Below are 66,998 nucleotides of genomic sequence, written 5' to 3'. Positions count from 1 at the left end.
TGACCTCTCTGAAGAGGAAGCACCAGTGACAAACACCAAGTCGTGGGGGGTTAACCATCCTCCTGCTGTGAAATGCACAAACTGCCGAATCGGGAAATAGGATAGAAATCGTGTATTTGAACCTGGAGGGTGTATTTACCAGGATTCTTTCTGTTATAAGTGACAGAACTCCATTCAAACTGTTGTTTGTTTTTTAAAGGGACTGTATCAGCTCACATAACCCACCTAAATTCTGGAGTTGGCCCAGCAAGATCCAGGGATGCCGATGACGTCATCAGAACTCGGTGCCTCTCCCCCTACTTGACCGCCTCCATCTGAGCTGGCTTCATTCTCGGGTTAGGTGCTTTTTTTATAAAGTGGTCTCCAGTAACAACAGGTATATGCTCTTTCAGCTTAGCAGCCCCGGGGGGGAGAGGACTCTGTCCTTCAGTGTTTCCAGCAAAAGACCTAGGATTTGATCTAAATGGTCCAACAACGGCTTGTATGCTCATCCCCGTGAACCAACCTCTGAGGCCAGGACGTTGGGATAACTGGATTGGCCATACTTGGACAGGAAGGGAGGATCAGCTCCACCCAGCTACTTGGGGGAAGAGCATGGGGAGGGTGGGTCCCCACAGGAAAACGCGACAGGAGACGGATTCTGGGCAGGTGGCGGAATGCCAACGGCTACCCAGGACAAAGCCTTGGCTGAGATATCTCGTGATGAACTGCAGAAAGGACATGAAGAAAAGGCGGGAGAATTAATGATTTATTGGATGGCTGAATCAATACTCAAAAACACTTTTGAGCAGAGGATGCTTCCGAAAAACGATGATGCACAGAAGCCAGAGGTGATGTGACTTGATATCACTTCTGTTTCTGGATGCCCATCATGTCCACTTCTACCTCCCGATGTAACCTCTTACCAGGAATGCCGTGGCTTTAAAACAACACAGACGTAGTATCTTACAGCTCTGGAGGTCAAACCTTAAAATCGAGGTATCAGCAGGGCTTCACTCCTTCTGGAGGCCCTGGGGGGGGATGGCCCTCTCGCCTTTTACAGCTTCGGGGGCCTCCTGCTTCCCTTGGCTGGGGGCACCTTCCTCCGTCTTCAAAGGCAGTCTCCTTTAAGCGGGACTCGGTCTCGGCCCTTCTCTGTCCTGCTGTGTGTATAGAGCGCAGGCCTGTGGTTTCATGGGACGCCTCTCAGTTTAGGTTTCTCTGACTGTCCCTGCACTGCCAGGGACCAGTGTGCCAGGGCGTCGTATCGGGAGGCGCCAACCCCAGTTTGTCTTATTATTGCTGCAGCTGCCTGACTGATGGTTGAGATGGTGACAGGTTTCTCTACCGTGAAGGCCCTTTCCCCCCTTTGTAAATAATCAGTAATCTGTGGGAAAGACACTTTTAGACTATTTAGATATCCTGTTTTTCTAATGGACCTTCACCCAGTGGTTTAGCCCCCACTAATGACAATGCTGCGCTGACCGCCAAGTGTCAAGGGGTCTGATTCCACGGCTCCATTGACATTTACCAGTTGACATTTTCTTGCATCTGTCCTTGCCCTTCTGCAGTCTGTTCTCCGCGGGGCAGCTGGAGTGACCTTTAAAAACCACAAATGGGGGGCACCGGGGTGGCTCAGTCGGCTAAGCATCCGACTTTGCCTCAGGTCATGATCTCACATTCGTGAGTGCGAGCCCCGTGTCGGGCTCTGTGCTGACAGCTCAGAGCCTGGAGCTGCTTCCGATTCTGTGTCTCCTTTCTCAGCCCCACCCCACTCATACACTGTCTCTCTCTCTCAAAAATAAATAAACATTTTAAAAAATTGATAAAAAAATAAAAACCACAAGTGGGACCATCTCCTCCAGTGGCTTCCTACTGCCCCTCAGATGCGTCCAGAATCTTCTGGTTGTCAGCACGGCCTGGCCCTTCCAAGCCCTCCACCCCCACTGCATCCCCACACACTGGCCCCTTGCAGAACTTCCAATGATCGACGCCACCCTCTACTCTGGGACCTCCCCACCTACCCCTTTGCCTGGAACCCTCTCCCTCCATCCTCTGCTTCCCTTTGCTTATCAAATACCCAAGTGCCCTTCACATACGCGGCCGAAAGGAAGCCACGTGACCCCCTGGGGCACGGCCAGATTCCCAGGTGCCCCTTTCACACATAATGCCCGTTTCCTGCTTGTAATTTATTTGCTCACTTGATCTATGCGCTCCCCAGGCAGACAGAAGGAGGTCTCCAAGCTCGCTTGCTGTGCCATTTCTGCTGGGCAGTCACTTAACTCTGAGGCTCAGTTTCCCCAGCTGTGCAAAGGAATCCCTCCAGCTTCGCAGGGCCGCAAGGATGAGTGAGTCTGTGGCTGTGCCAGCAGCAGGTAAGACAGGTCCGTGACTGATTCCCCCTCCTAGCTGTGTGACCTCCAGTGTACTGCTTACCCTCGCTGAGCCTGCTCGTTCGGCTGCGAAAGGGGCCACCCACAGTGTGTTTGCTCATTCATTCAATGTGTATTTCCCGGCTGATGGGAGCTGGGGAGGCAGAAGTGGGCCAGAGAACAGAACCCCCCGCCTTCCGTGAGATAAACAAGCCAGGAAGTGGAGGATAAATGGCGTGAGCAGAGATGCGACACGGAGCAAAGCAGGGGGGGCTCCAGGGAGGAAGACGCCACAGGATGAAGTCCCAAAGGGCATGAGAGCTATCGAGGTGACACAGAGCGCCCAGCCCAGAGCGTGGCACTAAGTGCCCCGAACCCGTCCAGTAGCCATACGTCCCCCCACCACGCAGGGGCCTGGTGACCCACCCAGCAGGCTCCCCCCACAGCTGGGGTCGAGGTGGCCCACGCAGGGGAATTCAGGACACACCGCACCACCTTGGGCTCTTTAGACTCCGTGGGCCTCGTCCGATACCACGGGTTGTGGACTGTCAGCTTTCTAGCCTCCCAAATTCTGGCTGTTGCATTCAGTGCCACAGAGTCCGTGGAAAAAGACAAGGAACAAACCAAACACCCTTCCAGGACAAACCTCTGACAGCCCGCTGTACAGCCTTGGGAAGTGCCCGTCTCTCTCTCTCTGCCACTGCCTACTTGCAGCAGAGCGCGCCAGTCATAAGAGTCTGTAGCTGCATGAGTTGATGGCCAGTGGGCGCCCATACAGCTGGCAGCGAGATCAAGTCGTAGTGTATTCTCAGTGCCCTGGCAGCCCCCTCGACGGTAACCCCTGCCCCGCCACGTCTTCCTACACCGACCATCAGCTTTGCCTGGTTCTGGTTCTTTTATTAATGGAAATGCGGTACTTACGGTTTTATGTCTTGCTTCTTGAACCCAACATGCATTTGTGTGATTGGTTTCCATTTTGTGTCGTAGTTCATCATATGAATATACACTATTTGTCCCTTCTGTCGGTGCGGACATTTAGGTTGTGAACATGTCTTAGGTGAACACGGGTTCGCGGATGTTCGGCCTTGGCAGATTCTCCTAACAGCCGTACGAGGTAGTTTAACAGTTACCACACACCCCCTCCCCCACCGTCCCCAGCAGCAGATGGAAGTTCTAGTTACTCCAGATGCTTGGCGGCACTCGGTGTTTTTTCATTCTGGCCATTTTGGTGGGTGTGTAAACATTTCGTCGTGGAGTCAGTTTGCATTTCCCGGACATCTGATGAAAACGAGCCCTTTTTCATGTTTCAGACAGTCTCTTCGGGGAGTGTTGCTCCAATTGCTGTAATTTGTTGTCTCATTTATATTTTTATGTATCTCAAAATAAATACATGGTTAAAAAATTAACAAGGTACAGGGGCGCCTGGGTGGTTCAGCAGGTCGAGTGACCCACTCTTGATTTCGGCTCAGGTCACGATCTTACCATTCGTGAGTTCAGGTCACAATCTCACCTTTCGTGAGTTTGAGCCCCAAGTAGGGCTCTGTGCTGACAGCACGGAGCCTGCTCGGGATGCTCTCTCTCCCTCTCTGCCCCTCCCCTGCTCTCTCTCTCTCTCTCTCTCTCCAAATAAGCATATAAACTTAAAAGAAATTAACACATGACATGCCCCTTTCTTGTATATCTGCCCAGGGAAAGCCTATGCACATAGAAACATATATATCTCCCCACTCTGTTTTCTTATACAAGAAATACACGGTTTTACACAATAGACCTATTATACCTTGAAGGCCAGACATCTGAATTCATGAAAATCTGCCTCATTTCCTTTTCACTGTTGTGCAGCACGCCACTCCCATTTGTGTGTACAACATATTTTATTTACATAATATATTCACAGGCTCACAGGGCACTGCCAATTTTTTGCTTCTCCAGCATGCTACTGTATGAACTCCAGGGCAAACAGCTTTGTGTAGGGAAGTCTGCCTGTAGGATAAATTCCTAAGGGGAAACTGCTGGGTCACATTTTTGTGGCTCATGTTGCTATCTTGCTCTGCAAAGAGATGAACAAATTTTCAATCTCATCAGTCGGGTCTGTTTGCCAACAGAGTATTACCGAACCTTCACCTTTGCCAAGCTACTAAGTGAAAAATGGCACCTCCTTGTACTTCAGATTTGCATTCATTCCTTTAACTGCAAATTGAGGCTGAGCATCTTTTCACATTGAATAGAGCCTCCACTTGAAAAGGGCTGCTCCCTGGGGCGCCTGGGTGGTTCAGTCGGTTAAGTGTGGAACTTCAGCTCAGGTCATGATCTCATGGTTCGTGGGTTCGAGCCCGGTGTCGGTGTCGGGCTGTGTGCTGCCAGTACAGAGCCTGGAGCCTGCCTCAGATTCTGTGTCTCCCTCTCTCTCTTTCTCTCTCTGGCTCTCCCCTGCTCACTCTCTGTCTCTGTCCCTCAAAAACAAATAAACATTTAAAAAATTAATAAAATAAAGGGCTGCTTCCTGGAATGAGAGGTGAACTGAAAACTAGCTCCTGCAGGATAAACAGAACTGACCTTGGATGTGGGACATTTCCTCTCATTGTAAGGGGGATGGGAAGTACCAGGTTTTCGCCTCCCAGGGCCTCAGTGAAATCAGGGAAAGGCAAAACACTCTGCCTTGAACCACAGCCTTAAAACAGGAAGAAACCTTAGAAATAAAATCTAATCTCCTATTTTAGAGGTTAAAAAAAAAAGCTGAGCCTCAGAGAGGGGAAATGACTCGCAGGAGACCTTTTTAAAAAACACACCAATTCTGTTGAGAAAGAGTTTAGAAACAAACAAACCTTGGTAACACTTGAATTGTTTTTGCCGACTGCTGCTAACTATCATTAAATATTTCAATGAATGATCTTATTGTGCCATTTCCTTTAGCAAGGGGTGCACTCAATAAACAAGATACACCAGGATTAAAAACAGAGGCAATATAAACAGGTGTGGGGACTTGAAGAAGAATTATGGGCTGAGGATCCCTCTACTCTTATTTTTTCTTTTTTTTCTGAGAGAGAGACAGTGTGAGCAGGGGAGGGTCAGAGAGAGAGGGAGATACAGAATCCGAAGACAGTCTCCAGGCTCTGAGCTGGCAGCACAGAGCCCGACGCGGGGCTGGAACCCACGAACCGTGAGATCATGCCCTGAGCCAAAGTCGGATGCTTAACCGACTGAGCCACCCAGGCGCCCCGGGTCTTCTCTTTAAGCTGTTTATGACTTGACAGGTTGCAGAGGACGGACGGCAATGCAAATGATTCTTGTCCATAGATGTTAGACATAAAGTGAACTTTGGTGAAAGTTCAACCGGCATAGAAGTCAGTTCTGCATCTATTAAGCAAATTCATCCTGGCATTCCTCACTGCCTACATATACACATATCTGCCCTTTGGATTTCTCTCCGAACCAACTGTATCATCTTACATACTTCCTCACTAACTACTGAGTTAAATTAAACCTTTCACACGTGTGTATATTTGTCTGCGATTGTCTTTTCCTTTTTTTTTTTTTTTTGTTTAAACCCTATTCTCTTAATTCTGCTAGTAAAAAAAAGATACTCCATGCACAGGGCCACTTGCTGTCTCGATGTTATTCAAAGATGACCAACCATCCTTTCTGTCAGCCCGTGCAAAAAGAAGTGATCACTGATTGAAAGCCTCACTCACTTTCCTCCCTCGAGGAAACAAATCCTGAAACAAAGACCACAGGAGACAGAGGATCATAGAGGGTGAACTAAATTCACAGCCCCATTTTGCACACAGAGGTACAAGATACAGTAACAAAAGTTTCCACTTTTAAATGCACCCCCCCCCCTTACTTCCAGAAGTTTAGCTGGAATGAGTTTCTGGAAGCGCGAATGCTAAGTGGTGACGAGGTGGCTTGCACACAGCGAGATTCTGCTAGATCTCTCGGCTGTAATTACTGCTCTTCATCAATCTGACAATTCGGCGAGCGCTTACCGGTTTAACAACACACACTAAGCGAGCACCTACTTCTCGGCCCTGCGGAAATCGTCCCCAGTACTATAGGAAAGCCATAGAAATACAAGCATGTGTCTGCCCTCAAAGCACTCAGGGCTGATCATCCGGAGGGAATCGCTGCGACGCTCAGAGCGGGGATCAGAGGCTCGGCGGACCCCAGGAGCCGCCGGCCCTGTGCGCTTCCCCTTTCCGCCACGTGCTTTGTGGCTCAATCGTTTCCACTCCCGCTCCCCCATTTCCCCATTTTCTGACTTCCCGCTCCGCACGCGGCACCGGCCACACCTAGAGCTGGCGCGGAGCCGCCCCCGCGGGCTCCGGAAAAGAGCGCTCCCCCGAGGGCGACAGCCTAACGGCGCGGCTTGGACCGTGCGGCGGCCCGTAGCCCCCGTCCTTTCCCTTCCGCGCTTCGCCTTGGACGGCGCCTTTTATTTTGGCGACGGGAGCCTTCGGCTAAGAGCCGCCTTCCACGAGGAACTGCCGATCCTCAAGGCTCTCGGCTCCCCGACGATCCCGGCGTCCGGGTCCCCGCCAGTCGCCTCCGGCGCCCCCTCCGCGGCCGGAGCGGCGCGGCCGGAATTGCGCAAGCGCGGCGCCGCTGACCTCGCGGGGTTCACTTCCGGGGGTCGTGCCGCCCGACTCCAGGCTGGGCTCTGCGCGCTCGTGTCCGCCCGGCGGCTGCCTCGCTCCGACCGGCCCGGCGGGACCTACCCGAGCCGAGCCGCGGGGCCCGCTCCGGCCCGGCCATGAGCGCGGCCGCATGATGCGTCCCTGCCTCGGCCGCTGCAGTCGCCGCCGCCGCCGCCGCAGGCCGGGAGGAGCCGCAGCGCCGGGCGACCCCGCCCGGGCGTCGGGTGAGTGCCGCGGGCCGGGCAGGGCCGGGGCCGGGCGGGCCGCTCCCACCCGGGCCTCCCGGCCACTCCCGGTCCCTGGCGCGCCCTGCCGTCGGCTCCCCTGCGCTCTCTCCTCCGGACGCCGCGCGCCTGCGACCTTCCCGATCCCCGCGGGGGCACCTCTGTGGCACCTCTGTGCGTGCGCTTGCCTTCCCTTCCAGGTGTCTCCTTGTCACGCCTTCGTTGATCTCTCGGGATACGGCCCGAATTGCAGCCCCAGGTTTTTGCCTGACCTTGGGCGTGACACTCAGCCCTGCGAGCCGCGGTTTCCCCCTCTCATAAACTAATAACGGGGTTGTTGTTAGAGCCCGAAGGGAGAGTGGCTATAAAACCCTTCTGTAACCTGTAAAGAGGGCTTTACAGCCCTGCATTACAATGGGCTCTCTTGAACTTGGCCCGTGGCTTCTCGAATGCTCCTGGTCTTCCCTTCCTTCTAAAAAGTTTTCATTATTCTCTATTCCTCGCCCATCTTCCTGATGAGCTTCCCTTCCCCCATTAGCGATCTTTGGGGGGGGGGGGGGTGTTGCCAGACAGGGCATCTGGGACAAGCAGGTCAGTCTTCAGGACGCCGTCGGCATCTTTTCTGGCTGTAGCCAAGGGTCACCTCTCCCCAGGCATTGTTGCTCCTGGAACTAAGTCTCTTTGCTGTTGGACGGACACATGTTACGAGCTTACAAGTCACCAACGTCTGATGGTCGTGAAATCGGAGAGAGAAGAACTGTTGAGGTGACTGCCTTGTCGCTTCCTCTGGTGACACGTCATGCACTGAGTCTGCTTAGTGTGTGTACTTACTGCTCACACATTGATCTGTTTTACTGTCTCAGGGGTCTAGAAATCCTGATCAATGCACATTTCTCCCTAAACTCTTCCCCTCCCGGGCGAGGAGTTTAATCTCTTTGATGTGTTGTTTTCACAACCCGTACTTAACCTGCAGCCACCTTGTAACAAGTCACCTTGTCACACTGGCTTGTTAGGAAGTCAGAACTCGATTAAAGTGAAAAGCTCTTGGGATATTTGAAAAAAATGGGGTGGAAAGGAAGTGTTGGGTTGCATTCCTTGAACACTCCAAAAGATAGGGGGGCTCGGGCTGTTGACGTTACTTGGGGCTTGTGTACTTTGAGGAGGGAGACCGGCGGGTTCACCTTGACTTTTGAGAACAAGACTGTGCGAAAGGTAGCTTCGGAAAGAATTCATTCGACAAGCATGGGAAGGAACTCTTTACACACTCGGCTCAGCGCGAAGGGGGTAAAGCGCGTATACAAGTATCTGCTCCCAGCGGCTTGGACCCTGCCTCGGATCACGGTGACCAAACTGGGCCGTTATAGCTGCGCCACTCAGTCCGTTATAAAAACAGACATCGTCTTCTAGGAAGGACAAGTGTTAGCAGGGACAGAATGGCCCGCGTGCAGTGAGAAAGTACTAGAAAGAACTTCGTCAAAAGCAGTCTTGGTTCAGTACAAGGTATGGATACATTTCTACGTTCTTACTGAGACTGCTCCCTGCAGACCTGAGGCTCTGTAGTGATACAGATAATCAGAGTTTTCCGTAGTTGGAGGAAATGAGACTAGAAAGAAGTTTACGTAGGAGCTTAATGTCTGGGATGAATTGAGAACTCGTTTTCCAGAGGATCGGAGAGCTTCCCAGCTCTGCCGCAGGCCGGGGAAACTCTACAGGTTATCTACAGGATGATTTTCTGAAAGTGGCTCTTTGGGATTATGTTTCTTAAAAATAATGTTTTCGTTATAAGAATAATACAGCTTGGGGGGCGCCTGGGGGGTCAGTCAGTTAAGCGTCCGACTCTTGGTTTCAGCGCAGGTCATGATGTCACTGCTCGTGAGCCCCGACGTCTGGCTCCGTGTCTCCCTCTCTCTCTCTGCTCCTCCCCTACGCTCTCTCTCTCTCTGTCAAAAAAAAAAAATTAACTAAAAAAAATAATACAGCTTATTTTGTGTAAAAAAAATTCAAACCCTAGAGCGGAGCATAAAGTCTGAACACTCATTGTACACCTTTTGTCCCCAAAGCCAGTGTCCAAGGTCAGTATGAACAGCTGGTCACGGCTAAAGCATCTGAGAAGCATTCAGAGGCCAACTGTGAGAGGTAGTCAGTTCCAGAGTTTAGAGGGAGCAGTCCTGTAAGATCGCCCTCACTTCTGACACCAGCTGCAAGTTTCGGGGTCTCAAAGCCACCTTCAGGTTTGGTTATTATGGAGAAGGACTCACAGAACTTACGAAATCTGTTGTGCTCACAGTTGAGGTTTTTGACGCGTAAAGATTAAAATCAGCCAAGTGAAGAGGATTCTGGATCAGAGTCTGAGGAAGGGGGCAAGGTGAATGAAGCTTGTGTTGTCTCCTCTCTCAGATTCAGGATGTGGCACATTCCTCGCATTGGTAAGGCAGAACACACGGGGCAGGGTGGGGGGGTGTTGCCAACCAGAGAAACTCCTCTGAGCCTTGGAGTTCCGCGTCTACATTGGGTTCCACTTCATAAGCGCAACTGATTGATTCATTAATGGCCTGTGCTGATGCTGCGTGACCCAGAGCCCCCCGAACCGCCTCGGTGGCCCTCCTGGTGTGGCCCGCTCCCCCCCAAAGCAGATCGTCAGCCAAGGACAAAGCCAAACCTCCTTTTGGGCACGGTTCAGCTTTTCATTATTTAAAAAAAATTTTTTTTAATGTTTTATTTACTTTTGAGAGAGAGAGAGAGACAGCGTGAGCAGGGGAGGGGCAGAGAGAGAGGGAGACACAGAATGGGAAGCAGCTCCAGGCTCCGAGCTGTCAGCACAGAGCCCGACGTGGGGCTCGAACGCATGAACCATGAGATCGTGACCTGAGCTGAAGACTGAGCCCCCCAGGCACCCCTTCATCTTTTCATTATGCAGCATCCTTCCTTCTTTCACGGTCCCTTTCTACTTAAAAACACTCTTTTGCTTTACTGCTGACGAATGACTACCTTCTAGAACATGGAGGAGACAGAGGCCCCTGGGAGAGTTCTCTCAACCTTGATTCTTTTCTGCCTAAAATATCTCTCAATATCCATCAGTCTTTTCCGTTCCTTTCCCTCCGAGGAAGAGCTATCCCTCTTCCCACGAACTCTGTGTTTGTTGTTTGGTCAGCGGTTATGGGACAGGCATGCAGTCGGTTCCTCTTACTTCTGCCTCTTGGATTGTTGTCTTTCACAGACTTCTTTGCCTCTGCCCACAAGCAGGCCCCCGTCTTGCCGGCCTCAGCTCTGCTTACCGCTAAGTTCTATTCCGTTCTTGAACAACCTTGTCAGAATCCTGGTGTCTAACAAAAGCCAGATCCTAATGGGCCCCGGATAATGCCAGATACGGGCACAGCATCTTCCAGTTTTGGAAACAATTTTGTCGTCCTACAACCCCCTGTGTGTAGTGGGGGCTTGGTAAGTGCTCGATTCGTGAATAATCTGGCTGAGCAGAGGGGGAGGTTCCCCAGCTTGGAGGAAACAGCAGGCCCGGGAGCACAGAGGGGCCACGGGGCATGTGAGGGACCCGGCACGGGCGCCGCGTGGAAGGGAGCGGGAGCACCACGCCTGAAAAGGATGGGGCCTCGAACGCCGCAGGCAAGGCGGGAAGGTTTTGGACCAGACTGACTTTGTGACGCACCCTGTGGCCTTTGGTGATAAGATCCATGCAGCGGCACAGAGGGTGCTTGGACCTGGTGACCCTGGAGAGGAGGATTGTGCAGAGGTGCAGCCCAGAGGTGAGGGTGCCTAGGCTGGGCTGTGGGGAAGGTGGGACGGGAAGGGGTGCAGCCCTAAGCAGCAGGCGGCCTGGAGCACGCAGGGAGGGTGGAGGGGCTGCGTGTCTGGGGGGGTGAAAGGTACTTAACAAATACCTGCGGCCTGAGGCGGGTTCCGGGTGCGGCTGGCACTCTGGAAAGGGTGCGGTTTGTGTGCCCGGTAAGCAGAGGGCAGGCGGCGGAGAGAGGCTGCCAGTGTCTCCTGGGACAGCCTCTTGCAGTGTCATTTCTGGGTCGAAATGTTTTGAATTCTTAGCGTTCCGTATTACCTAATCCAGTTTGTTCATCACAGAATGCATTTTCTAAAACCGAGGGCTCTGGGAGGCGGCGTATCGTAATGGAAGAACATTCTGGCGTCAGAACGGTCCCGCACGCAGCCTTTGCTGGCTGGGAGCTCGGGCAGGTTGCCGTGGCTCCCAGCGAGCCGGTCCTAGGGCCCTGCGTTTAGCCGGCTTCAGCGCGACGGCGCGTGCAACGCTCCGGGGCGCACGGGAGGTGGGTGGTAGTCGGCCCTTCTGGTATTTCACATCGTCGTTAATTTGCAGCTGACAGCCAGCTGCGTTAGCACGTCCGATGTTCACAGCGTCTCGGATTTGGGTGAGTCCGTTTCATTTTAAACAAGGAAACCCTATCCAGGAAGATCTGGGAAGAGGCAGGGATTCACACCGGCCCGATTGCCGTTCAGCCGCTCCTGGGCCAGGACACCTGGGAGAGGCGGGGAGCTCCGGCCCCTGTTCCCCGAGTTAGAATTCCCGAGGGTTCCCTTACCTTGTTGGGACCTTTAAACAAAGCTGCTCGATTTGACTTGCAGAGAGGCTGTGGCTCTCGCTCGGGGACAGCCCAGGACAGCCGTGATGGGGGAGCGGGTCCTCGAGGCCACCTCACCCAGCCCTCGCTCGGGGCGACACACTGGAAATGGAGACTCCCCCGGAAGTGGGGCGTTCTCTCTTCCTCCCTCCTCCCTCTCTCCCCTTAACCCCTCCACGTTTCTCCCCGACTGCTTTTCCCAAGGCTCCCAGACTTCTGACGGCGCCTTCGAATGGTGCTTTTCAGTGCGGGAAGAGTATGATCTGATTTATGTCTGTGAAAACTTACTCAGGGTGGACCATGGGGGGAGGGAGGCGGTGACAGTAGACACTGAGAGTGCTGGGGAGGCGCCCTGCGGACTGCCTGGGGGAGGGCCCGCGGGCCTGGGCTGGGGGGGGAGATGGTGCCCACAGGACTTGCTGAAGGGTTCAGTGGGGGGGGGAGTTCAGTGAAGAGTGACTCCTGTGTTTTGACCTTGACACTTAGAGGGAGGTGCCCCCTTTTGAGCCGTGAAGGTTGTGAGGGTTTGGTGGGCGAAGGGGGGTGTTGGGGACCCATCTGGGTCTACTCGGTGATCACAGTGAGTTTCGGGGCTTCCCTGGTGTACGTGTCTTAGCAGCAGCGTCTGTGGGCCGGGGAACCCCGAAGACCGTTTACAGAGTGCATGTAGATAAAGGGGTAACTCAGCCCAGGGCTGAGCCCAGGCACCGCCACCGGGGCATCTACAAAGAGGAGGACCCGGTAAGAGACTGAAGCGAGGCCAGTGGGAAAGAAGAAAGACCCAGCGCCCCCTCCTCCCCCCAGCATTCATGAGATTGGCTCCCGGGGGGTGGGGTGGGGGCCGTTTCTCCACGTGCCCTCCTCTGATCGGCAATGTCCAAGGCCTTTTCTAAAGTGGTTACATACTTCGGTGTCAGACCTTTCTGGAAACTGTAAATAAGCTTCTCATTCTCAGGATGGACAATGTGGGAGCACACTGTTGAGACTCAGCTTTAGTTATAGCTTAACGTCCTGTTGATTTTCTTCCCTTAAATGTTAAGATTCTGTTCTTGGGGCGCCTGGGTGGCTTAGTCGGTTAAGCGTCCGACTTTCGCTTAGGTCATGATCTCGCGGTTCGCGGGTTCGAGCCCCGCGTCGGGCTCTGTGCTGACTGCCACCTCAGAGCCTGGAGCCTGTTTCGGTCTGTGACTCCCTCTCTCTCTGACCCTCCCCTGCTCACGCTGTCTCTCTCTCTCTCCTAGAAAAAAAAAAAAATTCTGTTCTTTAGAGTCAATACTTTGAGACGATAGTGGTTTTGTACGGTAGACGTTATGGGTAGGGTCTGAAAGCACAGACTGAATCTTTCATGATTGCAAATTGACGGAAGGAACATTTGAGAACATAATTGCCGTGAATACGCTGCGGCAGGTCCGTGGCACTCCCCTCTCTCAGCAGGCTCCGCTCCAACTCTGCGGCCTACAGTCCCCCGCTCCGTCCTGGCTCCCTTGGCCTCCAGGGGGAAAGTTGGTGCCTGTCGGCGTCCCTCCGGGTCGCAGCCTGTTTGCACAGCCACGTGCTGGAACCGATTTGTGTCCTGAGGGGCCCTCTGCTGAGGCCTTGGAACCAGCCTGCCGATCCAGCCCGGTCCGACGCGGGCACCTTGTCACTCCCTCCACACCAGGGCCTCCAGCTCCTCGGAATTTTCTGTCGGCTGGCTCACCAGGCTTCTCCCCTTCGTCCCGCACTCCCCAGCGAGCCAGTTCAGCTCACGCCTTGCCTTTGAAACCCTGGCTTTCCATTGTGTCCTCAGTCACTGCGGCTGCCCTCTGGCCCCGGGTAAGCCTTTGGGTGCCGAGCTGGGCCTGCACGTGGCGGAGCGAGCCAGGCCCATCCCGTTGTCAGAAAGTGGGGGTCTGCGGCACCGTCTGGGCCACCTCCTCAGCGGGCTCCCCGCGGCGCCCCTTCCCCAGCCTCAGCTGCTTGCAGCGCTTGTAACTCCCACAGCCCGCAGCCACTCTTTGTCAGCACACAGTGCCACGGGGCGTGACCGGCTTTGGCTTCCGTCCTTCTCCATGGTTCTCCATAGACCCCTGCCCCTCTGTGGCTTCCTCCGTCTCAGGGAGAAGGATCGTCCCCCTGGGTCTGCAAACTTGGACCCTCATCCTTCCCAAAACACAAACGTGCAGCGAGCCTGAACTGCTTTTGCGGGGGCAGGGGCGGTTCTGGTCCGCAGAGAAGTAGAAGGGAAGGGGGACCGGGCGCAAGCGTGGCGGGGCCTCTCCGCTCACGTCGTCTTCGTCTGCTCTCTTAACTGGCTTCACTGTACACCAGTCCTCCGTTCTGTTCCCATCAAATCGCTCTGGGGCTGCGGTACGCTTTTAAAGCGTGGTGGAGTCAAACCGGATGCAGTGCCCCCGGTGAGACCCGTGCCCAGCCCCTGCGGGTCCAGGGCGGCCCCTCTGCCCGCGGCGACCCTGCCCAGCATGGGTTTGACCGCGCAGGCTACTTCCACGTGAATTTCTTTGGATACAGCATGTAATGCCGTAAATGTGTTTTCTCTTACGATTTTCTTCACACGTTCTTTTCTCTTGCCTCCTTTCTCATACGAACACGTACAGAAATGGCGTTCGTTGGCTGTTTCTGTCACCGCGAGGCTGCAGGGCAGTGGGAAGCTATTAGGAGTTGAGTCTGGGGGGCGTCAGAAGTTACCCACAGGTTTCCGACTGCTCGGGGGGATGGCGTCCCCCGCCCCGTGTTGCTCAGGGGCGGCTGTACCCCTTTAGGATTACTGCAGCGTTGCACGAGCTGGTGCCCAAGGGCGGAAACTGAGGGCAGAATCCCCTCTGCTTCCCCTTCCCGCCGCGTAGATCCTGGACTTACGCGTGCATTTGAAAAGTGCTTCTCTGATTTTCTCACCACCCGGTCTCCCGGCCCGTGGCCCTGAACCGCTCCTGCCAGGGCCACATCCCCGATGGGCTCTCCCGGCGCCTGCTTCACTGGGCCTGACCACTCCAGCCTTCCTGCTCGTGCCCGGCCCCTCTGGCTCCCCTGCTGGCGCTTCGGACCCGTGCCAGGGCTCCAGCCCCCCACTTCTGCCGCCCCTCGGGTGGTCACGTCCATTCCCACGCCGCTCGTCCCCTCTGTGCCGAGGTCTGTCTAGGTCGGGGCAGGGGGAAGGCAGACGACTGTCTGCTGGCGGATTCCTCAGGCACCTCTCGCTCCGGGAGGCCCGGGCTCGGGCTCTCTCCCTGAGGCTGCAGCTCCTGCGTTCCAGAGGAAGCGGCCAGGGCAGCGGTGTCTCCAGGTCCCTTTCACGCCCTTGTTATGTGCCCCGGCCACCCCATGTCGCCGGCCCCTGCCGTGCTTTCCCTTCCTGGGCTTGGCTCTCAGTTGCGCCCGGGCCCCTGTCCCCTCTTGGCCCTGGCCTGTGCCTTCTCTGCTCTCGCTGGCGGTGGCCTGTCTCACCTTGTCGCCAATTACCTTTTAAAGCATCTGTCTGTTCACAAAGTTCTGGTGCCTCCCATTCAGCACAACGAGACCAGGCTTCTGGATTCCTTCCCTGGCCACTCTGAGCCCCTTGGGAGTGGCCCCGGTCTGCCCGTCCCCGTCTGTGTGCCCGTCCCTTCCTCCTGCCCGAGCCCGAGGCCCTTCAGCACACCGTGTGCCTCTCCCGCCTGGGTCTCCCGCGCCGTCCTCTCCGCCTGCCTGTCGTCACCACCACGCGGTCCTCGTTACTGACACCCTCTCTGGCTCCTCCAGACAGAATTAGCCGTTGGCCTCTCTCTCCTTCATCACACTGCTCCTAATTTGGGGCTCACACTTAGCGTATTATTTACCAGCCTGATTGCCACCTCTGCCGCCCCGTGAGCCCCCGTGGGCTAAAGCTCCTGTCTGTGGTGGTGCATCCGGGCGCCTGGTGTAGACGGGATGCTGCTTGGAGCCCCCCCACCCCTGCCCCATGTTTGAATTAAGTAGCTGCCTCACGGTTGGGTTTGCTTCGCATGCTGCTTCTGTGCCTGAAGCAGAGAGTTGCTTATTCCTGCTTTTTATAGGTCATCAGTGGGCGTATGAATACACCACAGTGAGTTTAAACAGCATCGTAACATAAACACAAATACCAGACTCGAGGCTAGACATTCTTTTTACTGCAGTAGAGAAAGTAATTATATCAGGATTCTTTTTTTTTTTTTAGATTTTATTTTTTTAAGTGATCTCAACACCCAACATGGGGCTCGAACTCACAACTCCGAGATCAAGGTCACATGCTCTGCCCGCTGAGCCAGCAGGCACTCTTCTTGATTCTTTTATGTAGTAACTCATCAGCACGGAATACTGACGTCTTGTGTTTGTTTGTTTTCAGTTTGTGTTTGAGAGTACATTTTCTGTTTACAGCCAAGGTAAAAAGCGAGGGGAAAGGCTCAGAACCTTGTCTGAACCGACATCTTGACTCCTGAGTGCAGTTTCTAGAGGAAACATCTGGCTGGAACTTGGCCTCCACTTGGCCTTTCCCACCCGGCACACGAACCCGTGCTGGTTATTTCTCTCCTGTTCGTTCTTTTATTGCAGTGTAATCAACTTGACGGATGCCGTGTCCCTCTCAGGACGTGGCGCCTCTCTGTCAGCTGAGCAGGTGACCGTGGGCTCTTCTCAGGCATGCTTCTCGTCGCCAAACCAGCTTTGGTTCCTTTAAAAAAAAATCCACGTGGCCTGGTTTCAAGGGCCACGTAGGTGGCAGAACACTGTTGAGGCTTATCCATGTTGTTGCAGGCGTCTGTAGTTTTCTCCCTCTTCGTCGCTGAGAAGTGTGCCGTTGTACGAATGTACCATAGTTTTTCCGTTCGTCCCCTGGTGCTGATATTTGGATTGTTTCTAGTCTGGAAGGTTATGAATACAGCTGTGTAAACGGTGCCATGCACGTGTGTGTTCACATTCATCTTTCTTGGGTAAATACCTCTAAGTGGAATTATTGAGTCATAGGAGGGGCGTACAGCTTGGAGAAAGCGCAAGGCCCCTTTTCGACGTGGTGGTTGTGTTGGTTATTTTTTCATATTTATACAAGTAACTGGGGATTTGGTCCCATTGTAGAGATTCTGCTCTAAACGTGATGTCTGAGCAGTCTTGTGTTCTGCAAAGCCCGTTTCACTTTATGGAAGTAAAGTATTGTTACGTAAGCTTATTTGAAAACAGTTCAAAATATTACTACGTGATTACGGTTGTTAGCTATTGCATAGATATTTGAACAAAGTTATTATATATAAATACTATATTTAAAAAGCACCCCCCCCCCCGTTAGTTTCAGCGGCTTGGGAGTCACGGCCACATTTGTTCCTTAGATGTTCACAAGGGGCTCAGAGCTGGAAAGGTGCTGGGGGACGGTGGCCTGTGGGTGGGGGCGGAAGGCACGCAGGGAGGTTGTCGGGTAAGTGCTGAGGGAGAAACGGCTTCTGAGGGGTCTTGGGGGCGGTGCGCAGGGGAGATGACGGGGCCCGGCCCCAGTGGGGGTAGGCAGACTTGAGGCAGGACGGTAAGCAGCTTCCGCTCTCCTCTGGAAGGTCTAGTGGTGGAGACTGGGAGCCCTGGGAGGCACCTACCACCTCCTGACCCCTGGCCCCTCCTCCTCCCCCACTTCCATGCCGGCCTCCTGGTGTCCCCATCAGGGGTCTTAGTTTCAAAAGACAGACACCGACAGAGGGTTTGTGTAAGCGGAAGAATAACCTTTTGGAAGGAGACGAGAAAAAGAACGGACCGGCGCCGGGGCGGGACCTGCTAGTTGTATTTTATGCCCTCTCCTGACATCTTCCTCTGTCCCTTAGCTGTCCCTTTGGGAAAGTCCCTCCCTCTCTTGTCCAATCCTGGTTTTAAACTTCTGTCATCATTTTTATTTTCAGGAACTAGGAAGTTCGCAGAATGTTCCCCTTTTGTTTCACAGAAACGATTTCACATTTCTTCTTGAGTTTTCTCTCTGCCTTTTGCCTGTTCTGTGATTCTTCCTGGGGCTCCAGCCTTTGGTGAGACCTGTTTTGGGGGTTTTTCAAAACATCTGACCTCCGTGTCAGTCAGAGCATCCCGCCGCGCACCTGCAGCATAGGCAGCCGTGTGTCGACTCAGCTTCGGGGAGACTGGAAATAAATGGACAGCGTGAAAAGAATCTCATGACAAGATTTGTGCTGGAAATAAAGACCATTTATGCTGGGGGTCCTGCCCGTCTTGGTATCTTCAGGCCTTTTTCCTTAGGGCCACGCAGTCTAGACAGGCCGCGTCTGGTGGGCGGCCTGCCGGTGACTGGGAGCCAGGAGGGAGCGCTGACGGGGAGTTGCTTCCTTTGGTAGGTGGTCCTCACTCGGTTCCCCGTTTTCCTCCGTCCCCGCGGGCCAGGTGCCCCCTGTCCGGCGCCCCTCCCCTCTTGCCCCCCCCCCCCCCCCCGTTTTCTCTGCAGCTCTCTGGCCGTGGCTGCTAAAACAGCTGTTGGCTTTGGGAACACGGGCTGGCCGGGTTGGGTTCGCGGCACCCCCGGGGATCGTGCTCAAGAGATTCTGGCCGATAGACTCGTGTTTCATGTTGGGGCAGGTGCGAAGGAAGTCGCTTCCTGTTTAGAGATGTCAGTCATCTCGTAGTTTACTAGCAATGGAAACGCAGAGGAGAAGCGGCTTCCCAGTCCAGGGTAGTTGTGAATAACAGAACTTTCTGCGTCAAGTGGGACGTTGGCGACACAGCTCCGGGGACACCACAGCCTAAGAGACGGTAGGTGCTTTTGTTGCAAGGGAAGTACCCGTTCTAATCCGACTGTGTTGTCTTTCAGATCCTGTCACTTAGCACACTATGCACCTTCAGATCCTGAGGAAAAGGCGCAAAATGTTCGAGTAATGTGCAGAGATCATTTGTGAGGTAAGCAGGGGACCCTGCCGAGCTGTGTGGCCACTGCCCCCTTTCCGACGCGGCCGCTGACTGGGTTCATCGTAAGGGTGGTTTGTGCGGTATAGACGGTCAGCCTTTCTCTCGACCTGTGGCTTTGGCTCCCTTGCCGCCCTGAGGGGGCTCCGTGGGGTGCGTCCTAGGTGATCCCTAGGTGAGCGCCCAGTGAGAGTTCACGGAAAGCGCTATCCGGACGGGAGTCCCCTTACGTTGTAGCAATCTGCTTGCCACCTGCCGTGTTCTGGGGAACCACTTTCTTCAATGTGAGCATGAACAGTGTGGACAGGGTCCCATTAAATCGGCCGTTAAAGTCAAACCATGACGACCTGCCAGCCACTTGCCTACCGGCGTGCACCACCTTCCGGGTTCCCTCAGAAGCGGTCGCAGTGCTCCGAGAGGGTGGTGGCGCTGCCCTGAGTGGCGCCGGGGCTGTGCGTGGGGACAGGGCCAGGGGCCGGGGCTGTGGGGAAGGGGTCACAGGGCCGGGGCTGGGGGCCTGGGCTGTGAGTGGGGACAGGGCCAGGGGCCGGGGCTGTGGGGAAGGGGTCACAGGGCCGGGGCTGTGAGTGGGGACAGGGCCAGGGGCCGTGGCTGTGGGGAAGGGGCCGTGCCCTTGCCCCGGTCGCTGCTACGTTCAGTGTCACATCTGCTCAGATGTTCCCAGCATCTGCACGTTGGGTCTTCGTAAAGGGTTGCTTCTTCACTTCCTCCCCTCCCTTCCTGCCGCCTGCGCGCAGTGTAAACATGGTGACTCGGCAGAACGCCCGCACAGTTGATTACAGGGAACTGAATGTGCCCAGCCGAAGCGTGCTGGGGTCAGCGCTTGTTTTCCTGTGCGGTAGCAGATTCCCTCCGCATCGCCTTGGGGGGACTTTACACGCGTGGCCCTAATGCACACAGACATTCTGCGTCGGCGTCCTCGTAGGCATGTAGAGGAGCGTCCCGCACCCCCAGCGCTGGGCATGTATGCGCCTCCTGCACCGGCGCGCGGGGCGGGACTGGCTCGGCATTCGGTGCCCATCTCTAGAGCACCTGCTCCCGGGGCAGAGCTCCGGCCGCAGACGAGCCCCAACGTAGCCCGTAGCTTCTTGTCTTGCTGTCGGGCAGGCGAATGCCCACCTGCCACGGGGCGCATCCTGCTTGAGGAGGGGCCACAAAACGGATGCTGGTCGCAGGGATTTTCCTGCTTGAGGCCTTGATGTATAGTTACAATTCGCCCAGACCCTTTTATGGAAACCACTGCAAAACTAAACTGCTTACATCTGAGACGGGGCCCAGTTTCTCGGTGCTGCACCTGCCGAGTAACAGACATGCCCTTGGGAATCGGGGGGCCAACAGCGCGCACCAGACCGGAGCTCCGGGGGCGCGGGGAGAGGGCTGGGCCCTGCGCGGGAGCCCGTCAGGGAGGGAGAAGGAGGTCTGTGCGCCATGGGCAGTGCTGGTGAGCGGCCCGAGCGTTCCAGGGAAAGAAGCTTCCAGTCCCTGCTTCGGCCCTGACAGAATTGGGCCGGATGGGGGTGTAGGCAGCGCCAGAGCGCGGTCCTCAGATGGTCACGTGTGGGGCGCGGCAGCCCTTCCCAGGGTGCTCCTCAGGGGAACGGTACTTGTCCGTGTGGCTCTGGGGGGAAGACTGTGACCCTGCAGGGCGCGGGGGCTCCTGGGGACCGAGCGGACCCATGGGAAGGCGGGCAGACGGGCTGCCCCGCCAGTGGGTGGGAAACGCCTGCTGGAAGGCTGGCTGTGATCTGTCCACACTCCTTGTATCTTAGTTCCTTCTGTGTCATTCAGAAAACAGCCTCAAGTAGGTGTGTCCGGCCTGCAAGCTGGGGTATTTTATCGACTGAGGGAAAGCGGGGCCAGTCTCACTTGTGCGCCGAGTGGCCCCTCCTGACTCTGGCTCCTCGCGTGCGTCCGAGGAAGGGCACGCCCTGCCTGCAGGCCCCTGGGGCCCCGCCCGCATCCTCGCTCCTGTGCAGCGCGTCCTCGGGGCCCCTGATGAAAGGCCGCGGCCGTTTCTCCTCCCTGTGCACAAACACCAGGGCCAGGCGAACCCCGAGTGCCCCGTGCCATGGTGACGAGTACTCAGCGCCCCGGGCGCTGTCCAAGCAGGGCATGCACGCCGGCCCCAGAGGAGCGCGGGTTCCCCGAAGCTCCCCGACGCCCCGTGCTGTCGGGCAGCAGCAAAGGAAACACGGGAGGGGGTCCAGGTGCAGCTCCGCCGGCGGGTAACGCGGGAACAAGAGTGTTAAGAGACGAAGGCGGAGAGCAGGGCACTCGGGAAACCGCACAGAGCTCAGGGCGACAGAGGGGATGCGGAGCGCACCGCAGCTGCCCGAGGAAGGCAGGCGGGGGTCCGGGCTCGAGGGGCCGCGCACAGCAGAGGACGGGGTGCCAGGGCCTCCGCACAGACGCGGCATGGGCTCGCTGACCACGACTCACTTGGTGTCCACCGGGGCTGCAAGGCCGCATCCGGCTGCTTTCTGTTACCTTTGTTCAGCCGTGGCCATGGCCGGCCGTCGGCGGCTGTGCGTGCCCGGGTGTCACCCGCGTCGCAGGGTGTGCTGTGTCTTGGGCTGGAAACTAGTCCCTGCGGTGAAAGGTTTTAAAATTCAGATCTTGTCCAGTTGCTCATGTGCCTTTCTGCCGGGGGCAGACTCTTGGTGGAGTGTGGGCCGGAGCCGCGGAGCCGTCGGGGGCAGCAGTGCGCCTGCCTCAGCTGCTCTATCCCGTCTCCTAGGGCTCCGGGGAACCATGCCGTCACCCGGACACCGGCTCCGAGATGTTGAACACCGCCCTCTCCTGGCCGAAGACGACAGTTACGACTCTTCGTCGTCCTCCTCGGAGGCTGATGCAGCCGACAGGGTCTGGTTCATCCGCGACGGCTGTGGCATGATCTGCGCCGTCATGACGTGGCTCCTGGTCGTCTATGCGGACTTTGTGGTGACGTTCGTCATGCTGCTGCCTTCCAAAGACTTCTGGTACTCTGTGGTCAACGGGGTCCTCTTTAACTGCCTGGCGGTGCTGGCCCTGTCGTCCCATCTGAGGACCATGCTTACCGACCCCGTGAGTACCCCCCACCCCGCGTGTGGTCAGGTGGCACCACAGACCCTGTGAGTACCCCCGCATGTGGTCAGGTGGCACCACAGACCCCGTGAGTACCCCCCTCCGTGTGGTCAGGTGGCACCACAGACCTTGTGGCGAAGGTCCTCCCTGCTCCTCTGGCCTCAGCCTTTCATTAATTCCTGGGCACAGGCTGGTTCTCATGTCTTTTTTTAAATTTTTCTTAGGTTTACCAATTTATTTTGAGAGAGCGAGCACGAGTAGAGAAGGGGAGAGGAGAGGGAGAGAGACTCTCACACAGGCTCCATGCCATCAGTGCAAAGCCCAGTGTGGGGCTCGAACTCATGACCTACGAGATCATGAGCTGAGCCGAAGTCCAGAGTCAGATGCTTAACCGACTGAGTCCCCGGGTGCCCTATTTCTGTGTTTAACGTAGGCTCTGCAGCCAGCGCCCAGCTCACACTCGTGACCCCGAGGCCAGCAGTCACATGCTTCCCGAACCTCACCAGCCAGGCAGCCTGCCTCAAAGCAGGGAGGGTGGGGGGGTCCCAGTGCAGAGATGAAAGTACATCCCATCGGACTGTTGGTGCGGATGTAAAGGTCGTCACTGATTGGCTGGTAGAGTCCCTCCCCATTTAAGTGCTTTGCTTCTCTACAGAATAGACCGGCAGCGGCAGCGGGAGATCTGGGTTCTAGATTTCACTGCTTAAGTAATCTTTTCCGTTGCCTTTTGACTAGAAGCAACTACTTGAACTTCTTTGGGCGAAAGCAAGGTTAGATGTTATCTCTAAGTTCTTTTCTAGCTTCACAGTTCTCTAACTGTTCTGGAATTACAAACAGAAACGGCAGCCAGGGGCCAGCGTCTCTTTCCAGCCTGGGGAGCCTTGGGAGGGTCAAGGTCCGACTTGTCCGTCCTGCAGGGAGGGAGAGTTCCGTAGCATAGCGGCCACACCGGTTCCACCAGGTTGGGGTGTGACCAGAGAGGAGGTCCTCCATCAGGGAGGGGGCCCGACAGGTGTGCTGGGTGTTGTCCAGAAAGCAAGGGCGGTGTCTCGCTCCTTTTAGGAGTGATTTTCCTCGGAATAAGGACCTAAGGCAGAGAACCGCCCTTGGTCCCTGATGTCCTCTGGATTCAGAGCCTCCACGGTGGGTTTAAGGTTCTGTATCTGAGGTTTGAGACCACCTCCACGTAAGAAGGGTGGCTCAGGCCCTAAGAGCTCAGCCGGGAGTCCCCTCCAGGCCCGGCTCCAGGCCCGCCCCAGACCCCACAGGGGGTGTCCAGGGCTGCCGTGCAGAGCGCGGGCCGCCCATGGCCCAGTGGAGACAGTGTCGCCCTGGGCATGCGCAACCCGGTGCTCAGGGTCCCTGCTTTCACCAGCATGAAAACAGTGGTTTTAGACCATGGGTGTGGGGGCTCCAGATTTGTGAATTATGGGCTACTGGGCTCATGTCTGTTGCTCGCTCTCCAAGGGAAATACTAAGAAGTTAACATCTGGTACAGATTTTATATAAAAGAGATTAGGAGTCTGAGGATGAACCGATAGTGATCAGTCTGCAGAGTGTGGTTTACGTGAACACAACCTGACTTCTGCTGTCTGAGCTCAGATCCCGGGGCTTGTCCCTGCTCCGTTCACTCTGTCCCTTGCCTCGCGGGGGTCTTGGGCAGAGGACAGCACTGTAGACCCGGGCAGCGGGCAGCCGCACTGTGGGACAGACTCCGATGCTTGGTCTGCTGTGGCACCGTGGCCTCACCTCACAGTCTGACCACAACCCGGTCTGATGTCCATCGGAGACTTAGAAAGGGTCCTGTCACTTCCTTCCATGCAGCAAAGCCTCCCTCGGGGTGGGACCCGGCTCCGGACCCCTGCGGTCCAGCTCCTGTCCCGACTTCCCCCGGCCCCCCTACAGAGAAAGGTCACAACTCTTCGAGGAAGCCCCAGGAGCAGGGGGAAGCTGCTGGGGGTGGGGGTGGGGGCGGAGAGAAGGTGTGGGCAGGGCGTGGCATCTGTCCCTCGGGGTCACGTGTGTTTCCTTGCTGGGTCACTACAGACGGTGTTGGGTGACATGTTCAGAGAAAGGGCCTTCCGAGGTCAAGGAGGAGTGTGGGGTCTTGAATGTCAGCGTTTCATTTCAAATTTAAACCATACACCACAAAACTCATGTTTTTAAGGTGCCTAGTCAAGTGGGCCTTACTCGGAGGTGTGAACCTCCCTTCATAGTCAGCTTGAGGACATTTCCGTCACCTGGGCCTTTATCTTGAAACTTCCGTGCACTCTGGAGCTTTCAACTTCTACCCCTGTGCCCTGGGTGCTCCGTAAGCGAGGATGTGGGTCTGGGGGAGAGCCCCATTCGCAGCTACCCCTGCGTTAGGTGTTGGGGATCCAGAATGCACGACAGGGAGTTGGGGGGACGATGGAAAGATATGGGGGGACAGAGAAGTACTTTGCAAAGCGTGACTTCCCTGGACATGCGCCGTGGCTGAGAGCAGGTCCCCTCCGCTGCGGTGGATAGCGGGTGCGGCAGGCGCAAGAAATCGGGCACCGGGAGAGGCAGCCTTAGAGCAAAGAGCTGTTGGGGGAACTTCGTTCCAAAGGGCAGCGCTCTGGACCATCCGGGGTAGCAGGGAGCCCAAAGGTGCGGCTCTGGTCTGGGGAGCCGGGGATGAAGCATGCCAGATGGGTTTTAGAAGAGGCACCCCCTGATGGCGCGTGGGCCCGAGGGAGGACCATGCCTCAGCTCTTCAGGTTCTTTGGATGAAGAGGGACCCCACAGGTGTGAGGAAAGGGCCCTCCACCAGGCACGACCCTTGAGCCCCACGGTTCTGAGCAGGGTGCTCGCACCAGCCCGTCCCCCCATGTCGGCCCCGGGAGAGCACGGCCTAACCCAGGGATGCGGAACCCGAGTGGGGCCTCCCGGAGCCCCCAGAGCTCAGGGTTCTGGGCCAAGAACCCGAAGGTCCCCCTAACACCAGTGGGAGCGTCTGGCCGCAAAGCCCGACGTGAGCGCCGTGTGGCTGCCCTTCTGTAGGGAAACGGTCCTGAGGGGTCTCTGGGAGAAGAGGGGTGGTTGTGGGGCATCTGCTCCCAGAACGGTTCTGTCCCGGGTCGCGGTTTCTACTGGGGAGGAGCACATGTGTGTCTCATAAACACTGAGGCGCAGGGAGTTTTAAAATCGGGACCCGTGCCGCCTAACTCTGGGAGCACGTGACCTTGAACCGTCACCGGGAGCATGTGCGTTATGGGATTTATAAAATCAGGATGTACGACTGCCGGATCAGGGGAGGAAACTTGATTAAAGATTCCAGATCATGGTATGTAAATTCACTAACAGGTTTAAGTCAACATCCTGATTTAAATTTTCAAAGACAAAACTTTTTTTTTTTTCTGAGAGAGAGAGAGAGAGAGAGAGAGACAGTGAGACCGTGTGAGCAGGAGAGGGTCAGAGAGAGAGAGAGAGACACAGAAACGGAAGCAGGCTCCAGGCTCTGAGCTGTCAGCACAGGGCCCGATGCAGGGCTTGAACCCACGAACCGGGAGATCATGACCTGAGCCAAAGTCGGACACGTAACCGACTGAGCCCCCCGGGCGCCCCAGAGCCAAAACATTTTAAATCCTTAACTTTTTAACCTCTTTTAAGGAGAAAATTGCAATGTTAGGAAACGTCAGGGCCTTGACCAGAAAGAAGAGCTTCCCCATACTGGGACACGAAGGGACAGGTGCTTGTGTGCAGGAAGGCAAACTGAGGCGGAGGGCTGGCCAGCCTCCTCCTGCCACTGCGGCGGCATTAGATCAGTCCTTGCCCCACACAGGTTCAGATCTCCCACCCGGGCGCCAGCCCGGGCCCCGAGCTGCGAGGAGTCCCCTCGCCGTCCCCACCACTGTGTCCCCACCACTGCTCGCTGCTGCCTCGCATCTCCTCGGGCCTGCGCTCCCCCCGTGGCCTGGCCTGCGATTCCCGGTGTGCGCTTCCGCCTCCGGTGCGGGCTCCGTGGCGCTAACCAGCTGGAGATGGGACCTTGTTCCCACCGTGCCACCGTTAGGGCCTCCTCCATGCTAGCGGGTACCCTTTCTTAGCGCACCCCGCCGTGGCTCCTGGCATCACGTCCCACAGATGTGTCGTCACTGCACATCCACTGCGTGCTGCTCGGGCCTCTTGCCGTCAGTGCACATGAACTTCTCCGCCTCGGCCGGCACGTGGGGCATGCCTGCCACTGCCTCTCACCCCCCCCCCCCCCCCCCCCCCCCCCCCCCCCCCCCCCCCCCCCCCCCCCCCCCCCGCCAGGGCCCCATGGCCGACACCGATCCCGTCTCCGGGCTGCACGCGCAGGCGTGTGTACGTGAGGGCCTACGATGGGGCCGGCAGACGCGTTACGCAACTTCACAAACATGAGATAAAGTCCTTGATACCGTCCTGTTAGGGTGGCCCTGCTGCAGCTGATAAGAAAAGTCTGGGCCACACTCGGCACGTAAACCCTGCCCGTGAGTGCGGTCACAGGGAAGGGTGTCAGCAGCGCGCACTGGTGCCATCTGGGGACGTTCAGCACCCTGCAGTTGGAAAGGCTTGACAAGCAAGCCTTGCGTCTGGCGTGCCCTGCGTTAGGCCCGCTGAGCCAGAGAAAACTCCGGTGACTTACCAGATTGGAACGGATGAAAAGGTATTTCAGGTTCGTGTTAATGCATATGCTGTTTTTCATGGGAATTAACTCTGGTCCTGCCCGAGTGACGGCCATTTATTAAATTCATACACTTCACATGGCGACCACGGCCCAGGATATTATTTTACAGCGTCTAAAAACACTTACTGATTTCTTGTTTAAACTTTCCTTCTCCGGAACCAAAATGTGTTCTTACTCAACTGCAGGGGGCCGTGCCCAAAGGAAACGCCACTAAGGAGTACATGGAGGGCCTGCAGCTGAAGCCTGGGGAGGTGATCTACAAGTGTCCCAAGTGCTGCTGCATCAAGCCCGAGCGCGCCCACCACTGCAGGTGCCGCAGACCCCCAGCCCCCGGGAGCCCCCTCCCCAGGGCAGCCGCCTCTCAGAGCAGCCTTCCCCCCGGAGTAGCCCCCTCCACGGAGCAGCCCTCCCCCCAGAGTAGCCCCTCCCCCACAGAGCAGCCCTCCCCCCAGAGCAGCCCCCTGCACGGAGCAGCACCCCCACCCCGGAGCAGCCCCCCCCCCGACAGAGCAGCCCCTCCCACGGCAGCTCCCCTCCCCCAGAGCAGGAGGCCCTTCTCCGAGGCCGCTCATCAGCACCACAGTCCGTGTGTGGGGTGCGCGGCCTGGGGTTGTGTGTTCCCGGCGCACAGATACCGACAGCCTTCTCCTTTTCAGTATTTGCAAAAGATGTATTCGGAAAATGGATCATCACTGCCCGTGGGTGAACAATTGTGTGGGAGAAAAGAATCAGAGGTTTTTCGTGCTCTTCACTGTGAGTAAAAGCACTTGTGCGCTGACTTACGCCGGGTTGGTAACTCGAGTCTTGCCTGGAGCAGGTGGATTTCTAACGTCTGACAAGTTTCTCCGACCTTCCCTCTGGGATCCACAGTATTTTTTTTTTTTAATGTTTATTTGAAAGAGAGTGCGAGAGAGAGAAAGAGTGAGCAAGCATGAGCAGGGGAGGGGCAGAGAGAGAGGGAGACACAGAATCCGAAACAGGCTCCAGGCTCCGAGCTGTCAGCACAGAGCCCGACGCGGGGCTCAAACTCACACATGGTGAGATTATGACCTGAGCCAAAGTCGGTCCCTCAACCAGCTGAGCCCCCAGGCGCCCCAGGATCCACACTGTAAACTGTGCCATCAGAAAGCGCCCCAGCAGGTGTGTGCTGCTCGTGTCATTTTAGGGATTTGACGTGGTCTCTCTCTCGCTCAGGTCCCTCGAGTCACAGTTGCTGACGGGATCTTGCCGAATGTGTCCTGGGTCCAGCGTGACCTCGGTGGACGGCCGGCAGCTGCCGTGACTGGTCCCTCCCCTCATTCGTTTTCACGGACGAACGAGACGGAAGAGTAAACACACGTCCGTGGCCTGTGCCCCTAAAACATGTAACCATCCCTGGCGGCTCACCAGCGTCTCTCTTCTTCCAGATGTACGTAGCTCTGTCCTCAGTCCACGCTCTGATCCTCTGTGGCCTCCAGTTCGTTTCCTGTGTCCGAGGGCAGTGGACTGGTAAGCCCGGCGGCCGGCCGTCTCCCTGTCAGGCCAAGGGGGAAGGGCTGGAAGAGCTGATTTTCCCCATCAGTTCCCGAGGTCCTTTAGGAAAGGGTACGGGTCTTAACGCTGCTGATTTGCTAGCGCGTGGAAGCCACGTACACATAGTCGTTCTTCCTTAGTTCGGAAACGGTCTATGTGAAGTTGTTCGCAGAGCGTGAGAGCCGCTGGCAGTCAGCTCGATGCACCAGACCTCGCGCTTGTCTCCTGGCCGGCCAGCTGCCAGTCGTTCAGTGCGGTCCTTACGTTACTGGGTCCCCAGTGCTGAGTGCAGCAGCAGCAGCAGTCGGGGGACGCCGACTGGTACCCCCCAGACCGGCTGGCGGGTCGGTCAGACTCATTCCCTGGGACCCATGGGGAGTGGCGGGGTGGGCTTTCCTGCAGGGGTGGCCCCTCTGCTGGCTTTCGTTGAGGCCAGTACAACGTTGGGCGCACGTGCTGTCTGGACGGAAGCCGCCCGAGAGGCCGTGGTGTGGGTTTGTGGCTGGGACGGGTGGCTGCCTCCGGCCCGTGGTGAGGGCGACCGTGCCCGTTTGCAGAGGAGCGCGTCTGTCCACCCGCGCGGCCTCAGGGCCGGCGCACGGGACTCTGCGCACTCAGAGCTGCGCCGCCCTGTGCTCCGCTGCCCTCTCACCGCAGCCTCTCTCTCGTCCACAGAGTGCAGTGACTTCTCGCCTCCGGTGACTGTAATCCTGTTGATCTTCCTGTGCCTTGAGGGGCTTCTGTTTTTCACGTTCACCGCAGTCATGTTCGGCACCCAGATTCACTCCATATGCAATGACGAAACGGTACGCTTCCTTTTCCGTTGCGCTCGCTTGGACTCGGCCTGAATGAGGGGGAAATGCCAGTGTCAGTGGCAGGTGCGCCTTTATTGACGCGGGAGGTAGAGGGGCCGTCTCGACGGGCCGTGACAGGTTCCCTGTGTTAGTCCTTCCTGCCTTGATGCGCCGTGTGGGCTCAAGGCTTGGTGTGCTTTGAGACTCAGCAGAGCCGGGCAGGTAGCGCCAGGCCAACCCTGGTTTCTAGGAGACCCAGCCCCTAGGACAACAAAGTGACTGCGGGGACCCCATGGCCTTCGTGCCTTTGCACTGGAGGGTCTAGAGCAGGCGCTTGGTAGATATTCGTAACAAACGAAAACCAGGCTGGTGCCCCGGCCCAGAGAACGAGCCTGCCCCGCCACCACTGCGTGCGGGTAGCCCCGTGGCCAGCCGTGGCTCGTGTTGTGTTGGCCAGTGGCTACAGCCCGGTGTGCTCAGGAGGCCATGGGGCCTGCACGGCCAGGAGCATCCGCTCTGCTGACCGCGAGGCCACACGTCACCTGCGCACGTGGCTGCCTGACGGACCCAGGGTCCACGCTGCGGGGTTCCTCTGCTGCGTCCACGGGGGCCTGGCCTGTGTGCATCGGGGCCTTTGCCGGTGCTGCCTGCCACCCACCTGCTCTCCTTTCTGCCTCCAGGAGATTGAGAGGCTGAAGAGTGAGAAGCCGACGTGGGAGCGGAGGCTGAGATGGGAGGGGATGCGGTCTGTCTTCGGGGGGCCCCCGTCGCTGCTCTGGATGAACCCCTTTGTCGGCTTCCGGTTGGGGCGACTGCAGAGCAGACCTAGGAAGGGAGGCCCAGAGTTCTCCGTCTGAGGCTGTCTCGTGCTGAGACCTGTCGGCACACGTGAGCGGATTCATCTGGGGTCTGGAGGGGCTTCCGCGGCTCGCCCGTGACCAGTGGGGCAAACGGGACCGACGCAGGCCAGCGGCAGTGAGCGGTTTCTCGTACTTACAGTCACAGGTCGCAGAGCGTTTGCACCGGTGATGGGGTGACGCTCCGGCCGGGTTCCGCCTGTACAGCTCACAAGGTCTGCGGGCATGTGAGAAGCCGAGTGTCACTATCTGCCTGCATGGTTAGGACTTCTGTTAAGAACACGTTGCATTTTCTACGAAGTCGTGCGGGACCTTACACGGGCTGGTGAAGTCCTGTGTACCGAGCTGCTTTTTTTCAGTCATGAAGAAAACAAAAGTCAACCCAGTGAACGAGAATTCTCCAGCTTAGTGGTTTTGGGGCGTTCCTGGCGACCCCGGGACCCATGAGCGCACACCCTTGATCAAGGCGGGGCCTTTACGTAGAAATACACCTTGGTGTCCGTTAGCTCTGACGCTTTGCACTGAGTCTGCAAACCATCTGTGCACTGAACGGCGAAGGGGGCTTTAGGTGCACTCCCGCTGCCCTGGAAGAGGCGGCCTCGACCCCTTCGGCAAGTCCGCGTGCGTGCCTGTGTGTGTGCGTGCGTGTGTGTGTGCGCGCATGCATGTGTGCTTAAAATTGGCAGTGTTGTTTAGGCGACCCAACAGTTAATAGCTGCGTGTGGCCAACGAGCTGTTTTTTAGAAACTGATGTTTCAGGGATGAGGGAAGAACTGCCTCGGGGCCTTGGTCCCGCGGGGCTTATTATGAATTATGAATGTACTGCATTTTGGGAAATATCTTGATCCAAAGAACAATCACTCCTGTGTGGTCCTTCGTTGCCCTCCTGTTTTAACTTGACTTTAAAGATCTTGAGTGCGTGGGGGCCTGGGAACTGATGTTTTGTTCCAGCCACATCAGCAGGGTCCGAACGGCCCTCTGGTGTGTGTGAGAAGAGCAGAGGCCTGCGGTGGCCTTGCACGCTGCACGTGTGGACGCTGTCCCCGGGTGTGGAGGCGGGCGGGCGTGGCCCCACAGACTCAGAGGGAGGCGGGCAGCGCTGAGGACGTGAGGGGCCCCCGAGGCAGAGCCCCAGGACCCCGAGCCTCCCTCAATGGCAGAGCGTTCAGGACGGCAACAGTTTTATTATTTTTTTAAAAAATTTTTTGTATCATTCATGTTTGTCTCTCTTCCCACGTCACAAGTGATCAAATAGGCCCTTCAGTGCAGAGCTTAGAGTTCTGTCAGAGTGCAAACAGCCCACTCCGTGGGGACTCGCCTTAAACTTGCGTGGCCTATACCGGTCGTGCAGGACTTCGAGGAAGCCGTCCTGGCCCAAGCCCGGGGCCCCTGCAGGCCGATGAGAGGCGGCGTTTCCCTCCTGCTTCTCTGCCTCTCCGCTCTTCTGTGCGCTGTTCCTTTTTGTTTTCAACGCACCGCACCCTGTCCCAGTCAGGGCTTCTGCCGCTGCCGGCGCGGACCCACAGAGGGACTTACCGGAGACACGGCTGCGGCCGGGCGTCTCCGAGACGGACCCAGAGCCCCACGGGATGGGCGCATCCCCGCCAGAGGGACAGGCCGAGGGGCCCGGGCGCCGGCCGCGTACGCATTTGCACATCTGTTGTTCCGGGTGGACACGTGTGTTCGGCTTCCATGTGAGGCTTTACTGTGTCACCTGTTTATCAATAAAACATGGTTGAGCCCCGTGAGACTTGGCGAGTGTGTGCAGGTCGGCGTCCCCGCCTCCGGCACTGCCGGCCCCAGACGCTTCGGTGAGTGGCACAGGTCCTCACGGACTGACACCGTTTCCGGCGGCCGGCGTTTCCCCGGGTGCCGTCACTCCTGCGTCGTCGGCGCAGCCCTCGCGGGCTCTGCCGCGTCCACACGCAGCACCTGCTCCAGGCTGGCGCGTGGTGTCCGCTTCACTCTGTCGTCCGCGTTCCTGTGGCGGTTTTAGCGCACTTGGAAATGAAAACACTTCTAAACAATCCCTCTTGTATCTTGAACCCCAGGCACCTCCAGCTTCATTCAGCAAATGTGGTCGTGGTGCTTGAGGGAGCCCACGGTCCGGGTGGAGGGTGGCGGGCCGCGCCTGCGGGCGTCCCAGACGGGCGGGAACACAGATCCCGGAGCACAGGGACACGGCCCTCAGCGCAGATGCCGGGCCCCGCAGGGCTCCGTGGCGGTGCTCCCTGGGCCCCCTGCCAGGGCGTTACAGAAGGGGGCCAGTGGCGCTGCAGGGGTAATGAAAACACTCCCCAAGTAGAAAGGTGGCTAAATCCTGCCTTCTGTCACATGCGAACCCGGTTTGGCGGCCCGAGCAGAGAAACATCTGCAGGTGGCCCAGGGAAAGCGCTGAAGAGCAGGGAGCCCGTGCAGCCCCCCGGGGCTCAGAGTAGCTCAGACGCTCTCGATGCAAGCGTGCGCTACCTGCAGTACTGACCCGGGACCAGATTTAAGACCTTATGCGACATAAGCACAGTCAGCCTGAAGACACCGAGATCTGCGGCTGGTTTTGCTTTGTTTTTTTTTTTGTTTTGTTTTGTTTTTTAAGTTCACTTATTTAGAGAGAGAGAGGGAGAGAGAATCCCCGGCAGCCTCCATGGTGTGCACGCAGAGCCTGATGCGGGGCTTGATCTCATGTGGGGCTTGAACCCACGAACCGTGAGATCGTGACCTGAGCCGAAATCCAGAGTTGGACGCTTAACTGACCGAGCCCCCCAGGCACCCCGGGTCTTGCTTTTGTTCTGCAAGAGGAGGCAGGGCTTGGTCGCCAGGCCCGATTTTTTTTAAATCATGGAAGGGTGCTGAATTTTGCCAGACGCCTTTTCCTCATCTGTTGAGATGATCATGAGATTTTTATGCTTTATTCTGTGAATGGGGTGAGTCACATGGATTGATTTTGGTCTGTTGAGCCATCTGTGTTTCCCGAGGATGAGCACTGCGTGGTCGTGGTGTGTGCTGTTTCAGGCCTGCTGTTGGGTGTGGTTGGCTGTTGCTTGTTGAGGATTTGTGCACATGCACCCTTGTAAGAGATGCTGGTCTGTAGTTTCCGTGTAGTCATCTGCGTCCAGCTTTGCTGTCAGGGTGATACTGGCTCGTAGAATGACTTGGAAGTGTTCCCTCCTCTTCAGTTTTTCAGATGAGCTTGAGAGGGACGGGCATTAAATCTCCCTTAATTGTCAGGTAGAGTTCATTAGTGAAGATGTCTGGCCCTGGACTTCTCTTGGTTGGGAGGTTTTTGATTACTGATTCAATTTCAGTATTAGCTACAGATGGGTAAAGACTTAATGAAATCAGAGGGTCGCCTGGGGGCTCAGTGGGTTGAGCGTCCGACTTCGGCTCAGATCATGATCTCACGGTTCCTGGGTTCGAGCCCCTCGTCGGGCTCTGTGCTGACAGCTCGGAGCCTGGAACCTGCTTCTGATTCTGTGTCTCCCTCTCTCTCTGCCCCTCCCCTGCTCATGCTGTCGCTCTTTCTCAAAAATAAATAAAACATTGAAAAAAAAAGTTCTTAAAATAAATACAATCAGAAACGGAGAAGGAGACACTACAACCAATGCCACAGAAATGAAAACGGCCACGGGGACTGCTGTAAAGCATCACAGGCCACCTAACTGGACAACTAGAAACGTGTAGCCTACCAAGACCGAACCACGAGGAAACACATACCTCTTACAAAGAAAGAGCGGCCAGGACAGGTGCTGTGGGTGCACGCGGGGACGGGACACCCGCACCCCTGCGCTCCAGGGGTGCAGACGTGCTCGTGGCGTGTATTTTGTTTTGAGGAAGGATTTTTTTGGGAGGAGGGACCTGAGACCTCAAACTAAAAAAGGAAAATTCCAACTAAATGAAATGTCTGGGTTCATCCTACTTCCTCTTGTATTGCATCTTCTAGTTTTGATAGTCACCCTTGCGGACGCCTGGGGGAGGGAGGGGAGGTGAGGGCTCCTACCCGGCCGAGAGCACAGGAGCCCAAAACAGACCAGCACACAGCCTGCCGCAGGGCACGTGCACCTCCAGGAGCTCGAGAGGGGCCACGGAACGGCTGCAAGGTTATGGGTCGGACATGAACTTGGTCCCTGCACGCTTTCAGGTAACAAAACACAGCGACTCCAGGTGGGACGGGAGGCGTGCAGGGATCCGTGGTCACATCACATAATCCCGCTAACGAGACTCGGTGTCACCCTCCCTTCTCGTGTCTGTCACCCCAGACCCCAGAACACCCGGCCCGCTGTGCAGTCGTCTCTCTGGACCGAGCTGGGCAGGGGTGCTTTGCTGTGTGGATGTGACTTTCTTCAGTGCCGGCACATCCCCGCGGGACGGGACTCTGGAGGCTGAGGCGGCAGCCAGCCTGCGCGTGTCCTAGGGCCCTCAAGCCCCTTGCATCCTTAACAGTGAGCGGTCCCTCCCCTGGTCCTTTGGGTGCAGAAGCCCGGGAAGCACAGCATTATTCTGACCTCACAGTCGGGCTTTGCCATGTCAGGGTACCACCTGAGGTGGCGTGCCAGCTCTGAAATCCCTTCTGAGGAGCGCCTGCCACGGGGCCACAGGCATGCAGCGCAGACTCCACCCACGCACCGCGCCTGGGCCTCTGAAACCATCTGGCTTGTCCTCACCGGGTTTATCGAGGATGATGCCCCCCCCCCCCCCCGGCCACCGTCTTGGCATTTCCAGTTTCCAAGATGCCCTCCTGCACCTGATCGCGTCTCACTGCAGCCTCGAGGCAGATAACAGGGTGCCCATTTCATAGACCAAAAGACTGAGGCCCCCTGAGGTTACAGAAGGTCCTCACAGGGAGGGAAGGAGGAGGCTCCCACATGGACATTCTGGCTGGAATGATCCAATCCCTCCTCTGTTTTTATTTTTCTAATTACTGAATTTAAAGAGTAATAAAAATACCTGTTTTGGGGTCTGTTTGTTTTTGAGAGAGAGAAAGCACGGGTGGGAGGGGCAGAGAGGGAGAGAGAATCCCAAGTAGGCACCGCACTACCAGCACAGAGCCCAGCGTGGGCCTCGATCTTACAACCGTGAGATCACGACCTGAGCCAAAATCAAGAGTCAGACGCTTAACCAACCCAGCCACCAGGCACCCGTAAAAACCATTTATGAATAAACAGGTCAAAACCAGTAACATAAATTGCAGCTTTCACTGAGGTTATTTCAATATTATTTTTAGCACTGGTCTCTGAACTGCAGAATATACCCCAAAAACTCCATTGTTTGCCTCCAGACTGAATCCCGGCCCCGTGACGCCCCTGTGCACTCGAGCGACGCCTGTCTGTGTCCCCGTGACCCCTTCCCTCCAGAGAAGCCTTTGCGGTGTTCTTCCCACGCATGCAGGTGCTGGGGCGCGACCCGGAATTCTGGGCTCCGCTCTGATACTCAGACCTCGTGTTTTAGTGTCTGGCTCAGACTACAGACCCACTCGATCTTTTCTTGCTGAGCTTCAACGCAAATCCTGGGGGCGACAGGGCTGGGTCGATGGCCAGGGCACGCCCGCCACAGCGACTGAGAGGGCACCTGGGGAGGTGGAGGGGACTTGGGCCCCACAGGTGGCTCACGATGACCATTTTATGTTTAACATTAGTAATTTAATAATCACGTGAGCAGCCGGCTGGCCTCCCAGCTCACCTGGGCACCCAGAAGCAGCTCACAGAACTCCCCTTGGTGGCCGGGTCCCTGCGCCAGTGGCCAGCCCAGGGGAGGGAGAGCTGAAAGAGAAAGGGATGGGTCCTCAGCCTGGCGTGGCATCGTGCCACCAGAGGGCGCCACCAGACCACAGATGTGCACATGCCGCTCAGCCCACCTGAAACCTACTAGGCTCGTCCAGCCACTCATCGGATGCCTGCTGTGTGGCAGTGAGCCCCTGCCCGCAGCGGGCGTCAGTATGAGAAACTGAATATATAATCATATTCTGTGATTTGTGCTGTAAAAGAACAGCGGGCAAGGAGAGGGGACAGCGGGATGGACATCGAAGAGAAAGAAATCAGGCAAGGGCCCTGGGGGAGGGAAGAGCCGTGCAAAGGCCCTGGGCCAGGGAAAGGCTGGTGAGTTGCAGTACATCCACTGCTGGCCGAGAGCTTTGTCTCTAACATCCAGCTGGGATTGGAGCTGCTTAAAGCCAGAGAGTTCCGGGGGGTGGGGAGCTGGTAAGAGCCCACATGGCCCAGCCTGCTGGGCTCAGAGGAGGTGCCTGGGGGCCAACAAGTGCGCCCAGCAGTGGTCCCCGGGCCGGTGAGCAGAGGTGCATCTGAAGCAGGCTTCCTAAAGAGCAGGCTGGCCGTCCCCCCAGAGCCCAGGAGCAGACCTCTTCCTTCTGGGGGGGGACTGTTAGGAGTCCTCGGGCGGGCACACCGAGGACAGTGGGGGCAGGGGTGACTGCCATGGAAAGCAGGGGAGGGGAGTTGAGTAGCCAGGAGGGGTGTGTGCGTGGCCTTTCTCCGACCTCGGTCCAGGGGAGACCCTGTCGTCTGGGTGGCGGGGACAGAGCCTTGCTGGGTGGCCCTCCAGCCTGCTGGCAAGGGGTCCCCTCCAACACCCCAGAAAGCTCGGGCCCGAGCGGCCTCTGCGAGGGTCCGGACTCCACAGGCAGGCTTGGCGCCCAGCGCCCTTGGACTGTGGTGTGAAGAGTCTCGTCCCCCCACCTTCCAGCTGTGACCCTCCGTGCCTCAGTGTCCTCGCCCGCAGAAGGGCGCCCGCCAGCTCTGCGCACCCGGGGGCGGGCTGGGGCCGCGGCGGGGGCTTCGGGGCCACGGCAAGACCTCCCGCCCGAGCCGCCGACCGTCTCTCGCCCTTTCCTTGGCCTCCCTGCACTAACACAGTGCTCTCAGTTGAGGTGGCCTTGCAGGCTTTTTTTTTTTTTTTTTTAAACAAATAAAAACTTAACCAGCTAAACAAAACCAAGTCCATTTATAACAAAGTCCCACCAGAGCAAACATTTGCGATCCCCCCACGTTTAAACAGGCTGCAGCTTATGTCTTGAAAAGCCGGCCGCATCTTCATGCTTGTCGGGCGTTCCTCTGCCGGGAGGTACTTTTCCATCTGCAGAGCCCGGGGTGGGGGTGGGGAGCCGTCGGGGCGCGGGGCCAGGTGGGCACCGTGCCCGCGGCTCGGGAGGGGCTGTGCCCCAGGGCTTGGGGAGGACGCCTGGAGTGAGTCTCCCGGCGCTCGCACCAGGAGCCCTCACCTGGGGAGCAGGTTCTCGGATCCGATCGGCTGGTTCCGCCCCGGCCAGCCCACTGGCAGCCAGGCCCCTAAACGCGCCCGAGCCCCGGACAGCAGGGAACGGGTTTTATTTCCTCCCTCCCTTCCTTCCTTTTGTTTTTAAAGTAAGCTCTGTGCACAACGTGGGGCTCGAACTCACTACCCCGAGACCAAGACTCGCAGGCTCTACCGACCCAGCCAGGAACCCCATGTTTTCCTTTTTAAACAACTTACTGAAGCGAAATTCACCTAAGAGGACCCGGTTTAAAGGAACAGTCGAGGGGCCTTCGTGCCCCCTCCCCGGAGGCCCCGCGCCCCCGCCCGCTCGCCTCCCGGCTTTGCCTCCCTGGACACCCCTCCCACCCGGACTCGCGCGGACTGGTCGCTCCAACCCCGCGTCCGCGCACACGGGACACGCGTCCGCCGCGGCTCCGCGCCCCCCCACCCCCCTCGATCGCTGGCCTGCAGCCAGCACCCTCTCCGGCTCCACGTGTCGCTCACACCCAGATACCCACGCACGGGCACGTGTGCACTGCGTCCCGGCCCACAACGCTAGGGGCACTTGGCCGTTTTTCACTCCGTGCTGTGTCTTGGGGGCCATTACACATCCACCCACCTTATTCCCCGCCGCGCCCGGTTCTGCACACGGTGCGCCCGGTTCTGCACACGGTGCCCCCCGGTTCTGCACACGGTGCCCCCCGGTTCTGCCCACGGTGCGCCCAGTTCTGCACACGGTGCCCCGGGTTCTGCATACGGTGCCCCGCACATGGTTCTGTACACCTGCCGCGTCTACGGGGGTGGGCCCCGGCGCCTTGGCTGTGACCCTCAGGCGTGGGCCAGCCCTGCATCGCTCCCACACTCCTGCTGGCCAAGCCCTGGGCCCAGGGAGAGGATGGGAGGGGGAGGCCAGGTGTCCTCTGGTTTCCCGGCCTCTAACCTCCCAGGGCCAGCACCTGACACAGCGATTGTGCTTCATGGAGGGGACGGGGGAGACGCCCAGTAACCAGATGAATGAAAACGTGAATGGCTACTTCTCACTCATTGTTAAGGCCTAGATCAGATGTCACCTCCTCCAGGAAGCCGTCCCTGGGTCTTGGCCCTTGCTCTGGGCCCCTGTGCCTGGCACAGCTCATTAGCCCACTGGTGGTGTCCGGTGGGCGCTGTGCAGGCAGCCACCACGCCGGCCTCCGCTGCTCCTGGCACCTCCGTGGGCAGGACCCCTGGCACAGAGCGGTGCCCGGAGAGCCAGCGACGCCCGGCACCCAGCCAGGGGGTGAACGGATGGTGGAGTTCGCGTCTGCCGTCATCAGTGCCGCATCTAAGCTCAACAGACGGTTTCTGTTTCCACCCAGCTCTGCAGTCACACACCCATTTTGCAGATGAGGACGCTGAGGTGCTGAGATACTCAGCATCTTCCCCGAGGCCACATAGTTCCTAACTGGAAGCCTGGCCCAGCCCAGGCCCCCCCCCCAAATCGGCAGCTCTTCCCCCCCTCCTGTCGGGGCTGGGAGGGACCACCGGAGCAGAGCGTGCTGGGGGCCCGGGTGGTGAGCTGAGGTTGGGGGAGGTGGGAACACGGCCCGCGTCCTGGCGCGGATGCCGGCGTGGAGCGTGAGGACGGCGGGGGGCACGGCAGGTTGTGTTGCACACACTCTGTGCAAGAACCAAGGCTGGGGACCAAGCCCTTGGCGGCGGGGGGGACGGGGCTGGAGGAAGAGCCAGGCCCCGCAGAGACCCCCGCCGGACCCTCCGCAAAGCCACTCCCCCACCCCCGGCGCCCCTGAGGCCCGGAGTCCAGCTTCTGATCCGCCCCCCTCACCTCTCCTGTGGGGAGATTTGGGAAACAGAACTGTGGGGTAAGAAGTGGAATCCCTTAGGGGCGCTGGGGGCTCAGTCGGGTGAGCGTCCGGCTTGCGCTCAGGTCACGACCTCACGGTTTGTGAGTTCACGCCCCGCCTCCCGCTCTGTGCTGACGGCTCAGAGCCCGCTTCAGATCCTCTGTCCGCATCCCCCGCCCTTCCCCTGCTCGCTCGCTCCCAAAAATCGTTAGAATAATTTAAGGAGATGCCCTGAATGTGTTAGGGAACTGCAGGGAGCAACCCAGGTTCCCCGAGCGTCGCGCCTCACAAGCCGCTCTAGACGGTGCTGCCTGGAGCCCCAGCTCATACTAGGGTCGCGTCCGCAAAGCCCACCTCACAGCAAGGACGTAATGTGACCCTCAGGGTCCCGAGAGGCTGGGGCTGGCGTTACCCCACATCAGAGGTGACAGAACGGAGCCACAAAGGTCACGGGTGTTGCCCGAGGTCACAGCTAGAAAGGGGCCAAACCAGGACAAAACCGTGTTCCCCGGACTCCAAACCCTGACCTCTTTTCTCTACCCGGCCCCGCCCCCCGGGGAACGATCCTGTGACGCCAAATCGTCTCTTTTCCAGAGTTCGAGATTTGGGGCCAAATCTGAGTGAGGTTTGCTGTTTCCTCTGCAAAGTCTGGCCTGACTTCAGGGCACCGCCACCCGGTCCCTGGCAGGCGTCCGCGTCGGCAGGGACGGGCTAGCGGGCCGGCCGCTCTGGACACAGTTCAGTGGAGACTCAGATAACCCAGTAAAAACTCGTACTTACCTCTGTGGTCAAGACACAGGGCAAGTGAAAGGTGTCGAGTCCAATGCGGCCCGGCGTTGGCACGGAAGGGGGCGGGGTGGGCACCTAGCCTGTGCGCTGGAAGTTGAAATCTGTAACAACTTTTTGAAGAGCAACTCGACACTATGAATCAAATGACTTTAAAAATACAAAGTCTTTGACTCAGCAACTCCACTTCTAGGAACAAAGCCCAAGGAAATAACCCGGCACAGTGTAATTATTCTCGCTCGCGCACCGGTGGGCCTCAGATAGAGGGTCCCACGTGGCCAGTGGAGTTCACGTCTGATGGCTTGACTAGAACAATTGGTGCTTCCCCCAGAACGGAACGGCATTTGGGCTGGGTTTTTGTTTGTTTTGTTGTTTTTTTATATTTTTATTTATTTCTAGGAGAGAGAGAGAGAGACAACGTGAGCAGGGGAGGGTCAGAGAGAGAGGGAGTCACAGACTGAAACAGGCTCCAGGCTCCGAGCTGGCAGTCAGCACAGAGCCCGACGCGGGGCTCGAACCCACGACCGCGAGATCATGACCTAAGCGAAAGTCGGACGCTTAACCGACTAAGCCACCCAGGCGCCCCTTTTGGGCTGTTTTTAAAAATAGTACCTAATTATGCATGTACGTTTCTACTTATTTCATGGCTCGGCTTTCAATTCCAGAAGTCACAGGATTTTCAGTGTGGAGAGGACCTTAGGGAAGTTCGAGTCCAACACTTCCCAAAGCATATCGTATAAGAGGTTAGATTCAAGGGCAGGTGAGAATGAATGCTTTTCGCCATCGAATGATCACGGGTTACAGAAAAGTGGACCATGTTCTTCCCTGCGGCACTTATCAGGGCTTTGCTATATGATGGGCATCGCAGGCAGAGCGAGGGGCCAGTGCTTCCGCAACACGTTCGGCCGCTGCCTGCATTCTCTGGGGCCGCTGTGACAAAGGACCGGGAGCCGGGTGTCCTAAAACAAAGGACGTGTATTCTCTCACAGCTCTGGTGGCCGGAAGCCCACGGTGAAGGCGTCGGCAGAGCCCGGCTCCCTGGCACAGCTCCAGGGCAGGATCCGGCTTCGCTCTTCTAGCGCTTGGCAGCCCCAGGCGGCCCCTGGCTGAGGGCGCATCCCCCCACCTCCACCTGTCTTCACACACCCCCCGTGTCTGTGTCCAAACCTCCTCTTCCTGCAAGGACCCCAAGTCACTGCTCTAGGACCCACCCCACCCTAGTAGGACCTCATCTAAACTTGACCTCTGGTTCGACTTTATTTCCAAATAAGGTCACGTGTTACAGATGGACGGCAATGGGGGGCACTGTTCACCCCAATGCAGATGGGAAGCCCTTGGAGGCTTCTAAGCTGGGGAGGCACAGGAACACCCCTGACCTGCTGCACTGGACAGAACGTAGGGGTGGGTGAGGGCAGGCACAGGGACAGGAGCAGCGAGCCCCCTGCGAGGTCCAGGCCAGAGGCAGTGAGGAGGGGGGAGGTAGCTGCCTTGGGCTGCGTTTTGAAGGTGGGGTAGCAGGGGACCCGGCACCTGAACGTGTGACCCCAGAAAACGAGGCATCGAGGGACATGAGCCCGAGCCACCAGAATGACAGTGGCAGAGAGAGCCAGCCAGTCACCAGACGGAGCTTCGGGAAGCCGTTTCCGCAGCGGGCAGAGCTGGTGCCCGAGTGTAGCTCGGGCCCAAACACTGAGCCCATCAACCCCGGCTGCGGTCGGCTCCCGTTTCCAGAGAGGTCCACTCCCAGGATGGCCCGCGGCGCCCCCAGCCCCGCGCCATCTCCCGTCTCCCGCCCCAACGGGCTCCGCTTCGCCCACAGCCCACCTTCCTGTGCCCTGCAGGGGGGCGGGGGGAGGCTGTAAGTACCGGGACCTCAGCAAGTCCCTCCTCCTCTTCTGGAATACGGGGTTCCGGGGCTCGAAGGCGGTCATCTGGCAGTCGCCCCCCCCAACCCCAGGGCTCCGCAGAAGCAGCGCGGTGCCCGCGGGGCCTTCCCGGCAGCCGGCCGTGTTCTGGGGACGGGGAAGGTCGTACCGGGCCTGACCCCCCCCCCAGGACGGCTGCGGCTGTGGGCGCCCCGGCAGACAACAGAGCGTGCACAGTGCAGGACCCGGCTCCCGGGTGGGGAGACTCCTGTGGCTTCTGGTGGCTCTCGGTGGCTGCGCAGCTTCGGCTGGGCTGACCAGTCGGGCTCAGGGAGTCCAGCGGCCACAACCTCGGGCCCGGAGCCCGCTTCTGTTTCGACAGGGCTGCGGGCAGTGTGTGCGCTCACGGAACCGGATCCCGCGGCCCGGGCTGGAGTCCCCGACCAGCTCGCCGCCCCGCAGTCACCTCCCAGCCTCTCCACGAAGCAGGTCACAGAGCCAGGCAGCTGTCCTAATTTGAGCTCAGAAATTTCTCGTCAACCTCTCCCCTTTGCCGGGAATTCTGAGGACTCGGCCCAACATGTGGGCAGGAAGGAGGCCGAGCTGGGCGGGCGGCAGGGGACGTGGCTGTGAGGCGCCGTGCGGCGGCGCGCTGTGGGGAGCCCTCCAGAGTCTTGGCTTTTCCTTCTGTAAAATGGGGTACCGCCGGCCGCCATCCCTTCCTGAAAGGACAGCTTTACCCCCACCAAGGAAGGAAGCCCACAAGCTGTGCAGGAAGGCCGGCCTTGCACTCGCACGTGTTGGGCTGGGAGGAGACGGGCACACTAGGGAAGTGGGTGGCAGCGGGCGTGGCCACGTCCCGGGGCTGCGCTAACAAAGGCCACCAGCTGGGAGCTTAGCACAGCGGACGTGCAGTTCTGGAGGCTGGAGCCCAAGATCCCGGTGTGGGCAGGTGGCGTTCTCTCTCAAGGACCCTCGCTCGCTGCCCCAGCGTCCAGTGCCCCCTGGCGTCCCTGGGCTTGTGCACCTGTCTCTCCGTCCTCCGCCTCCGGTGTCACTTGGGCTCCTCCTGGGCTGTCCGTGTCTACGTCCCGCTCTTCTTACAAGGGCTCCGGTCACCGGGTCCAGGCCCACCCTCATCCAGCACGACCCCATTTAGCTGAACATCTGTAAAGACCGGTTTCCAAATAAGGTCACTCACAGCCCTGTCTTTCTGAAGGACACGTCCTTCCCGTGCTGACGGTGAAAAGGAAGAAGGGCTGGGTCGAGGGACAGTTCTCTCCTGGCCATTTTGGGGGGAGGGGGACGGCCAGGCACAGCTGGGCACCCCGGGGCCGTCCCACCCGCCCTCACAAAGGTAAGTTCCGCATGTTTCCCTTCCAGGGGCGGCCCAGGGGTCAGCCAGCTGCCCACGGGCAAAGGCAGGCCAGGGCTGGGCCGTGACCCGGGGACGGAGCCCCGCGTCCCAGCCCCAGCCCTGCACCCAGGCCGAGTCCAGGATGGGCGGGAAGAGCAGGACCTCCCGGCAGAAAGAACTAGGTGCCTGTGTCTATTGGACGGCAGAGTGGCTTGACCTTGTCCAGAGGGCCCCGTGCGACTCCCCAGGCCACGTGCACAGACCCACGGCAGCCACCACCCCGGCCCGCCCTCTGGACTGGGACCAGATTGGCTCACACACTCCTGGAGGCTGGCGCAGCGGGGGGCGGGCTGGGGGGTTGCCAGCCCAAACAACACACTGCCCAGAGAGGTTTTGGGACCGGCCTGAGGTCACACAGCCAGAAGTCAGGGTCCACGCGACAGGCCGGGGGATGCCAGCGGGAACCTCATAGCCGTTATCCACCAGGACGGCATCTGTGAGGAGGTCTTTGCACACGGCAGCCAGGGCGGCCTTCATGATGGCTTTACAGCGACCGTCAGGAGCGCCCATCCTACCTGGGAGCAGCCGGGGGCCTCGGGGCGGCTGGTCTCCCCGCTTGGGCCCCTGGACTGTCACATCATGTCACTGCGCGTCCGCTTCCTCCACGGCGGCGAGATCCCAAGCTCGATGTCATCAGTGAGACCACTGCAGGATTAGGGATTCCCTCCCAGCCAACAGGCCGGCAGCAGGTGCCTGGGAAAGGTGACCTTTCTATTGCTTCTGGAACCCGTTTCTGCCAGGGTAGCAGCTTAAACAATACAGACTGATGGACCTCAGCTTGGCGGTCAGAAGTTCAACACCGGTCTCGCTGGGTTCCATCTGGGGGTTCTGGGAGACAACCCACCCCCGGCCTTTCCAGCTTGTAGCTGGGCATTTTCTGGGGCTCCCAGTCCTTGCTGGGGGTGTTCAGAGCCAGCAACACTGTATCTCTCTGGGCGCTCAGAGCCAGCAACCTTGTATCTTCCAGAGCCTTCTCCTCTTTCCCTGATCGCAGCTGGAAAGGTTCTGGAATTTTAGGACTCGGCGGTTCCCTTGGGCCCTTTTGGGCCACCCAGGACGACCTCCATATCACAAGGTCCCCAACTCTGTCACATTGGCAAGTCCCTTTGCCCTGGAAGGTCATACACAGGTTCTGGGAATTAGGGCAAGGATGGGGAGGGGAGGGTATTTTGCTGACCACAGGTGAGTGGAGTTGAATTCCATCAGGCGGGGCAAGCCTGGCCTGGGCTGGGGCAGTTCTTTTTGGAAGAAGAGGATGCCACTAACACCAGCTCATTCAAGAACCATTTCCCCTCCTTCTGCTGTTTTTGACTCTCTTCAAAGAGGCAGTGTCTGGCCAAGGAGACTGGGTCGGGGCTGCCAAGCCTTTGCTTCCAAAGAAACCCTGCTAGGAAATTTCCATGGGACCAGGCCGTGTCCTTCCCCCATGAAGCTGCCCGAAAGCCCGGCCGGGCTCCTGGTGAAAAGGCCGTCAGCCCTCGCGCTCGCCGGAATGGGGCCTTCGTCGTCTTGGTGCTTATTTTCTGTCGTTTCTTTGTCTTCCCTGTCAAACTGCATGGCTCCGGGTGTACCGTCACACAGGCAAAGTGACTTGGCCCAGGACATCACCGTCAACTAGGTCGGGGTTGCACAGCTCTCCTCACAGGGCCTGAACCATCCCCGCTTAAATTCTCGGGGGTCCCTCGTCATTGCCTTCGAAGAGTGCTCAGCCGTCTGGCAAGCTCACGCTCACAGGGAGCGGAGCCGAGGCCGACACGTGGGCAGACCCACAGATCCTACCCTGCACCCCTTGACCTTGATTTACCCACAAAGGATTTACAAACGGGCTCGGTGTCGGACGCTTCCGCGTTTTGGATTTCGACCAGGATGCAAGGGCAGACATCATCCCACGAATTCTGCCCACGATGCCGGTGACCCTACTTTCCTGAGGAGGGCGCGGGGTGGCGCAGGGGCGGGGACTCAGCTGGTAAGTGGCAGGGCTGGGGCTTGAGGCTTGACCTGTCTATCATTCTTGTTCACGGCGGCCACACTCACTCTCTGTGGTGGTAAGGAACCTATAGAGGGTCTTCGTCGCAGGCTCCTGGCGTCAGAGGGCTGGGGACTGAGTCGGTCACCAGCTGCCACTGAGTACACCCCTCATGCGTGCATAATGGAGCCTGTATGAACACCCCGAATGAAGGGGTTTGGGGAGCCCCCGGCTTGGTGAATGCACCCACGTGCCGGGAGGGTGGCACACCCCAATCTCCATGGGGACGGCTTGTCCTTCTGGACCTCGCCCCGTGTCCCCCTTCACCCGGCTGTTCATCTGTGTCCTTTATAATAAACCAGTAAATGCAAGTCACGTCTCCCTGCACTGTGAGCTCCTACAGAAGGTTCTCAAACCTGAGGATGAGCTCCATGTGGAGCCAAGTGGGACAGAGGCGTGGGGCACCTGGGGACCCGCCACTCATGACTGGCCTCCGAAGGGAGGCCTTCCTGTGGCTGAGCCTTAAACTGTGGGGTCTCTGCTAACTCCAGGTTAGCCAGCTCGCTTCGTGTCTGCAGTGTTCTAAGTAAAAAGCCACCTATATTCCTCGTGCATTCACTCACTCAGTGTTTGGTAAGTTCGTCGAGTCAGCTCTGTGCTGGCAATAAAGGGATGGACAGAAAGGCACATTCCCTGTGATCCCCATGGCCCTGGGGAGGGGGAAGCGTGACCCCCAGGGCCCTGCACCCCAGGGCTGCTGAGTAACTTATGAACAAAGACAGCAAACGTTCTGGTTCGGATGGTGTGGGGCGGGGCCATCACACTGGTAATTTTTTAAGCTCCTCTTTAATTTAGGTAAGTGACAGGCTGAATAATGGGCCCAAAGATACCAGGTCCTGGAACCCGTACACATCAGCTTACACGGCGGAGAGTTTCCAGATACACTAAGGGTCCTGAGATGCGTCAACAATCCCGGATTATCAGGCGGGCCCTCGAGCGATCCCTTGTGCCCCCACAGGCAGGCAGAGGGGATGTGACACACACGGGGGAGGGCGGCGCGGCCACGGAAGCCGAGATGGGAGGGATGTGGCCACAAGCCTGGGCCAGGTGTCAGCCACCAGAAGCTGGAAGAGATCAGGAAGGGTTCTCCCCTCCAGCCTTCAGAGGGAGCATGGCCTGGACACCTGGCTTTCACAATTCCGGCATCTAGACCTGAGAATAAATTCAGTTCTCCTGTGCCCCGGGTTCACTGTAGTTTCCTACAGTGACCACAGCCGACCAACGCAAGGGAGGGCTTACGTTCAGCGAGGGGCGCCGATCATCAGTGCGCAACCTGGGCACACCCCCCGCGGGCCACCGCGGAGCATTCCCAGCACCCCGGAACGCGCCCCAGAAATAACCGCTCTCCCAACCGCTGTCGCAGCAGATGAGCTCTGCCTGTTGTGAGCCTCGAGTAGGTGCGATCACACAGCACACCGCAGGTGTGATCACACCGCAGGTGTGGGGCTGCCTTCACTCAACTTCCCGTGAGAAGCCAGGCCTGTGGTTGGCTTTCCCCTTCTTTCTGGATATTATTTCCACCATATGAATAGATCATAACTGGCTCATCTGTTCTGCTGACGGGCCCTGGGGCTGCTCCCAGTTATCCGCTATTATCAGCGAAGCCGCTGGGAGCCTGAGCCTGGGGTTTGTTGGGTAAGTACACCTTCATTGACCTCAGGCACATACCTGGGTCCCTGAAGCTTCCCAAGTGATCCAAATGCGTAATCAGGTGTGGGAACCACTGCTCTAGACCGGTGGCCCTCAAGTGGGGCTGCTTTGCCCCCAGGGGACATTTGTAAAGGTCCGGAGGCGTCTTGGGTTGTCACAGCTCAGACGGGACATGCTAACAGGATCCGGTGGATGGAGATGGGATGACGCTAAATGTCTTACTGCTCGCAAGGCAGCGCCTGTCCCCGCCGAGCACGCGCGCACGGCCAGGAATTACCTGGCCCCGAAGGCCTGAGTGACCGCACTGCACCCCAGTGAGTCACGACGGCACGCGTGAGTGACCCACCTGGACACAGGCTGCAGCTCGGAGAGCTCCGTTCGTGCGCGGAGAGGCGGGCTGGGCCGGAGGCCGCCGCTGAGAACGTGGAGATCTTTCTGGAGCAACCTCAGCTGTGGGCCCCGGGCGGCGGCGCGGAGGCTCCTTCCGGCTGCGCAGGTGCGCTGCGTGGTTTCTGACCCCCCTCCCCTGTTCTGCGGTGGCTTCCTGGGTCCGATGGCTCCGGGGACACAGAAAGCCCCCCGGGGGGTGGGGGGAAGGGGGAAGCACGTCTTCCCAGGCGCTGCAGGCTTGTGCTCTGGGGCCGAGGAGGAGTGGGCTTCAAAGGCTGTGCTGTTCTAGGTGCGGTTCCAGGCAGCGTGGCCCAGGGGGCGCTGCAGCGAGCTTGGTCATGGGACTCCATGACCCCCATCCGCTGGGGACGTTTTACGGTTGTTGCACAGGCAATGGGGGAGGGGGGTTTTGTGGGGAGGGGCGGTTGGCTGGCTGTTCACCACCCCCTTTCCTCCCTCCTGGGCCAGCTGGACTACCTTTCCCAGCATCCCTTGCAGTCAGGCGTGGCCACGAGACCGAGTGCAGGTGGAAGTCAAGCTGCTCTTAAAAACCTCCCGCACCTGCCCCTCCTTGCTCCGGCCGGATGCGCCAGCTGGAAGCAGAGGGCTGCTGGGGGTGGTACAGCCTGGTCCCTAAGTCCTCCTGTGGGAAAAGCCACCCACCTAACACCTGCTTTGCACCACCGAGCGGAGAGCAAACTCCGGTTGTGCGAAGTCGTTGAGATGTGGGGATTGGCCTGTAGCGGCTGGCGTGTCCTTAATTGGCACCCAGGCTTCTCCAAATGGTGGGGACCAGGTCAGCACCCCAGGCTTCTCCAAACGGGGGGGACCGGGTCAGCACCCCAGGCTTCTCCAAACGGGGGGACCGGGTCAGCACCCCAGGCTTCTCCAAACGGGATGGGACCGGGTCAGTACCCCAGGCTTCTCCAAACGGGATGGGATCGGGTCAGCACCCCAGGCTTCTCCAAATGCGGGGATTGGGGGGTTGGGTTTCAAGTCCACTCCAGGTAAGAAGGGACTCCTCTCCCTCCAAAAGGGACTTACAATGCAGAATGAGGACCTTTGCAGAAAGACACGGGTGGCAGAGACGCCACCGAATATCGTGAAACGCGGAGCGTCAACGGCCGTGGCGGCAGGGGGGCGGCTTGGCCGTCGAAATCCACGGCCGGGCACTCAGATGCGCAAACACGAGCGGACCACTCTTTGCTCTCGTTTTTCTTTTCCACTGTAATGCGTACCCGTCACCACGCTAACGTACACGTAACGCAAGTCACGTTGGCTCTCGAGAAGCTCGCTGTTTTCTACTGACGTTTCATGGAATCCACGCCAACCATCCTCGGGCTTTCCCGGCCGGGTTCTGGCGACATATGTGCGGCGTTACCTGGGCCGTGGAGCTGTGGACCCAGACACTATTCTGATCCTCCCCGGCGTGGCTGTTCTGTGACCCTCCAGCACCTTGCAGTGGCGACCTCTCTCCCGCCAGGAGCGCCCACCTGCCCCCTGGGCCACTTCCCCCTCTCCCCACTGGAGCTCCCAGAACTCCCACCCCACACGCCGCATGCAAGCTGTGGGGAGCAGGCTCTTCTCTCAGCCCCCCTCCCCCTCCCCGTACCTTTCAGGGCCATGTTGGAAGTGGTACCAGGCTGGGGGTGGGGGAGTGTCCGGCCCTTCCAGCCTCTGCGTCACGGGGTCCCCAGTGCCTGTGTCTCCCAGGTGCCTGGAGTGAGGCCCGTGTGGGCACTGGAGAAGCAGGTGCCCCTCCTCCCTCGTGGCTGCATCTCTGGTGGCCGAGGGGCTCCTCCTTGGCTCCTGCTCCCTCCCAGACCTCGGCAAGCCTGTCCCCTCAGCTCCAGACCTGGAGGCCACCTCCCGCGCAGCTGAGCTCGGCTCACGGCGCACGACCAGCTCCCCGCGTTCAGTCTGCTCTGCTCAAGTGCTCGGAGGGGTGTGTTTCCCGGGCTGGACCCCCGATGGCTACGCGGGCCCCCACCCCTCCCACCTGCCTCTCCTCTTCCTCCCCGAGGACTTCTGTCCTCTCTCGGCTGCATCCTGAGCCTCCCTCCGATTCCTGAGGGGCTCAGACCTCCACGTGCGGCTCTTCGTGAGCGAGCACCCGGGTCTGGGCCTCCAGAAACATCGTCACGTGCACCTGAACGCCTGACTTCCAAGACCACTGACGAAGGACTTAAGAAAACCCCAGGAGGTTCCTATGAAGCTCGGAGCTGAGCATGTAGCCCTTTGTATCTGTTCTCCCACCGGGCATGCGCTGCATGTGTGGCTGGTTGTGATAGCAGAAGGGGTGCTGATGGGGGGCCCCCCAAAAGAAAATCTCCGAGCTGTTGATAATATTCTTCCTCTGTCGAAGTAAAGCCAGCAGCCAGCAAGGGACGGAACATATTCACAGGAGCGAAATTTCTGTAGAAACCGATGGTATGTGCCTGCTGTCCCTAGAAGGACAGAAGATGCTGCTAAGCGGGAGGGAACTTGGGGGGGGGGGGCTGACGGGAACGCGGGGTTCCTGACCGTCCCTCTGACGCTGTTATACTGGGCAAGGGCGTAGCTCTCTGAAAATGGAAGAGCAAAGACATCTCATCCCTCTTTCCAGAAAATCCGGTTGGCTCAATGCATCCTGTCTGAAACACAGGGGAAAAATGAGGAAAAACAGCTGCTGAAGGTCTCCGGCTTGAGGCCGTTCTCGGCAGAGGCCCCTCGAGCCAGACTAACCCCTTGCCTGCCGTTTGTGATCAGCATTTTCGGGCTGAGGTGGAGATCGTCACAAGCCGGCAAGGGAGGGGGGGGTGCGGCCGCCAGACCTCCCGTCTGCTGGCCGGTCGGGGCGTATCTGCCTTCGGTAATGCCGGTAATGCCGAGGATTAGACTTGCCGTGTCCGTCTCTGCTCATTGTCTGTCTGTCTGTCTGAGCACTCACATGCCCGCACTCATCTGAGGCCTGAGATCAAAGGTCGGAGATGACTAAAGGGACGGTGATCGGGACCCTCCCTTCCATGTCTGAAGTCAGACCCAGGCCAGGCACCCTTTGGAGGAACCCCAGGCAGGGCAGACCTTCCGTCGTCTGGGTCTGCTGTATGCGGTGGTGGCGGGCCCGTCTGGTGTCCCCTGGAGAGCCTGGCTCGGTGGCATGGCTTGGGAGGCTGGCCCCCGTGAGCTGTGTCCACGGGCCTTAACAGGGCGGGCGGCCCAGAGGGACTGTCTGCAGACTCTGCGAGGAAGGCTTAGAACACAGGCCACGGCGTCTACAGTGCTGCCCACCAGCATGGAAGACGCCATTCCTCACCTTGCCACCAGGGGGCGCTGTCCAATGCCCCATCCCCACTCCCTGTCTGAAACCTTCCATGGCTCCCCATGGCTCTTAGGAGAAAGCCCCGATTCATTAACCCAGCTACGTGGCCATGAATGACGTAGCCGCTGGCCTTCTGGCTTCTCGCCTCCATGCTCCGCTCCAGCAATAGCGGCTTTCGCTCAGCTCCCAGAAAAAGACGGTATCTTCTGTGGCCTCGGGGCTTCTGAGACCCCACCCCCACCCACTCCTCATTTGCTCACCCTCGGGGCCCCTAGTCATCCTGTACGCTTTCCCTCAAACAGCAGCCCCGTCCGCAGGGGAGGCCACGCCGTGCACACACACCCCGAGTCTGTGTGGCACCCTGCCCTTCTCTGCGGCACGTGCCACGGTGCATTTGAGCTGTCAATTCTGGCTTCCCAGCTAGACTGTCAGCGCACTTGTTCCGCCCAACTCCCCAGGCCCACACGGCACCCAGGCTGCTTTGTGCACTGCTGGAGGGCTGCCTGGGGACGCCGTGCAGGAGGTGGGCTGTGAGCAGCAGGGACCCCACTCTCTGCCCAGGCGGGCGCGTTTAACAGCCAACCCGACAGCCTCCAGCCCGTTGCCCGGCAACTGCCAGGGCGAGCATCTGCGGGGAGCCGCCTGCCCTGCCCACCTGTCACGGGCACAGAGGACAAGGAGCAGCTTCACTGTCTTCAGCCACCGGGACTCGGGGGCTGCTGAGCCCCGACACAGCCCGTCCCGACGGCTCCGCTGCCCCAGGTCCGGACGTAAGACGTGGGAAGCCAGCGCGGGGCACCGAGCCGGCCGGCCAAGAGTCTGTTAATTATACGGTGACTAATAAATCAATAGTAGATTTTTAGTAAGACAATTTTTATATTAGTTTCACAAAGGGATGGCTGGATTTAATAATTGAATAAAATAAATGATTAAATACAAGTTAATAAAATAATTAACTTAATGGCTCAGAGAAAGGCCTTTCTTCCCCTCTTGGACTCACGAGATAGATTTTCCCACTTGGGCTGAAATTTCACTGTTAGGGAGTCATTTCTTCGGCGTCTGGTTCACAAGGGCCTGGCAGGGGATGTGTGCTGACGGGTAAAGGGCACCCCTGGGGGGGTGCAGCTTGGTGGCCCTGAGGTGGCATTTGAATCTCTTTTGTGTGGGACTTGCCCGGACCCTTCCTGCCAGCTCCCTGTCTCGGCTTCAGCCCTGCCTTCTCCATGGGGTAGGGACGCTGGGACCTCAGGCTGGGAAGGCCGGCGGCCCCTCTCCCACTCGGGCTTCCAAGAGCCTTCCCCAGGCAGTGAGGATGGGGGGGCGGGAGGAGGGAAAGGGGGACCCATTGAGGAAAATTCAGCATAAACAAACGCCTAAAACAGTACCTGGCCACGCGTGAATTGTAACACTGGGTCGGCGCCGTTAACTAATTGCCCTGTTTCCCGGGAACTACCCCCCTGAAGGCAAGGGCTGTCTCTTCCTCCCGTCCGCACCTCCACTGGGACAGGCCGGAAAACAGAACCAGTTATGGTTGCTCACTCCATGCCCCCCCCCGTCCCCTCCCCTGGCCGTGGCAGACATCACAAATAGATCCTAGCTCTGCAGGCAGGCATTACCAGTCAATCTGCGTGAGTGGGAGAGGATCCGTTGGCCACCTCTGCTCGACCTGATGTGTGTGGCGAGGTGCCTGACTAGGAGCTTGGCAAATACTTGTTCCACGACTGCTTGTTCCAAAGATGTAATGTCTGATGACCAAGGCCACCTCTCCACTCCTACAGCTGTGTAGTCTGTGCACTGAACAAACACACCTGGCAGGGGCCATGGGGGCTGAGACCCAGCTGTGAGCCAGCAGTGGCCCTGGCCACGGTGCGCGGCACGGCGATCCCTCCCGGTGTCCTGGGCTTCCCCCAGCCCCGGGAGATGGCACCCAGAATCCCAAAGCCATCAGCTCCAGACAGCAGCCTCTGTTCCAGAAAACGGAAGCTGGGAGCAGAGGAGAATCTTCAGGCCTGGGCAGGTTCCATCCATGGGCTCCCGGAGTCACATGGTGGTTCTGGAATGGTGAGGAGGGTGGCGTGGGCTCGCCGACTGCCCAGTGCTCACCCCCCGGGCGGCCGATGGGGAACCCGACCAGAAGAGCAGTAAATGGCACCACCAGAAACTAAGCCGCCTGGTTCCACGTCCACACCGTACATCTTGTCCCTGAACCATGAGAAGCACGTGACCACGGCGTGGCTTCCCCAGGCTGATTTCCCCTCACACTCTCCACTTATGGCCGAAGATGTTTAATGGGGAGGCGAGTGAGCCCCTTTGTTCACTTCGTTCAAGTGCCTCTTCCCTTTTTTGAAAGTGCGAGCAAATCCCAGTTCATCAGTTCAGACCAAACGCAGTAGTTTTTGTTTCTTTCAAACCTGACCCTTCATTCCCGATCGTTCCCTGGTCTCATCTCATTGGCCCGGGGCCAGCTGGGTTTGCTTCCACCGCCCTGCAGGGGAGAAGGCTCGACTAAAGCCAGCTGCAGCCGGGAGGACCAGGCCGTCCACGCAGCCTTCCCTCCCCTCTCCGATCGGAGATGCACATTCCGCGCTCTTCACATCTCTGACTTGGTCTGCACACCGTACATCACTGTCCCAAACTCCTGCTCATTCGGCATCTCTGCAGGAAGGATGCATCACGCGTGCTGGGGTCTCTCATCGTTGTGCAATAGCACGATTGTGAAGTGGGTTTAAAGCTTTAGTCCTGACACGTGTGGACTCGTGTAAGAAGGGTCGTTGTCACCACGCCCTTGGTGACACAGAGAAAATGGACCACAATCCCTCTGAGTCCAGAGGATTTGGAAGAGCCTGAAAGTGAAGATGTTTAGGCTATTCTGTAACTCGTTTGTTTCCGCAGCGTTAGGTGTCCCCAAGGGTGTTATGTCTGTGTCCAGATGAGTCAACGACAGCTCTTTTGCTAAGTATCATGTGAAAGATGCGTGATAAGTGCCCACTAAAACTGGAACAGCCCGGAGAATACCGCAGGGCCACTGCTCAGGGATGACACACAGATTTGTGAAGCGTTCCAGATTTTTTGACAGTCAACAAAGCTAAAAGGCAACCCACCGAACGAAGAAGCTATTTGCAGATGACCTATCTGACGCAGGCTTAGTGTCCAAAATCTACAAAGAACTGATACAACTCAACACTCAAAAAACAAATCATCCGGTTACAAAATGGGCGGAAGACACGAACAGGCGTTTCTCCGAAGGAGACGTCCGCATGGCCAACAGACACATGGAAAGGTGCTCACCATCAGGGAATGCGGGTCCAAACCACAGCGAGGTCTCACCCCACCCCTGTCCGAGTGGCTAAAATCAACAAGAACAGCAGGAATCATGAGGTGTGGGCGAGGGTGTGGAGAGAAGGGCCTCTAGTGCGCTGTTGCTGGGAAGGCAAACTGGCGTAGCCGCTCTGGGAAACGGTATGGAGCATCCTCAAAAAGGTTAAAAGTAGGAATGCCCTAAAATCCAGGAATCGCACTGTTGGGTATTTGCCCCCAAAATGCAAAAACACGAATTCAAAGGGACACATGAACCCCTACATTTACAGCTGCATTATGTACAACGGCCACGCTATGGAAGCGGCCCACGTGTCCACGGATAGATGACTGGATAAAGAGTGGAATATGGACACGATGGAATATTACTCAGCCAGAAAAAACGAAATCTCGCCATTTGCAGCAACATGAGTGGAGCTAGAGAGGATAATGCTCAGCGAAATAAGAGGAAGACAAATATGATTTCACTCATATGTGGAATTTAAGAAACAAAGAAAAAAGAAGCCAAGAAACAGCCTTTTTAAAAATTTTTTTAATGTTTATTTATTTTTTGGGGGGGAGAGCATGAGCGGGGGAGGGGCAGGGAGAGAGGGAGACACAGAATCTGAAGCAGCTCCAGGCTCTGAGCTGTCAGCGCAGAGCCCGACGCGGGGCTCTGACTCGTGAGCCGCGAGATCGTGACCCGAGCTGATGTCGGACGCTTAACCGACCGAGCCCCCCGGGCGCCCCCGAGGCTCAGAAGATTCGTGAAGGAGCCCCAGCCTCCTTCTGTAGGTGAAAAGCCGAGCGGATTGGAAACGGCGCTGGGCTCCCCGCTTCCTGGTCTGCATTTCCACTCCTGCTCCCTCTCATCCCATCGACTCCCCACCCCTGGCTCCTCCCAGGTGGGGCTGGGCCTGGGAGCTGCCCTTTGCCCAAAACTGTGTTGTTCTGGGGCTTACTGGGGCAGAACCTCACCGGCTCACCCCTCGCACGCTGACACCCACACGTCGAGGCTGCTGTGAGCAGGGCTGGCCCCACGGCAGTTTCTCCTGGCTGACAACGCAGGGCCACGGTCTACCCAGGTCACGCTCACCTTGTTTGAGCCTCCTGGTGGCCTGGCCGATGGCTGCTTGGGGTGAGTGTGGCCCGTCCCATAGAAACATACCAAACACACGCAGAGACGCACGCAGACGCACAGGCGTGGGCGTTCCTAGCACCTAGAGCAGCGCCCAGCACCCAGTGGGTACTCAGTAGGTATCTACTTAGTGAATGAGTAGATCGTGAAACGAGCCAAGTACTAAGTCGTGTGCTCACTGTCCTAAGTGCCGTGGGAAACCTCCAAGCACACACAGTCTTAGGTCGGAACCCCTAGAAGCACAGCCCTGAGCTGGGGACTCGGGGGTAAGCGACACGGAGGTGCTCTCCGGCCGGCCGGGGACCGAGGAGCAGGGCAGGGAGAGTGCGGCTTCGGGGCCCGTCCACGCTTCTGCACGACCCCACACTCCCCGGGACGCACACAGAAACGCTTCCGGAGGGGAAGCCGTTTTAGCAAGCGTGTCCCGAATAAGGAAGGACAAGGGAGAGGAATTAGCCTGGCTGCCTCCGTTAGCATCGGGCAAGAGCCGGGGGAGCCTCAGTTTCCCCGTTATAAACGTGCGATGACCCCGAGGCCGGCCTGCGAGGCTGGCGGGGAGCTGGGCCTTCCTTCTCCTTGCTCTGAGGGCCCGTCTGCGGGGTTAAACGAACCACATTCCTTCCCGACCAACAGGAGACAGAACTAAAAACGGAGATGAGGCACAGGGTCGCGCTGGGACCGGCCCCTGAGCCCGGCTCCGCGGCTCCCACTCGGGACCTGGCCGGCCGCCTGGCCGCGCACTCTGCCTCCTGCTACCAGAGCTGGGAGCCGGAGGGCTGCCTGCGGGAATCGGTGGGTGGGCCACGGGAGCAGGGGCCCCTCCGAAGGCTCAGGTGGGGCGCAGAGCCAGAGCCGGCCCCGCCCGGGCCACCGCGGAGGAAGCCGCGGGCGGGAAGTGTGCACCGAGCCCCTTCGGGCCGGACAATGTCCTTTTTCAGTGGGAATTTCGATCGGCTTTGAGGAGAAGATTCTGTCCCTGGAAGGAGGCCAGGCCCTTGCCTGGCCGACGGCCTCAGGCCGAGCGTGGGCTGACCCAGATTGGAGACCAGCTAATACGTGGCAGTAGGAAGTTGGGGGGACCTCGGGCCCCCCCCCAAGCGGGGCCGCAGAAGTTTTGGCCTAGGAGGAGGGGAGATTTCTGATTATTCTCTTTCCTCTTCCCTCCCTTCCTTTCTTCTTTCCTCTCCCTCCCCCTCTTCCTGTTTTTTTGATTTTGCCAAATATTTGTTAAATGCCTACCGTGTCCCAGATACTGTGCTCGGCACTGGGGATTCAGCGGTGAATGAAGAGAACAAAAAAAAATCCTGCCTTGGTGGAGGTTACATTTTAGCGGGAGAGACGGACAATAAAACTAATAAAAATAAGTTTCAGCAAGCGCTCTGGGGAACAGGTAGGGGACACGCTGTGCAGTGGCGGGGCGGCTTCAGAACGCTCGGCTGGGGCAGCCCGGGAAGGAAGGCCACAGAGGCTGGTGAGGAAGATCACTGGGGAAGGGCATTCCGGGGAGAGGGCGCAGCGGGTGCAAAGGTCCTGGGGCGGCAGCGTGCCTGCCATGTTTGAGGAGCTGCAAGAAGGCTCAGCTCGCCCCGTCCCTTCTCTGGACTGTTGTGGAAGCTGCCCCTCATCCCCCTGGCTCTGGGTTCTGTCTCTGACCCCAGGGCGAGCTACTGGGTGAGCTCCACTGGGTGGATGCGCACGTGTGCGTCTTCTCTGAGCCACGTGCCAGTCACAGCCAGCAGACCCCGTTACCCACGCGTCGGTGTGACAGAAGCAACCTAAATGTCCCCCCAAAAGAAAACGTGCAAATGCAGCCCACGGGCTGTTAAACAACCCGAAGAAGGGCTACTGCCGTTTGCAACAACACGGATGAAGCCACAGGACATTAGGCTTAGAAAGAAGCCAGACGCAGAAGGACAAACACGGCTCGAGACCACGAATGCGACGGATCCGATACCCGACCTCACCGGGGCCAAGGGGGAGTCAAAGGGCGCGTGGACCCCGTCTGTGGGATGAGAGCGCCGCACGGCGCGGGGCCCCGGAGGTAACCGTAGCGGGCTGTCGGCTGAAGAGCCTGCCGGGGGCGCGGGGCCCTGCTGCCTGTGCTCGTCTCTGGATGGATGGATGCCCGAGACCTCTGGGGTGACGGGCCGTTCGTGGCATAGACTGTGGGGACGGTATCACTGTCTTCATCTCCAAACTCATCGAGGCGCCCACGGAACACGGGCAGCTTTCTGCACGTCAAACGTGCCTCGATAAAGCGGCTAAAACATACTGGGGAACGATCCTCGAGACCAAGGCCATGCTCTTCCCGGACTCGGTGTGAAGAGCAGAGTCAGGAGGCGAGCACGCATCCCCCTGTGGTGGCCGATCCACTTTACTTCTGGCCCAGGTTTGACCCTCACCAGCTGCCCCGATCACGTAGCTGCGTTTTCTTTTTCTCAACCCAAACGCTGCCAGGACCCCGTACTGCTTTCCCCGGTCATGCGTCCTGAGGCTCCTTCCTCGTCAGGGGGGTACATGGTCTTTTTTTTTTTGGTCTTCTGTAGCAACCGTTTTGAAGTATACAGGCGAGTTGTTTTGCACAGTGTCCCTCCGCTTGGGGCTGCCTCAAAATCAGACCTAGGTTCTCGTGTTTGGGGTGGGAACAGCACGGGAGTGAGCCTGTGTCCCTCGCGTGCGTCTTCGCAGGAGACAGGACGTTGCTTTGGTCTGATATTGATGACGTGAGTGTTTGTTTTTTTAAATTTTTTTAATGTTTTTTATTTTTATTTTTTTTTTTTTTTGAGAGTCAGAGCGAGACAGCGTGAGCAGGGAGGGGCAGAGAGAGAGGGAGACACAGAATCCAAAGCAGCTCCAGGCTCTGAGCTGTCAGCACAGAGCCCGACCCAGGACTCGAACCCACAAACTGTGAGATCACGACCTGAGCCCAAGTCAGACGCTCAACCGACTGAGCCACCCAGGCGCACCCACTCTCTCCCCTTCGCCCCCCCCTCAAAAATAAGCATTAAAAAATTGTTTTTAATGCCCTAAATTTGAAAGCATATTTGTCCTAGGAAAAAAGTTGATTCCTCAAAACCAGTTTGTAAGTTCCTTCCAAAGCACAAGCTCACAGAAGGCTTCTCTCTTATGAACAGAAAATCACTGTGCTTTTCGTCCAAGACATGTTGGATTTTTTTTCCTCCTACGGTGACAGCTGGGTACAGCTGAACCCGCGAATGAGGCTACTTGCCCCAAATGTGCAACAGAAATACGGAAGCGATCCCCGGAGGACTCACGGCCCGTCCTGGAGCAAAGCCCGTCTGGAGCCCGGGTGGGCCATCTGCGTAGAGGGACCACGCCGTGTGGCCGGGGCTCCTGGACACGCAGCTCATGCCCCTGCCCGGGTGGGGGTGGGGCAGCCCCGCTCAGCCGGGGGGCGTGCTCTGCGGAGCCGCGTGGGGGCCGCCGGGCTCGGGTCCCACCTGCCAGGGTGGCTGGGGCCGGGGCGAGCGGCCTGGAGGTCACCGATGTTAGTGTGGACCACTTGAATGGGCTTCTGTCTGTTTTCTCCACAGAAAAGTTACCATGTCCCCCTTTGTAAATGATAATTTGTGGGGAAGTACTTTGAGACTATAAATATCCTGTTCCCCAAACACTGTCACCCGTTAGGTTTTCAGCAGCCACCGATGACCTAACACCGCCATTCTAGTGCGTCTACTTGGAGGCAGATGTATTCACCGGCAGGGAGACGCTTCCTTTCAAAGAGAGCTTTCTCTTCTCCCTCATTTCTTCTCTTGTTCTTTCTTTCTGTTTCTTTTTTTTTTTTTTTTCAATTTTTAAAAATGTTTTATTTATTTCTGAGAGAGAGAGAGAGACAGCATGAGCAGGGGAGGGTCAGAGAGAGAGGGAGACACAGAATCCTAAACAGGCTCCAGGCTCTGAGCTGTCAGCACAGAGCCTGACGCGGGGCTTGAAGCCACGAACCCTGAGATCATGACCTGAGCCAAAGTCGGACGCTTAACCGACTGAGCCCCCAGGCGCCCCTCTTTGTTTCTGTTTCAATCCATGCAGCCTGCGTGCTTTGTCCGTTCCAGCCACTGAGGGGGGAACGCATGGTGGCGGGTGTAGCAGCTAGCTATCACTGTGTAACAAATCACCCCCCAACACTTCCTGTAAACCTTTATGATTGCTCAGTTTCTGTGCACCCAGTACCTGGGAATAGCTCAGTGGGACAGTTCTGGCCTGGGGTTTCTTGGGGTCAACATGCAGGCCTCAAGGCTTGACTGCAGATAGAAGAGCCACTCACGGCTGCCATGTAGGTGCTGCCTTTTGGAGGGAGGCCCCAAGTCTGTCTCCATGTGGGCTCTCCACAGGCTGCTCGAGTGTCCTCATGGCCTGGCGGCTGGCTTCCCCCAGAGCAAATGACCCAAGAGAGGGTGAAGGAGATGGGACACCATCACTCTCGCCATGTTCTACTGATTAGAAATGAGACTTAGTGAGTCCGGACCACGCTGAAGGGAGGGGAATTACCCTCCACCTTTTTTTTTTTTTAATGTTTATTTATTTTTTAGAGACAGAGCATGAGCAGGGGAGGGGAAGAGAGAGAGGGAGACACAGAACCGGAAGCAGCTCCAGGCTCTGAGCTGTCAGCACAGAGCCCAACGCAGGGCTTGAACCCACGACCCACAAGATCATGACCTGAGCCGAAGTCGGACGCTCAACCGACTGAGCCCCCCAGGCACCCTGACCCTCCACCTTTAAAGGAAGGAGTCAAAGAATATGTGGACAGACATGGGCTCCTCAAACATACGCACGCAGTTACCTCGTGACCTGGATGTCCCCCTCGTAGGCACATCCCCAGGGAAGTGAACTAAGGGACTCACACAACTACTTGTGCTTGGATTTTCACAGCAGCGAAGGCTAGAAACAGCCCAAGTGTCCGCCAACCGGTGATGGATAAACCAAATGTGGCCCAGCTGAACGCTGGAATTTTATTTTGTCATAAAAAAGAAGGAAGTGCTGACACATAGGCCACGACACGGACCCGCCCCGAAAACCTCATGCCGAGGGGACGACGCCAGACGCAGAGGGTCATGTCGTGTGTGACCCCATCCGTATGAAACGTCCAGAAGAGAGAAATCCTGAGACAGGGCCTGCGGAGGAGAGACAGGCGAGGAAGCGACTGCTTAATTGTTCGGGGCTCTACTTTGAGGGGAGGGAAGCATCATGGCAGTAGGCAGAGCAGAGGATGTCCGACATCGTGAAGACCGCCGGATGGACGGGAAGCATCGCCTCACAGTGGTTGATTGTATATGTTAGGTGGGTTGGCCTCAATTATTTCTTTCTTTTTTTTTTTTTATTTCTAGGAGAGAGAGAGACAGCGTGAGCAGGGGAGGGTCAGAGAGAGAGGGAGTCACAGACTGAAACAGGCTCCAGGCTCCGAGCTGGCAGTCAGCACAGAGCCCGACGCGGGGCTCGAACCCACGAACCGCGAGATCACGACCTAAGCGAAAGTCGGACGCTTAACCAACTAAGCCACCCAGGCGCCCCAGGCCTCAATTATTTCTAAGCACAAAACAAAAGCCCTGAGTTGGGTGAGCCTGAGCAATGGGGAGACCAGTGGGAGCCGCGCAGCCTACGGGGATGCGGGCAGAGGGAGGCCCGGGCAGGGAGGCGGGTGTGCAGAGAGATTTCGGATGGTGGCACCGCTGGAGTGAGCAAGGAGAGGAGAGGGGGTGCCCCAGATTCTGGACGGCCTGGGGGACAGTGAGGATTGTCGGGGCCCAGAGTGCAAAGTCTGCCAGCAGCTTCCAGAAGATGAGCCAAGAGCCGTCCCTGTGTTGGGTTTGTGGTGCTGGGGGTGGGGTGAGGTGGGGGCCCCCCCGGGGGTGCTGTGCAGGGGAGCGCCCGCTGCGGGGTGAGTCAGACGCTCAGCATCTCTCTGAGAAAGCAGGCGACACGTCTCATCATCCGAAGCCAGGCCTCCCCACCACATTCCGGGGGCCAAGCCCCGATGTCGGAGTGGCAGGCGCCTCAGCTCAGCCTGGCAGCAGACGGTGACCATGACTGTGCCGGGCGGCGCCGCAGGCGGCCAGGGGGTCTGGCCTGGTGGGTCACTGGGGAGCTGGGCTCACGTCAGAGCCACGTCCCGGAATCCCCTGTGCTCGGTCCCGCTGAGCAGAAGAAGCTCCCTCGTGTTTCTGGGACTTGCCTGTATTTCTCTCTGGGGACAGAACCCATTCCTTTACCCCCTCAACAGGGAGCTATGGAAGATACCCAAGATTTAGAGAGACATTTGGGGATCATAGTAGACAATATTTTAAGTTTTTAAACATTTATTTATTATTGACAGACAGAGAGAGACAGAGCGTGAGTGGGTGAGGGGCAGAGAGAGGGAGACACAGAATCTGAAACAGGCTCCAGGCTCTGAGCTGTCAGCACAGAGCCCGACACGGGGCTTGAACTCACAAACCGTGAGATCATGACCCGACCTGAAGTCGGATGCTTAACCCACTGAGCCCCCTAGGCGCCCCGACAATGTTTTAATCAGTACAAAGCCTGGGATGTTACTAGCCCAGGCGCTATTCACGATTATGGGAACCCCAGTCCCCGTTTAAGAAGGTCGGTGAGTAGACAATGGTAACCCCATGGTGAGGTTTGGGGTCTACTGTGGGGTCACAGACTTGGGCTTAGGGTCACACGGACCTGGAGTCAAGGGTAGCACTCACTAGCAGTTTATCTGGGGGTGAAGTCACCTGACCTCTCTCTGCCTCGACTCTTCTGTGGAATGGGGCGACAGCAGTGCCCGCCCGATAGCGCCATGAAAATGTGCACAAGGCGACCCCGGTGATCATCAGTCATTATCTTCACATGACCGTGGTAGCCTGGGGTGCTGGCCAAGCCCTATCTACCCTTCTGCCCGCCCACACCTGTCTGGTACCGGGATGATTCTCCCCATTTTATTAGGGGGAGAGACGGTTCAGTTCAGGGGTAGCTGGGGTGGGTCACACGCACGTGATTTCAAATCTCACACGCCGTCATTTCACGCTTAGCGTCTCACCAACTACACACGCGCCTTTCAGAAATACAGTCCAGAAGGGTCGTGTCTGAAAACGGCCACGTGGGTTTGGCTTCGGTACCTCAGGGGGAAAGCCGCTTCCCAGGGCAGGGGCTGGACAGAGTGGGTCCCCGCAGGCACGGCCACATCAGGATAATAACTAGGGGGGGGGGGGCGTAGCCGCCTGTGCCAGGCTGGGCAGGAGAGGCAGGTGGCCTGGAGGGGCCTCAGGGGAGGGACCCGAGAGCCCGCCAGCAGGTCTGTGCGTGGCTGTGGGACACAGCCAGCCCGAGACCGCCCGGGGAGGGGGGGGGACCGTAGGAGTAAATTCCTACTTATCTCCTCCAGCGCCCACGGGTCTCTCCCTCCGGCCAAAGCCTACTGTACCCTGAGGGCAGCTGGCCCCACAGGTGGGCCCCAGATGCACAGGGTGCAGGACAGATCCAGATGAGCGACGACAATGGTCAGAACGGGCCCCGGGTCCTCAAAGGCCGGGCCGGGCCCCCCCAGGAGCCCTGGGGACCCCCGGGTGGGCACTCCCTGGCCCCTGGCTCCCCACACACAGACCTCACGAGGGACAGGAGGGGAGCCTTATCCTGCTGCTTGTAAACCTCAGAAAGCCAAACAAACGGTCCTTCTTAGAAGCCAGGCCCGGAATTGCCCTGCACATCTGGGAAGCATCAGCCTGTTTCCCAATCTCCGCTGACGGCCCTCCGCTAACTCGGGAGTGGGTTCAAGCCGACAGGGCCCAGGGCACCTGAGGAATGTCACATCTGATGGCCAAGAGGCGGATCTCACTTGGGTCCTATCCCACGCGAGGCCAGACGTGAGGAGGATGGGCATGGTGTTCTGGAACCTTCAGCCTGGGGCGCGAGGCCTCCTCTCAGGCCTGCTCTGCAGACCCTCAGCTGTGAGTACATCTCACGCCCCTTCCCCGCGCCGTCGACTGTCAGGAGCACCGGCCCAGGCCCCTTCCCGCCCCCCCGCTGCGCGCAGCCCGCCGTGAGCTCTCGGAGCCCCTGCTTAAACAATCCGTCACTCGGTCGGGCGGCCGGCTGTCAGCCCGGGGCCGGGCAGGGGCCGAGCTCTGGACGGGGAAGTCGCTCGCTGAAGGAACAGACAGATCAGCACAAACTCCAGATACAGGCCTTTCCCTGATGCCAAGGGCTTCTCCTGTTGCAAGTGTGCCCGGAAACGCCCGGATGATCACGGAATTCCTACCTTTACTTCGATGCGTTTTTGGTGTTTGGAAGGAAAGCGGAAACGCGCCGAAGCTGCTTGTCAACATCACAGGGACTGAGAAGGTGGCTGCAGAAAACTCTACGCGGCCCCTCGGCGGCTCCCACGCTCCCAGGCCTGCGAAGCTTTGCCCCAGGGGAGGCGCGGCCACCCAGGGGGCCGGGCCGGGCTGGGGGTGCTGGAGCCCCACATCGATGCAGGGAACGATTTCCTGGGGTGAAGCTCAGGCTGAGGCCTCAGGCCCCCGCCTGTGCTCCAGGACCGTGGGGGGTGGGTCTGCCCAGGCCTCCTTCACGGGGGCGGCGGGTCCACAGCGGGGTGTGCATCAAAATGCAGATTCCCAGAGGCGCCTGCGTGTCTCAGTCAGTTAAGGGTCCTACTCTTGATTTCGGCTCGGGTCACGATCTCACGGTTTGTGGGTTCGAGGCCCATGTCGGGCTCTGCGCTGACAGTGCGGAGCCTGCTTGGGATTCTCTCTGTTTCTGTCTCTGCCCCTCCCCCGACCTCCCTCCCTCCCTCCCTCTCTCTCTCTCAGAATAAATAAACATTAAAAAATGCAGATTCCTGGGCATTGAGGCTTCAGGAGGTCTGTAGTGACCCCGACAGGAAGGAGCTTGGCGGGGCTCAGCGGATGGATGGCCCACGGCCACTGGCCACTCTAGGTGCTTACGTTTGGACAACCCCTGGGGGCCACCTTGGTGTGTGTGGCTGAGTGAAGATACTGAGGAGTCAGGGTGGCCGTTATTCGCCTTGAGATAAGCAGAACGCCTTGACTCATCAACAACATCTCAGAAAAGCCGGGTCTGGAAAATTTGCGTAAGAAGGGGGAAAAAAGCTGAAATAAACAAGAAAAAGAGGGGCAAAGGGTTTTCTTTTTTTTAAAGGCTGGAACCAATTTGAGGGTTAACCCAGCCGCCCACACGGATTTATTTCAGCTTTTCAAGCGTTATTCTATATGATTTATTTCCTGCGAAAGCGTTTGACGACTATTGTGTAAATGGTTTCCATTTATTCTGGAAGCGCATCTGCCCCAGCGTGGGGAGGTCCCGCTAGGACCCAACCGAATCAAAAACAACAACAAGTGGTTTTGATTTGGAAAAACAAAACCCACGAGAAGACAGACGGGTAAAATACATGCCGATCCCAAACGCACTCTTCAGACATGAGTCACCCGCTGGCCTTCCCGGAAAGAGCCAGGTCCAAATTCTGCTGTGTGTCCTCGGGCAGATTACTCAGGCTTTCTGAGCGTCTGTTTCCTCATCTCTGAAACGGGGAGAGCCGATGGAGCACCGCACGGGAGGCTGAGGACCTTCCCGAGATCGCGCACCGACGCGGCGAGCCCTTAGGAACGGCCGCGGTCGTTGCTCTTACGAAACAACCACACCTGGATCCCCGTTTGGGACACGGAAGTGACTTATGGACAGAAACCAAGCGTGGCTCCAGGAGGGATACGCGGACCCACTGGCTCTAAGGACGCACAGTCCGCTGAAGGCCAAGTCGTCTTTTGAGTCTAAGCGAATCGTTTCGTCTGAAAGGAAAGGGGGCCCCCTGGGGGCCATGGGGGGCTCAGTCGGTTAAGCGTCCGGCTTCGGCTCAGGTCATGATCTCACGGTCCGTGGGTTCGAGCCCCACGTCGGGCTCTGTGCTGACAGCTCAGAGCCTGGAGCCTGTTTCAGATTCTATGTCTCCCTCTCACTCTGCCCCTCCCTGCTCACACTGCCTCTCTCTCTCTCAGAAATAAATATTTTAAAAATTTTTCTAAAAAAGGAAAGGGGGCCTGCTAAGAAGGTGGTTTGCAGACCTTGTAACTGAGTCACTCTTCATACCCATGAGAAAAAAAAAAGTCTCGATTTAGCCAATTCTGTGGAGCTACTTGCAGGACACAGAACTCTCCACGAGCTGCTGTAAGGCAGGATGCGGTTCCGGTGCTGGGGCAGGGGTTTCTGGAAGGATCGTCAGGGTGGGAAAGGCCGCCAGCGGGATCCACCGGGATCGGGGCCGTCGGAAGGCTTGGGTTTTGCCATGAGGGTGGGGAGAGGGCGCGGGCTATGACACTGCCCCCGGCCCGTCTCCAGAAGGCACGGCTTCGCGCTGTCCGGTGAGGTCGCGCGCCAGGGGTGCGATGCAAGGGAGTCCTCTGGCCGTGGTTCACGGCAGCCGCCGGGCCGGCCCGAGTGTGCAGGCTCGGCCGAGGCCCCTGCGGCTCAGAGCACAGGGAGGGGCGGCCGCTGCCCTAAGTGCAGAGGCACATCTGGGCAAGAGGGACACAGGCCGGGGCCGGAGGCCAAGAGAGGGATTCGAGGTCGGCCCTGGCGCAGCCCCAGGACGGACAGAGGGAGCAAGTGCAGGCCAGGTCAGCGGGCCGCTGGCAGCCCCTGGGCTCCAAACCAGGCCGTGGCCGAGCGCGCCGGCCAGAGTCAGCACGGAGACGCTGACTGGGCCTCCGAGAGCCTGGCAGTGGCTCGGAGCCGCGGCCCAGCCCAGAGGTTCCTGGCTGCCACCCCGCCGCTGCCTGAGATCCGTTACGCCAGACCAGCCACCCCATCAACCTGCGACTGCCCCCCATCCTTCCTGCCGCGCCCCCTGACTGACTAGCCACAGCGCCCCAGGCACCCGCCACGTTCCACAAGCTCTCCTGGCCCCTCTGACCTCAGGGCCTTTGCACTGACTGTTCCCTTTGTCTTGAAGTCTCTCTCCCTGACCTCAGGGCCTTTGCACTGGCTGTTCCTTTTGTCTTGAAGTCTCTCTCCCAGATACGTACGTCAGAACAAGGAGCCTCGGTGAGAGACGTTTGTTGGGTCTGGGCAGTGCACTCTTCCCAAAGCCCAGCTCAGGGCCTGGCGCGGAGTAAGCACTGGCCCACTAAACGCATGAATGGAAGTAACCTAAACACAACAATAAATAGAACTAAAGTCTCCGATGCACCTGGCGACGAGACTCCAGACCTTCCCCCCGTGGAGACTGCTTGCTCCGAAGGAAATGGGGGCGCTGTCAACGGGGCACCCGAGGGACCTGGGGCTCCTGAGCCTTCTGTGAGCTGTCCCGCTACTTCACGCCCTGGAGCCTCCAGCGATCCCTGAAGCGGCCGTTGGAGGGGACACAGCCCGGGACCAGGGTGTCCACATCCCGCACTTCGGCAAATGGCTCTGCAGAACCGTGTCAAATAAAGCAAACGGTGTGCTTTCGCCTTCTTGAAAGCAGAGGTGGGGAACCTAGAGCCGCCTGCTTCCCAGTTCCCACGCGGGGAGCCCAAAGGACAGCCCGAGGGACCCAGGGGCAGCTCGAAGGCCGTTGGCTTGGGGTCCAGGGGACTCAGCACAGGGCAGATACAAAGCTCCGAGGAGCCGAGATTGGAGCTCCCAGCCGAGGGTCGTTAAGTGCAGGGGGAGACGCAGAAAGTGTGAGCATGTCTAACAAGCTCCTAGGTGATGCCAATGGCCTGTGGCCAGGGCTTCAAGCACATGATGAGCGTTTGGCAATGTCTCCCCTCTCTGCCGGAGTCAGGAAGGTTTGATGATCTTGCCCTGTAGTTTCTAGAAGCTCAGCAGTGGTGACGTGCCACAGAGAGGAGGCAGAGGCCCTTGGGGCCACCGCAGTGTGAGAATTGAGGAAGCCGCTCCGGTACATCCATACATCTCTGTGTCTGAGTTAGGGCACAGTGCACCCACAGCGTTGTCTGCTGTGACCGAGAGGCCCGTCGTACATTGGCCTAAACAAGAAAGACAGCATTTCTCTCACCATCCAGAGGGAGGTGGTCCAGAGCTAGGAGGGCCCTGCTGGCTTCAGCATGTGGTTTTTGCCTCTGAATCCAAACTGGCTGCTGCAGACCCTGCCATCAAGTCTCCCTCCCAGAGAGTGGGCAGGAGGGAAAGGTAAAGGAGCCATGCCCACCCTTTCTAAGGGCAGAATCCAGGAGCGCCCCGTGCCTCCTCTGCCCCGACACAGGCGTGTGGCCATTCCTACCCCCAGACCAGGCGGGGAAGGGGGCAGAGTTGCGCCCAGCGGAGCCGACACATCCTTCCGTGGAAGGAAGAGGGGGGACGGACATCGGTGGCGTCCACGGGAGAAGTTGCTATTACATTCGAGCCCCAACAGCTCCGTCAGGTGCAGGCCGCGCAGGTAGGGGCGTGCGGCGGGCGGACTCACGGCCCCCAAAGGCGTCCACAGCCCG

At 58.1% G+C, this 66,998-nt stretch overlaps 1 protein-coding gene and 1 long non-coding RNA gene across 3 annotated transcripts; one reads left to right on the top strand and one right to left on the bottom strand.

The window, feature by feature from the left end:
- The first annotated feature begins 6,642 nt into the window (after nucleotides 1-6,642).
- ZDHHC7 (zinc finger DHHC-type palmitoyltransferase 7) lies at nucleotides 6,643-31,350 on the top strand. 2 transcript variants are annotated; one of them, XM_039224091.1, is made up of 8 exons: nucleotides 6,643-7,209; nucleotides 18,592-18,677; nucleotides 21,442-21,767; nucleotides 26,625-26,749; nucleotides 27,096-27,192; nucleotides 27,846-27,927; nucleotides 28,627-28,757; nucleotides 29,426-31,350. In XM_039224091.1, the coding sequence occupies exons 3-8, from the start codon at nucleotides 21,456-21,458 to the stop codon at nucleotides 29,600-29,602; spliced, it is 924 nt and encodes a 307-aa protein (XP_039080022.1). In that variant the 5' UTR covers nucleotides 6,643-7,209; nucleotides 18,592-18,677; nucleotides 21,442-21,455; the 3' UTR covers nucleotides 29,603-31,350. The 2 variants fall into 2 exon arrangements, with proteins under 2 accessions (XP_039080022.1, XP_039080084.1); XM_039224153.1 differs by lacking the exon at nucleotides 6,643-7,209 and adding an exon at nucleotides 16,013-18,117.
- Nucleotides 31,351-41,890: 10,540 nt separating this feature from the next.
- On the bottom strand, nucleotides 41,891-46,824 carry LOC120226019. The gene is made up of 3 exons (XR_005526930.1): nucleotides 46,776-46,824; nucleotides 43,269-43,446; nucleotides 41,891-42,503 (listed from the first exon to the last, which is right to left on the bottom strand). It is a non-coding gene; the product is annotated as an uncharacterized LOC120226019 (long non-coding RNA).
- Between the last annotated feature and the right edge of the window lie 20,174 nt (nucleotides 46,825-66,998).

Source organism: Hyaena hyaena, unplaced genomic scaffold, assembly GCF_003009895.1.
Source record: "Hyaena hyaena isolate Hyena2069 unplaced genomic scaffold, ASM300989v1 scaffold_1, whole genome shotgun sequence".
Lineage (NCBI taxonomy): Eukaryota > Metazoa > Chordata > Mammalia > Carnivora > Hyaenidae > Hyaena > Hyaena hyaena.
This window is presented reverse-complemented; position numbering and strand designations above follow the sequence as displayed.

Coding starts and splice junctions, on each gene's coding strand:
- ZDHHC7 (XM_039224091.1), top strand. CDS start 21,456: ATGCCGTCACCCGGACACCGGCTCCGAGATGTTGAACACCGCCCTCTC. Junction 26,750..27,095: donor GAGCGCGCCCACCACTGCAG/GTGCCGCAGACC, acceptor TCTCCTTTTCAG/TATTTGCAAAAGATGTATTC. Junction 27,193..27,845: donor GGTTTTTCGTGCTCTTCACT/GTGAGTAAAAGC, acceptor CTCTTCTTCCAG/ATGTACGTAGCTCTGTCCTC.